The sequence below is a fragment of the Babylonia areolata genome, chromosome 20 (assembly GCF_041734735.1).
Source record: "Babylonia areolata isolate BAREFJ2019XMU chromosome 20, ASM4173473v1, whole genome shotgun sequence".
Lineage (NCBI taxonomy): Eukaryota > Metazoa > Mollusca > Gastropoda > Neogastropoda > Buccinidae > Babylonia > Babylonia areolata.
Genome location: NC_134895.1, coordinates 55,910,051 through 55,982,139, shown reverse-complemented (window position 1 = coordinate 55,982,139; position 72,089 = coordinate 55,910,051). Strand labels below are relative to the sequence as shown.

Below are 72,089 nucleotides of genomic sequence, written 5' to 3'. Positions count from 1 at the left end.
ATTTTTTGCACCAATTCTAGCTTAAACTGTTGGAGTGGGGGTGAATTTTCTTTGTAATGATGTGCTCTCCATCTGTGCTGGCATCTCCTGCATCGTGGAAGGAAGTTTTTGGATCCCGGTCAGAACATTCACGTGCATCAAAGAGATGCGCGTGACTGAACTTCACTGACGAACATCACGTTTCAGTCAGCTTCACATTTTGCTGTTTTTCCTTTCTGTACTCACCAGAGAAAGCCGCCGTTTCAGAGTCGGTTTGGCGTTGGACTTCTGATCCAATGTTCAGCAGTGATCAGGTTCGAGTCTCCGTTTCGGCAAGGTGGTGTGTCCTTGGAAAACTGAAGGCGTTTCACTCCAGTGTTCCTGTCTCTGTGAACGGTGAGGAAACTGAAGGCGTTTCACTCCAGTGTTCCTGTCTCCTGTGAACGGTAAAGAAACTGAAGGCGTTTCACTCCAATGTTCCTGTCTCCTGTGAACGGTAAGGAAACTGAAGGCGTTTCACTCCAATGTTCCTGTCTCCTGTGAACGGTAAAGAAACTGAAGGCGTTTCACTCCAGTGTTCCTGTCTCCTGTGAACGGTAAAGAAACTGAAGGCGTTTCACTCCAGTGTTCCTGTCTCCTGTGAACGGTAAGGAAACTGAAGGCGTTTCACTCCAATGTTCCTGTCTCCTGTGAACGGTAAGGAAACTGAAGGCGTTTCACTCCAGTGTTCCTGTCTCCTGTGAACGGTAAGGAAACTGAAGGCGTTTCACTCCAGTGTTCCTGTCTCCTGTGAACGGTAAAGAAACTGAAGGCGTTTCACTCCAGTGTTCCTGTCTCCTGTGAACGGTAAGGAAACTGAAGGCGTTTCACTCCAGTGTTCCTGTCTCCTGTGAACGGTAAGGAAACTGAAGGCGTTTCACTCCAGTGTTCCTGTCTCCTGTGAACGGTAAGGAAACTGAAGGCGTTTCACTCCAGTGTTCCTGTCTCCTGTGAACGGTGAGGAAACTGAAGGCGTTTCACTCCAGTGTTCCTGTCTCCTGTGAACGGTAAGGAAACTGAAGGCGTTTCACTCCAGTGTTCCTGTCTCCTGTGAACGGTGAGGAAACTGAAGGCGTTTCACTCCAGTGTTCCTGTCTCCTGTGAACGGTAAGGAAACTGAAGGCGTTTCACTCCAGTGTTCCTGTCTCCTGTGAACGGTAAGGAAACTGAAGGCGTTTCACTCCAGTGTTCCTGTCTCCTGTGAACGGTGAGGAAACTGAAGGCGTTTCACTCCAGTGTTTCCTTTGGTATTCGTGACACTGCACTAGCACGTCTTACCTGTCAGATCGTACACAGAAAGTGTGTGTAAATGGTAGATACTCTAGAGTATCTGCCTTAAAATATATTGTCCCATAGGGGTCCGTCCTAGGTCCTGTTCTTTTCGTGCTGCATGCGGCTCCTGTGTCGGATGTCATCAGTCATCATGCGATGTCGCATGTGAGCTTTGCTGATGACACACAACTTTGACTGAATTTATGATAACCTGTCCAAATCAGTTTCGTCAACATCCTTCCTTTCCTGACTCTGTTCTGATCAATAGCACACCTGTTTCACTTTCTCCTTCTGTTCGCAGTCTTGGTGTAATCCTAGACCAGTCTCTTTCCTTCCAACAGCACATTTCGAATATCTGTAAAGTTGCCTACTTGGAACTGCGTAGAATCAGCTCTGTCTACCACTATCTCTCAACCGATGCAACCAAGACACTTGTATGTCTCTGGTTCTCTCAAGATTGGATTACTGCAACTCTCTTTTGGCCGGCCTTCCCAAATATCTGTTAGACAGACTCCAACGAATTCAGAATAACGCTGCCAGACTCATTTGCAGAGCTTCTAAATTTGACCATGTTTCTCCTCTCCTTCAGTCTCTCCACTGGTTGCCTGTTTCTGATCGAATAGACTATAAGCTATCCACTCTGACCTTTTCTGCAGTCAACGGATCTGGCCCCAGGTATCTTTCTGAACTCCTCCATATCTATACCCCGTCTCGCCAGCTCCGTTCTTCCTCTGATACTCCACTTCTCAGGATACCTCACGTCAGAAGTAAGACCTATGGACACAGATCGTTTTCTTTTCAATCGCCAAAGACGTGGAACAAGCTCCCTGATAACCTCCATCATTCTGATTCCCTCGCATCTTTTAAATCTCGTCTCAAAACTCACCTTTTCCCTCAGCAAAATAAGTTCAATTGTGGCAGGTCCACTTCCTTTGCGTTAGCTGTGCTTGACTACGTGTGTATACATATGTATGTGCACATAACTACATGCATGTATATGAATGTGTATTGTGTGTGCGTGTGTTTATGTACGTTTGTGCCTGCCTATGTGTGCGTATGTGTTAGGGTAGCTGTTAGATACACATGTATGTTAAAATGTATGTATGCAGTGTGTGTGTGTGTGTGTAGGCACATTTTGGTGTGTGTATGTAACATAGATGTAATGTTTTATGCTAACAAAATCGTTTTTGTAAAGCACCTAGAGCAGATTTCTGGATAGTGTGCTACATAAGTATCCATTATTCTTATTATTAGTGTTCCTCTCTCCTGTGAACGGTAAGGAAACTGAAGGCGTTTCACTCCAGTGTTCCTCTGTGCACCCAAGTGTGAACGGTAACCTGACCGGTTGGGGAGGGTTAAAAGTGGCGGAAGGAGATAACTGGGCCCCGCAATCCCGCGCCGATCCCTGGACACAGTGGCCATGAATTCACTGCTGATACCTGGACACAGTGGCCATGAATTCACTGCTGATATCTGGACACAGTGGCCATGAATTCACTGCTGATATCTGGACACAGTGGCCATGAATTCACTGCTGATCCCTGGACACAGTGGCCATGAATTCACTGCGTTAACCTGGATACAGTGGTCATGAATTCACTACGTTAACCTGGATACAGTGATCATGAATTCACTGCGTTAACCTGGATACAGTGGTCATGAATTCACTACGTTAACCTGGATACAGTGGTCATGAATTCACTGCGTTAACCTGGATACAGTGGTCATGAATTCACTACGTTAACATGGATACAGTGATCATGAATTCACTGCGTTAACCTGGACACAGTGATCATGGATACAGTGGTTATGAATTCACTGCGTTAACCTGGACACAGTGGTTATGGGCACAGTGGTTATGAATTCACTCTGTTAACCTCAGTAGCTGCTTCCTCAATGAAGAAGACAATGTGTGTTCGTACCTTCTAAATTTTTCAAATGTTTGTGACATGGATTTTCCGCCTAGTCTTGCTGATGGCTTTCATTATCCGATTATGTTTTTCAGGTGAAAAAAGGAAAGAAACAAACAATAGATATCCTTTTTATGTATACATGCTTGCATTCTTCCATTAGTTTTTTCAATTCGAGTGATCAGTATTGTAGTTTTTTTTTCACTTCGAGGGATCAGTATTGTAGTTTTTTTTCAATTCGAGTGATCAGTATTGGACGTGCGGTGTAGGCTAAGGGTGTGCTTGTATGAGTATGAATGCACGCGCACGCATGTGTTTGTGTGAATGTGTGCTGGAGTTGGTCAGCATGTGTTTCACATGTTTGCCCATGAGAATGTGCTCACGAATCCGTGGAGGTGCTGTGTGTGTGTGTGTGTGTGTGTGTGTGTGTGTGTGTGTGTGTGTGACTCTGATCTGTGTTCACGTGGGAGTCAGCAGTACGTTTCCAGAGGTGTGTCAGAAAGTGTCAATACTTAATGACTGACCAGTTTTCTGACACACCTTGATAACACCAGTTGGCAAACAAGACTACTGCAAACAAGACTACCGGCTGGCCATTGGCGCCCTGTGCCACGTTTAGATCAAAGTACTCTGTTGGCGCCTTGTGCCACGTTTAGATCAAAGTACTCTGTTGGCGCTTTGTGCCACGTTTAGATCAAAGTACTCTGTTGGCGCCCTGTGCCACGTTTAGATCAAAGTACTCTATTGGCGCCCTGTGCCACGTTTAGATCAAAGTACTCTGTTGGCGCTTTGTGCCACGTTTAGATCAAAGTACTCTGTTGGCGCCCTGTGCCACGTTTAGATCAAAGTACTCTATTGGCGACTTGTGCCACGTTTAGATCAAAGTACTCTGTTGGCGCTTTGTGCCACGTTTAGATCAAAGTACTCTGTTGGCGCTTTGTGCCACGTTTAGATCAAAGTACTCTGTTGGCGCCCTGTGCCACGTTTAGATCAAAGTACTCTATTGGCGACTTGTGCCACGTTTAGATCAAAGTACTGAAGGGAAAGCGGGGGCGGTTGAGACTGATAACTGTGTGGTTCTGTATTTTATACTTGTTTCATGTAATTGTGCATGATTGTGATGTTCATGCACCATGACGATACCGAGGGCCTTGACACTGTGCAAAATACCATAGCGAATGAATCACAACACTCCATACTGTAGTGGATGAATCACAACACTCCGTACTGTGCAAAATACCGTAGTGAATGAATCACAACACTCCGTACTGTGCAAAATACCATAGTGAATGAATCACAACACTCCGTACTGTGCAAAATACCGTAGTGGATGAATCACAACACTCCGTACCGTGCAAAATACCGTAGTGGATGAATCACAACACTCCGTACTGTGCAAAATACCGTAGTGAATGAATCACAACACTCCGTACTGTGCAAAATACCGTAGTGGATGAATCACAACACTCCGTACTGTGCGAAGTACCATAGTGAATGAATCACAACACTCCGTGATAACACACAACTTCTGTACAGTCTGTCTGCATGCATGTCAGCCTGTCTACTAGTTTATCAATCTATGTTCTTATCAGTGTGTGTTTTTGTCGGTTTTTTACAATTTCTGTTCTCCTTAATTTCCACTATTGTTTTTGCTCCCTATTTGAACTGAAGTATTTTAGAATGAAACCCAAGTCTGGTATGGAGCAATTTTTGTATGTTCTTTATTGCTTTCCACTTTATTGCTTTGTAAAACGTAGGCCTATAAAAACTGAATAAAAATGTTTTTAAAAAAATCATTCTAACACTATTTTATATATGCATTTTCGTGTGACTCGCTTATATGTATCCATAATGAGATAATATGACATCATTCACGCTCATAGGGATTCGTCCCAGTTCACATTGTACCGGAAGGGACACCACAGTGTGTGTGAGAGAGAGAGAGAGAGAGAGAGAGAGCCAACACTTGAAAACTAGTGACATTTCCATATGCATTTTGTACATTGCTGCTCAAACCATTACTGCAATAGATGCCTGTTGTACTGAAAGGACACACACACACACACACACATTCACGTTCATACCAGATAAAAAAGAAAAGAAAAAAGACAATGGATCGAACGTGGCGTGTGGAACTAGATGTCTTTAGCAGTGTGTAAGGACAAGACTATTGACCTGTTTTACTCCAATGAGCAGGATGCCTGTTCATCATAGTAGCTGCCACCCCACTGGATGTTTTACCCCAACGTGCAGGATGTTCATCACTGTAGCTGCCACCCCACTGGATGTTTTACCCCAACGTGCAGGATGTTCATCACTGTAGCTGCCACCCCACTGGATGTTTTACCCCAACATGCAGGATGTTCATCACTGTAGCTGTCACCCCACTGGATGTTTTACCCCAACGTGCAGGATGTTCATCACTGTAGCTGCCACCCCACTGGATGTTTTACCCCAACATGCAGGATGTTCATCACTGTAGCTGCCACCCCACTGGATGTTTTACCCCAACATGCAGGATGTTCATCATAGTAGCTGCCACCCCACTGGATGTTTTACCCCAACATGCAGGATGTTCATCATAGTAGCTGCCACCCCACTGGATGTTTTACCCCAACGTGCAGGATGCCTGTTCATCATAGTAGCTGTCACCCCACTGGATGTTTTACCCCAACATGCAGGATGTTCATCACTGTAGCTGCCACCCCACTGGATGTTTTACCCCAACATGCAGGATGTTCATCACTGTAGCTGCCACCCCACTGGATAAAGATCAGAAACCAGATTAGGGCTGGGCGATGCCTTTTCTCTCTCAATCTAACCTATGTTGGCTATACTTGGAGCCAGCGCCCATTACAGTACCACACTTCTGTCAATGGATTTTCTCTTCAAAGCAGAAGACACTGTTTTTCCGTCATTGTTCTTGTTGATTATAGTCCAGCCGACCGCATATGGCCGTATCAGGACTGTCAAACCATACAAATGCTCAGCCGCGTCAACACAAAACTGTCACATCTACAAAAAAAAAAAAAAAAAAAAAAAGAAAAAAAAAGAAAGAAACAAACAAACAAACAAAAAAAACCCCAAACAAACCCCAAAACACTAATACAAACCCCAAAACACAGTTCATGACAGTATCCCAACCATTTCGTTCTGTATGGCAAATAAGACCAGGCCATGCTGAGGAAGCCAGCCATTCCGCTTGATTTATCATCCTGAGATTACAAAAAATCGTAAAGGGGGGGGGGGGGGGGGGGGGAGCCGAATACTTCAAAGCCAAACACAAAATACATTTTAAAAAAAGGCCATATAGGCAAATAACACCTCAGAATTGGCAGCATTACCCATCCCAGTGTTTACATCTCACTACCTAATCGCCAAAGCAAAACAGCACAGACAGTATATCATAGATTGCGGAAAAGAGAGAAAAACAGTGTCTTGGCTTGCTTGGAAAAAGAAAGGGGAATGGACTGTGAAGGCAGAAAAAGGAGAAAAGAAAAAAGGCAGAAACAAAGAGATAGAAAAGCAGAAATTTCTAGCACAGAATTTCCAGAATGCAGGAATGCTATTTATACTGTTTCCAGTCGTAACGTGTTCGATGACGGACATCAGAAGAAAGGCGGGAATGCTATTTATACTGTTTCCAGTCATAACGTGTTCGATGACGGACATCAGAAGAAAGGCGGGAGTGCTATTTATACTGTTTCCAGTCGTAACTTGTTCGATGATGGACATCAGAAGATTTGCACATGGTGTGTCTGGGGGTTACACACTTTACGGTACAGAAAAAGGCAGTTCTTGTGCACTGCAGTGTTTACAGCAAGGTTCAGCTGTCTATTAGTGATCAAAGATAAAGGGCTGTTGTTGGGGTGACTGGCTGTTTACAGCAAGGTTCAGCTGTCTGTTAGTGATCAAAGATAAAGGGCTGTTTACAGCAAGGTTCAGCTGTCTATTAGTGATGAAAGATAAAGGGCTGTTTACAGCAAGGTTCAGCTGTCTGTTAGTGATGAAAGATAAAGGGCTGTTTACAGCAAGGTTCAGCTGTCTGTTAGTGATGAAAGATAAAGGGCTGTTTTCAGCAAGGTTCAGCTGTCTATTAGTGATGAAAGATAAAGGGCTGTTTACAGCAAGGTTCAGCTGTCTGTTAGTGATGAAAGATAAAGGGCTGTTTTCAGCAAGGTTCAGCTGTCTGTTAGTGATGAAAGATAAAGGGCTGTTTACAGCAAGGTTCAGCTGTCTGTTAGTGATGAAAGATAAAGGGCTGTTTTCAGCAAGGTTCAGCTGTCTGTTAGTGATGAAAGATAAAGGGCTGTTTACAGCAAGGTTCAGCTGTCTGTTAGTGATGAAAGATAAAGGGCTGTTTTCAGCAAGGTTCAGCTGTCTGTTAGTGATCAAAGATAAAGGGCTGTTTACAGCAAGGTTCAGCTGTCTGTTAGTGATGAAAGATAAAGGGCTGTTTACAGCAAGGTTCAGCTGTCAGTGATGAAAGATAAAGGGCTGTTTTCAGCAAGGTTCAGCTGTCTGTTAGTGATGAAAGATAAAGGGCTGTTTACAGTAAGGTTCAGCTGTCTATTAGTGATGAAAGATAAAGGGCTGTTTACAGCAAGGTTCAGCTGTCTGTTAGTGATGAAAGATAAAGGGCTGTTTACAGCAAGGTTCAGCTGTCTGTTAGTGATGAAAGATAAAGGGCTGTTTTCAGCAGGGTTCAGCTGTCTGTTAGTGATGAAAGATAAAGGGCTGTTTACAGCAAGGTTCAGCTGTCTGTTAGTGATCAAAGATAAAGGGCTGTTTACAGCAAGGTTCAGCTGTCTGTTAGTGATGAAAGATAAAGGGCTGTTTACAGCAAGGTTCAGCTGTCTGTTAGTGATGAAAGATAAAGGGCTGTTTTCAGCAAGGTTCAGCTGTCTGTTAGTGATCAAAGATAAAGGGCTGTTGTTGGGGTGACTGGCTGTTTACAGCAAGGTTCAGCTGTTTATTAGTGATGAAAGATAAAGGGCTGTTTACAGCAAGGTTCAGCTGTCTATTAGTGATCAAAGATAAAGGGCTGTTATTGGGGTGGCTGGCTGCTTATGACCGTTCACGAATTAAGTGCCACTTCTTGGCAGGTCTATAAGTCTGAAGGTCTATAATTACAGGCTTTCATGAGCTGCTTTACTCTCTTTCTCTCTAGCACTTTGTAAGCCACTAACCCATTGAAGGTAATCTCTTCATTCAACACGCTGTTTCAAAGTGGGACTGTTTGCGTGGGCAGAGAATTGGAACTGGAATGGTTTATTCACAATCAGGCCACAGCCCCGAGTGAATGGGGTATAAGTAAACATAATACAACTCAATGAAAATACATAAACAAGTAAGCTTAAATATATACAACAAAAAGTACATTATATCCGTATAAATATATAGACAACAAAAAGTACATTATAACGGTTTTACGAAGAAACCTTTTCCTTTAATTTGAAAACCTTATATAAGAACACCGAACGTTATGTACGTCACTGATATTACTTGACGACAGTAAAAAAATTCAACTTGAACAGAGAGGGATGTTTGTGGTACTTAGGTTTTATAAACAGTTGCCGTAATTATTTAATTCTGGGCAGCAAAGAACAAAATGACCTCGTTTTCTTGGGCTTCATGACGTAAAGGACAGACCAAATCATTTGCACAAAAACTTCTGTATCTAAAGCAATGCACTGAGCAGACGGACTTGTTTAAGTTGAGGATACACGGGCACACAGTGTGTGACACTGCAGGACCCGTGAAGAGTTGAGACAGGAACACTGCAGTCTGACACTGCACAACCCGTGAAGAGTTGAGACAGGAACACCCTGCTGTCTGTGACACTGCACAACCCGTGAAGAGTTGAGACAGGAACACCCTGCTGTCTGTGACACTGCACAACCCGTGAAGAGTTGAGACAGGAACACTCTGCAGTCTGTGACACTGCACAACCCGTGAAGAGTTGAGACAGGAACACTCTGCAGTCTGTGACACTGCACAACCCGTGAAGAGTTGAGACAGGAACACTGCAGTGGGTGACACTGCACAACCCGTGAAGAGTTGAGACAGGAACATTGCAGTGGGTGACACTGCACAACCCGTGAAGAGTTGAGACACGAACACTCTGCTGTCTGTGACACTGCACAACCCGTGAAGAGTTGAGACAGGAACATCCTGCTGTCTGTGACACTGCACAACCCGTGAAGAGTTGAGACAGGAACACTGCAGTGGGTGACACTGCACAACCCGTGAAGAGTTGAGACAGGAACACTGCAGTGGGTGACACTGCACAACCCGTGAAGAGTTGAGACAGGAACACTGCAGGCTGTGACACTGCACAACCCGTGAAGAGTTGAGACAGGAACACTGCAGTGGGTGACACTGCACAACCCGTGAAGAGTTGAGACAGGAACACTGCAGTCTGTGACACTGCACAACCCGTGAAGAGTTGAGACAGGAACATCCTGCTGTCTGTGACACTGCACAACCCGTGAAGAGTTGAGACAGGAACACCCTGCTGTCTGTGACACTGTACAACCCGTGAAGAGTTGAGAAACACCCTGCAGTCTGTGACACTGCACAACCCGTGAAGAGTTGAGACAGGAACACTCTGCTGTCTGTGACACTGCACAACCCGTGAAGAGTTGAGACAGGAACACTGCAGTGGGTGACACTGCACAACCCGTGAAGAGTTGAGACAGGAACACTGCAGTGGGTGACACTGCACAACCCGTGAAGAGTTGAGACAGGAACACTGCAGTGGGTGACACTGCACAACCCGTGAAGAGTTGAGACAGGAACACTCTGCTGTCTGTGACACTGCACAACCCGTGAAGAGTTGAGACAGGAACACTGCAGTGGGTGACACTGCACAACCCGTGAAGAGTTGAGACAGGAACACTGCAGTGGGTGACACTGCACAACCCGTGAAGAGTTGAGACAGGAACACTCTGCAGTGGGTGACACTGCACAACCCGTGAAGAGTTGAGACAGGAACACTCTGCTGTCTGTGACACTGCACAACCCGTGAAGAGTTGAGACAGGAACACTCTGCTATCTGTGACACTGCACAACCCGTGAAGAGTTGAGAAACACTCTGCAAGGTTTCCTAACGAAACACAAAACCTCACATTTCTCAGATCTTTCAATTCTTTTTTCGATGGATTTTATTTTTTCTTTCTTTGGGACGACAGCATGTAATATACAGCGGAAAGGGATGAAACACAACGTACAATGGGGAGGAGGAGAAGAGGGAGAAAAAAAATGCACACAGACACACACCCACGCACACACACACATAAGCACACATACAAAGACACACACACGCGCGCGCGCGCGTGTGCGAGCTGGCACACACACACACACGCACACACACATACACAACCTACAGTTCCAATTGTTATAATTTAGAATTTTATTTAAAAGCCCCATTGGCTCTTTGTTGTAATTTTACTGGCTGAGACACACACACACGCGCGCGCGCGCGTGCGAGCTGGCACACACACACACGCGCGCACACACACATACACAACCTACAGTTCCAATTGTTATAATTTAGAATTTTATTTAAAAGCCCCACTGGCTCTTTGTTGTAATTTTACTGGCTGGTTGGTTAGGTTGTTGTTATATTTTATTCACTTTTTTTTTTTAATGAAGACAAAGGCAATACAACTAGGGAGAGTAGCGACGACACCAGACATGGCTGGGCGCTTCTGTGCTCATCTGTGCATATTTACAAATGTTCAATGTTTTAATCTAAAAGGAAAAATGGAAAATCATACAAACGCAAACGCACGCACACGTACGTACGAACGGGCGTGCAGAACACACACACACACACACACACACACACACACACACACACACACTTTTGACTGAAATCAGCTTAAAGGTTTTGCAGTGTGGTGGGGTCCGCCCATCAGTCAGTTGACAGCAGACTCTGAACACTCGGCAGTGGATGGAGGCACTGAGCCTTGACCAGTGGTCAGAAACCAGCACGGCCCGAGTCACACACAGAGCCTTGACCAGTGGTCAGAAAACAGCACTGGTGGTCAGGTACCCACGGCCCGAGTCAAACAAACATCGTACCACCACCACCACCAAAGCTAGGAAGTGAGAACAACGTGCAGCAGAATAAAAACAAAAAACCAATTTAGGTAAGTTCTTTTAATTGTTCGTATTGATTGTTCTTTTGTTTGTTGTTGTAATGCAAAATAAATTTGTTAAAAACAACATTAAAAAACAGAAAAGTTTGAATTGAAACAGAACTACAGGTGAGTTATCAGTCACCGTGTTTCAAGTTTATGAAGTCCATTCTGAAAATGGAATGTCTAAGAAACGAAACAAAAAAAATGAAGAAAAAAAAAATGACAACATTGCTTTCACTGACCAAGGCGTTGTTAGATTTTTACCGGTGTGTGTGTGTGTGTGTGTGTGTGTGTGTGTGTGTGTGTGTTAGCCGGATAATGTGAAATGTTGGGGATGTTGCCGAGGATTTTCTTAACGTTTTTTGAAACAAACTGGATCAGTAACTGACCAATCGGTTCGATTTTGGCGATGATCCGGATCGGAATCCAGATTCACCATTTGGACACAGGCACCATTTGGACACAGGGCACCATTTGGACACGGTACCATTTGGACACAGGCACCATTTGGACACGGTACCATTTGGACACAGGCACCATTTGGACACGGAACCATTTGGACACAGGGCAAAAGTAACAGACAACTTGTTGTGTCGAAATTACATTGGCTGTTTGTGGGATGGCATGATATAGGACAGGGACAAATAATAATAATGATGACGATGATAACAATACCAACAATAATGATAATGGTAATATAAATGAAAAAAATAATGGATAGATAAAAATAAATAAACAAATAAAACAATACCAACAACTGGAGGGGAGGAGGAGGAGAATGAGGAGAAGGAGGAGGAGGAGGAGAATGAGGAGGAGGAGGAGGAGGAGAAGAAGAAAAGATGATGATGACCCTGAATCAATAAAATATAGTGTATATTCTTCCGTAATATAAGTCAATGCGCTGCACACAACCCACTAACATAATTCATCTAGGAATCAGTTTATAACAGCGTATTAATTTGTGTAATTTAGTAACTCAGTGCTCCGTACACAAATGATCCACGCACAATTCATGTACTAAAACCACACACCATAAACACAGATAGATAGATAGAGAGAGAGAGAGAGAGAGAGAGAGAGAGAGAGAGAGAGAGAGAGAGAATAACACGGCTGAGAGAACGACTGGCAAAACAATACGGGCCAGCGTCTTGAGATCGTGTTCAAATTCACTAACGCCAAAGTGTTACGCAGACTGGGTGGGAGCGAGTTCTTTCTACCACTACTCCAAAACAAGAACAAAAAAACCGCATTGGAATTTTGTCAGTTCAATGCTTGAAATGCACAAGTTGAAGTCTAGTCTTTCTTTCTTCTGTTCCTGTTTGTATTTCGCCTTCTTTCTTTTCTTATTGTGATCCCTTTTTTCTTACCTCCCATGATGTTCACCCAAACTGAAAGGAAACATACATTAGTTGTTGTTGTTGTTGTTGTTATTCTGTTGGTTATATTCCTGTTTCCCACCGACTTTCATCTTCTTCATCAGTGTATAGATACACAGGAAGGGTATTCAGACACTATAACAGGACTGCGCATTTGTTGGCATGTTAGATCGAAAATAACAATCTCCACACTAAACACATAAGTTATTGTGAAATATAGTGATAATGATAGTTTAAATATTTTTTAAATATGCGCCAACACTGGGATCCAACCAAGGATCCAAAGACTGAACTGTGTAACGCTTTAACCAAGCCTGAACTGTGTAACCCTTTAACCAAGACTGAACTGTGTAATGCTTTAACCAAGACTGAACTGTGCAAGCCTTTAACCAAGACTTAACTGTGTAACGCTTTGACCAAGACTGAACTGTGCAACCCTTTAACCACGTCACAAGAAGTGTGTAACGCTTTAACCAAGACTGAACTGTGCAACGCTTTTACCAAGACTGAACTGTGCAGTGCTTTAACCAAGACTGAACTGTGTAACCCTTTAACCAAGTCACAAGAAGTGTGCAACCCTTTAACCAAGACTGAACTGTGTAACGCTTTAACCAAGTCACAAGAAGTGTGTAACGCTTTAACCAAGACTGAACTGTGCAACGCTTTTACCAAGACTGAACTGTGCAGCGCTTTAACCAAGACTGAACTGTGTAACGCTTTAACCAAGTCACAAGAAGTGTGTAACGCTTTAACCAAGACTGAACTGTGCAACGCTTTAACCAAGACTGAACTGTAACACTTTAACCAAGTCACAAGAAGTGAGCAACCCTTTAACCAAGTCACAAGGAGTGTGCAACGCTTTAACCAAGTCACAATTGAAGAAATCTGGACTGGGGTCGAATCCAGAACCCCCAGACTGAATTTTAGAGGGGAAAAAAAGAAAAAAGTAAGAAAGAAAGAAAGAAAAAAAAAGCCCAACGCTGTAACCAGTCAACCATGGAGCCAGTCAGAATATGAAGAAATCTGAAGGCCAGTCTTAGCACGTTGCCTCACAGACATGTAGCAGCCTGCCAGGAACATAGACATAATATATATATCTGTGGCCAGGAACACAGACATAATATATATATATATATATATATATATATATATATATATATATATATATCAGTGGCCAGGAACGGCCCGGGCTGATCCTTTCACGGCCAGGCGACTGAAGGTGGTGGTCGAATGGAAGTGTAGATTAACGAAAAGATCTATTGACGTCGGTCGGTCACTCCAGAGGTCAAGTTGTTGTTGTGTTTTTCTCCAAGTCAGCGAGGCGTTGGTCAAAGCTCCAGAGGTCAAGTTGTTGTGTTTGTCTTCAACTCAGCGAGGCGTTGGCCAAAGCCAAAACGCAGTGTGTTGTTGTTGGGATGGGAGTAAAAAATAGCGCGGTGTTTTTCAACAACTTCTAAACCTCCAATACAATACAATGTGTGCAACTTATATAGATGTATTGTATATAGATTTATTGTCAGGAAAGGAGGAGTCAGTGTACTCTCTTGTTGTCAATGATGGGACACACTGATAAAAGCAACACTTACTTGTGTATCAGTCGAATTTCCTATCAATAATAATCATAAGCAACACTTACCTGTGTACAACAGTTATTTGTGTATCGAATTTTCTATCACCCTAATACAAATTATAAGCAACACTTCTGTGTATCATATTAAGTGGAAATGAATATTTCACTTTCAGTTTTTACGCAAGCAACATTTATTTCGCACCTCAACATCACCATACTATTGATGAAGTGAAATCAATAAAATTAAAAAAACCGACACAACATCACCATACTACTGATGAAGTGAAATCAATAAAATTAAAAAACCGACACAACATCTCAATAGAATTAAAAAACCGACACAACATCACCATACTACTGGTGAAGTGAAATCAATAAAATTAAAAAATCGACAAAACTGCAAATGACAACGTTTCCCCTCTGTCCTGCAGCCCCACCCGCTGACCGGAAGTACAGGAACCATGTTCTCGCGGAATGCACGCCCCCTGTCGGCTGGCGAGCTCAAAGAACTGTACGGAATATCAGTACGGCAGCTGCGCACCTCGGAGACCGTGTTCCGCAAGGAGACCTTCAAACGAGACAAGCAGCGCCTCAAGGTGCTTGTGGACTCCATCAACAACGAGAAGAGGCATGTGGAACGGAAGTGGAACAAAACCAAGTCCAAATTCGTTCGCGAACACGCAGAGCTGGTGTGTCCACCAAAGAAGCAAGTCATCTATCAGAAAGTGGGGACGGTCAAGTCCCAGCCAGAGGAGTCGATCCCTCCCTGCATCCCTTTCGTGGGCACCTTCCCACCGTACCGACACCCCACGAAGGAGAGGCGGGTGAGTGAAATGTTCAAGGAGCCACTCTTCAGGCACTGTGTATCTCACTGGACAACCCGCCACGATGAAGAGGGGCAGGAATCGGAGGAGACGAACCAGTCACAAAACAACTACTCCTACTTTCTGGCCAGTCGACGGGTGAGCAACTCCTTCGGTCCAGCTTCCGTGAAACCGTCAAGGAATTCCGCTAAAAGTAATGAGAGCTTTGCCTGGAAAAGGGGAACCCTTTCAAAAAGTCCCAAACTCTTCGATTCTGGCAACAGAAATATTCTTCGGAAAAATGTACCTTTTCAACTGACACATAGCAAACACAACCACAGTAGCCGTACTTCTTCTGAAGGACTTAGAAACGTCTCCAGTGGATGCACAAGCAACAGAAGAACGTCAAACACACATCATGGCTATCATACGGACAGCGATAGAAGGGGAAACACCTACCGGACCTCTGTCAAGAACAATAACAGAAACCACCTTGAGGCCGATGGCTTTCCCAACATGGACAACTATGGCAAACGGTTCATGAAAAACGCTAATCCTCAGCAGATGAACAAAGCAAGCAAAGCAACCAACGGAGATGAGAGGGAAGAGCAAGCAGTGTGGAATGATATGCAAGAAAGCAACGGACCATCATCATCACAACAGCATCCGAACAACAGAACAACATACGATGAATCTGGGAGCCAACAGGATAGATCTGAGGAAGGCTGTGATCACGACAAGCAGGTTATGCTGTCAGAGAGAGGTTCTCCCAGCAGGAGATCAGATGTGACGTCAGAGTCACTGGACGTTGAATTGCTGCAGCAAGCTCTAACGGATCATTCCAATCAAACGTTGGTCAGGAACCGATGGCAGAGAGCGGTGGAGAGAGTTATTCTCCTTTCTGGTGATTACCACGACGACCTTGACGCCCCGTGTCCTCGTGCCATAGAATCTTTCCTGGCATCCACCCTATCTCTGTCTCTAGAGTCCATGTCCACCCCGACGACACGCACTGCCACAGACATCTCCCAGAACGACCATGACGTCGGGATGATGGTCATTGACATCATTCTACAAGTCTTCAAAGAACTCGAGCAGATGCCGCTCGACAATCTGACAACATTGTGGTCCAGCAAAATGGAGTCCCTGATGACGGCAATCCAAGGCCTCATCAGAAACACGGGTGTAGAAGTCACGGAGATTGTAGAGAAAATTCAGAGGGGTGACATTCAGGATGATAAGTCTGCCGCCCTGCTGGACTGGGTCAGAAACATTGACACGAAGAGTGGCGTGGAGCAGGACACAGGCAGAAGATTTTCAGTGCACCGGGACTGGCAGAACGTAGACAGCACAACTGGCAGCAGGAAAAGGAACGCCAAGACAACACACAGAACACTGTCTCTGGCTGATCAGCAAAACCAGACCATCAAGAGACGCTCTCAAGAAACACCCGTGATACAAAGGGTCCAGAAAACTCCATTGATCAACATCGTCCCTGCTAGCCGGCGCCAGTCTCAGGATGAGGAAACAGAAAATGACTGTGAGCCCCTTCAGACTGATGTGGTCCACATGGAATTGTTAATCAACAACAGCAAAGACAAAGAAAAAGGAGAGGCGCAGTTTCAAGGACAAACTCATACGAACCGTGATCCTGTAACCCGCTCCAAACAAGATGAAAGAAACGGTCATCACAAACAGGCAGAGAGACCCGTTTCATCCAGCCAACAGCACCTGGAAGGCATCATGCAACTGTCCTTTGCTGACACAAGGAGGACCAGTTCTGCTTCAAGCCCCAGTACTGGTAAGGTAAGAACTGTACACTCACAAGATGAACAAACAAGTTCAAAGCAAAGACCACGAGCCCTCAGCTATTCAAAATCTGCCAGTGCAGAATCCTGTCAGCCTCAATTCACCAGGCCTCGAGTTCACAGCACAGGTGAACGATATCCAAAACAAAAACCCTCCCAAGAAGCTTTCTTTGTCAAAAGTAATTCAGGACAAAGGGACAAGTCTGTATCCCCTCTATCGGCCCAAAGGGAGGGAAGCCCACGGGACATTAGGACAGCCTTTGAAGACTCTGCTGGTCAAGAAGGCTGCTTGGAGACAACAGAGACTTCACTGTACACAGATCGCAGGGGCAAGACTCACCGACTGACGATGCGGAAGGCTTCTCTTAGCGGTGTCAGTTTGCGAGAAGCGAACGTCACAGTCACACGGGAAGACACCTTACTAAACGAGCAGTTTCCACAACAACACAAAGTGGAGAACACAGCAGAAGAGATGAAATTGCCCAAGATTAGTCCTGAAACACCAAGAACCAGGCCAGAATATGCTTCACCCAAATCTCCACGCACTGTAGTGGAGATAAATGAACACTTCCCCAAGGTGTTGCTGCACGAAACAACCAAAACCAAGCCTGATCTTATCTCGCCAAGAAGTCTTCCAAACCAGTTACCAACTGACCAACGAGACAGTCAGACCCCAGTCAGCCCTCTACAAAAACTCTCAAGCCCTGATTCTGCCAAACCTGAGGTAAAAAAAGACCAGCCGGACGAGGATGAGGTGCTGTGGAAGAGACGACTGTCGCACCCCGAGTGCATGGCCTGGGTGCCAGAACTGAGCACGGACCTGAAAGGTCAGGGGCTGGCCCTGTCTCTGCTGTACCGGAAGGAAGGGTACAGCGCCACGTTCCGCTCCACGGCCCTCAAGGTCATCTGCATCAACGTGTTGAGGGCAGCCAAGAACGTGTACGATGACGCCGCTTTCTGTGAGCTGAAGAAGTGTCGTTACTTGCGGATGCCGCTCAGGTACATTGAGGACGTGCAGAGAGAGCTCAACTTGACGGAGATCTTTTCATGAGGACTCCTCAGATCATCACTCTTTGCTTCCATTTTTTCTTGCATTCTTTTTCCAAAATAAATGTATGCAAATGAATGACAAACACTTTGGGATTTGTAACAAAGGCTTATCTGATATCAACTTTAAATGTTGTGTGATGCTTTTCTTTTTTTAATTGTAAGCTGAGGCACCATGGCAGAAAGTAAATGCCAACACGTTGGGATCTCTAACATGTGATATCAACTTTGAATTTTTATTTCAATTTTTTAGTTTTGTTTTGTTGTTGTTTTTTGTAAAGTATAGGCGCCGTGACAGAATGGGTTCGGTGCTTGACTTCTGATCATGTCAGCAGTGATGAGGGTTCTATTGACTTGTGATCGTGTCAGCAGTGATGAGGGTTCTATTGACTTGTGATCATGTCAGCAGTGATGACGGTTCTATTGACTTGTGATCATGTCAGCAGTGATCTGTGTTCTATTGACTTGTGATCATGTCAACAGTGATCTGTGTTCTATTGACTTGTGATCATGTCAGCAGTGATCAGGGTTCCAGGCCTGACTGACTTCTGATCATGTCAGCAGTGATCAGGGGTTGACTTGTGATCATGGCAGTAGTGATCGTGTTCCAGACCGTGTTTGACTTGTGATGGCGTCAGTGATCAGGGGTTGACTTGTGATGGTGTCAGTGATCAGGGGTTGACTTGTGATGGTGTCAGTGATCAGGGGTTGACTTGTGATGGCGTCAGTGATCAGGGGTTGACTTGTGATGGTGTCAGTGATCAGGGGTTGACTTGTGATGGTGTCAGTGATCAGGGGTTGACTTGTGATGGTGTCAGTGATCAGAGGTTGACTTGTGATGGTGTCAGTGATCAGAGGTTGACTTGTGATGGTGTCAGTGATCAGAGGTTGACTTGTGATGGTGTCAGCAGTGATCATGTTCCAGGTCCCCATTCAGCATGGTGTTGTATCCTTAGGAAAGGCACTTTGCTGTGATTTTCCTCACTACACCCAGGTCTGAATGTTGGGAGAGGATTGGGCCCTGCCTTCCAAACTGTGTCTAAGACAAAGCTGATGTGAATTCACTACCCCGATGACAGTAAAAGCTTAGAAGACCATTCGCCAGCATGTCTGAATTTTACAATACACAGTTTCAGTTTCAGTTGCTCAAGGAGGCGTCACTGCGTTCGGACAAACCATATACGCTACACCACATCTGCCAAGCAGATGCCTGACCAGCAGCGTAATCCAACGCGCTTAGTCAGGCCTTGAGAAAAAAACAAACAAAAAAAACAAAAAAACAAAAAACAAAAACAAACAAAACAAAAACAAAAACGGGGGAATAAATAATAGATAAGCTTACATAAATAAATAAATAAATGAATAATAATTATAATATAGAAAAAGGTTGTAGTAATAATAATAGTAATACTAAAAAAAAAAGAAAAAAAAAAAGAGACAACAATGGTGATAAATAAGCGAATAAATGTAAAACATGAAGACACACATTCACACACACACCCACACATGCACAACAGAAATGCACCAAACATGCAGTTTCACAGATATGAAAGCACAGTCAAATACATATAAACGTACATGAGCTCCAACACACACACACACACACACACACACACACACACATTACCTTGCACCTCTTCTACCCCCCTCCTCCACACACTCATTTCTAGTCTACGTATCGCAGCTTCCACGGCACACACACACACACACACACACACAAACACACAGTCACAGAGATGAACACTTACTTGTACAAGCACACACACATACGCCCATATCTCCCACCCCCAACCCCACACACATATATACAAAGATATATATATGTATATATATATATATATATATATATATATATATATATATATATATATATGTTCCAATATCCTGTTGCTCCCACAGTGTAGGCATGCATATACTCACATACCTCATCCTCTACCCCACCTCCCCCCGCACTCCCACCTCCTCTCTCTCTCTCTCACACACACACACAATAACACACACACACACACACACACACACACACACACACACGTACACAGATCTCTCCTGACACTTGTGTACACTTACACTCTCGCGCATTCACAAACGCACTCAAAAGCACAGACTCACACATCCACACAAACACACACGCACAGAGGCTGCCACTGACTGGCCGCAAGAGGGATGGGAAAAGATCTCTGATGCCAAGAACGTGGAGTCTAGTGTGTTGCTCAGTCTATTGTATTTGGAAAGGCCCACAGAGTCTCTGTTCCGTTTTGAAGAAATTTGTGCAATGTTGGTTTGGAAATGATGCCGATATTTGTTTGATTTGCAAAGCATCGTGCTCTACCTTTCACGTTAGACTTGCGGCCGCTCCCTCTCTCTGCTTTTATTTCTTGGAGGCGATCGATGGTGTGATGGCCTTGTACCTGTTCTTTTTGGTATTCTTTGATTTTTCTGAGGATTTCCGATTTTCCTAGATGTAGGCCGCTCGTTGGTGTTGCGTTGCCAGCAAGTCTGTCAGCTCGCTCATTTCCCTTAACACCTGCATGTCCCGGGCAGTATGACCATGTGAGGTTTTTTAATCTGAAAGTTGCGCATTGCCTTATGCCACTCTGGGCTTCCCATTCCGTTTTCAATTTTCTGTATGAGGTTCATTGAGTCGGTTAGAATCATGGCATGTTGGTTTCCGGGCGTATGGATGGATGATAGCCACTGGAGGGCATGTGTCACAGCTTCAACTTCCATCGTTAGGCTGGAGGTTGTGACTTTGTAGGCAGCATTCTCTTCCAAAATTGTTTTCCCATTTTGTTTCGCAGTGAATCCCCAACCAGACTGGTCTTTGGTGACTGAGCCATCTGTGTATATGATGATGTCCTCTTCTTTACTGTTTTCTTCTATGAGTAGCTTCACTTCCGCATCAGTTTTGCCCTCTGGCCATTCCCGACAATGTCTTCCTAGAGTGGGTGAAATGGCTGTGTTGAATAGATGGTTGAGGTTTTCGGGGTTTTTCTCCCATTCTTTTGTTTCTTTCAGGTCTTGTAGTCGGCATACCAGCTGGATTGTGACTTCTGCTTGTCCCATCCATGATCTTCCTCGTCCTAGACGGCTGCCTTTTGGTTCTTTGACTGCGTCATGCAGTGGGTTTTGAGGGTTTTCTAATGCTTTGAAGTAGGTCTTGACCTGTTCTAACTTGTTTCTGGCCTGCACTGAAGGAAGGTCAAGCAGGTATCGCATGGTTTCTGTGGGCGTGTCTTTTGTTGTTCCAAGGATCAGCCTCATAGCTTTATTTTGTACTCTTTCTAATTTTAGGAGGTTGCTTTGAGACGGTGTTGTTAGCCCAAGTCCGTAGTCGATCACACTGAGGACAATACACAAACTTTATTGTCTATACTTTGGTACAGAGATTTTCTTTTTGGCAGCAGCATGTCCACCATAAGAAGAAAGAAGTCGGACACTGTGCTCAGCAACAGGCTCTGACAGTCGCGCCCCTCTTTGTTGAATGTGTGATACAATCGAGTTTGTACGATGCCAACACTTCAAGAAAAGTTTGACATGCTTTCATGTCATGTGATTTGGATAAATAAATAATGTATTATTTGGTCAACCACACTTATGACATGCATGTAACGACCTTCCATTATGGAGGTATTGTTGACACTGACTGCAGTAATGCTGGTTGTGATGTGGATGGGTGGCACTGAGCATGACCTGTGTCTGAAAGATACTTTTGGCTGTTTTTCCATGCCATGCACAGGGGTGCGGGAGTGGGCGTGCATGTGTGGACATGTTTATGTATTCTTTCTCTCGTTTGTGCATGTGTGTGTGTGAATGTGAGAGTGTGTGTATGTGTGTGTGTTATTTGTCAATAAACTGTTGCTTCATTTTTACAGAACTGGAGTCTGTGAATATGTGTGTGCAGTGCATGTACAAGAGAGAGAGAGAGAGAGAGAGAGAGAGAGGGGGGGGGGGATAATTACCGAGAGTGAGCTCTGATATTTGAAGGCTCAGTATAATTTCCATGTTTGTCTCTTTAAAACAAAGAAGAAGAAGCAGAAGTAGAAGAAGACAGAAGAAAAATTATTCCAGTGGTGATCATGAACAGATGGAACTTTAAGGGCAGACAGTTTAATATGAAAATTTTCATGGAGACAATGAAAAAAAGAAAGAAGAATAAACAGAAGAAGAAACAAAGAAACAAACCTTCAACAATATGTGACAGTTGTTTATGTGCCAGACAGTAATACCCATAGAGATTTATGATTAACAGGTAATTAATTGTTCACACAATAATAATAATCCCAAGCCAAAGTCCTCACCATCGAGATTGGTGCAAGAGGGTTTGTGAGTGCATCTGCCTACGGCTTCATAAAACATTGGTGCAAGAGGGTTTGTGAGTGCATCTGCCTACTGCCTCATGAAACAGCTGTCTACAGCTTCATGAAACAGCTGTCGATTTCTGGCAGAGAGAGGACACAGGCTCTCAAGGCAATGGCAGAAGCAGCAGAAAAGAGTTCCAACTGGATCTGGTTGAGGAGGAATGAAAGTAAACTTCATAAGGATTAAATTTCCCTACTCAAACCAGGCGTATGACGGCTCAGTGGTTAAAACGCCTGCCAGAAAAGGTGACAGTCCTGAAGTGGCGACCACCCTGGAGGCACGGGTTCGAACCTGCTGAGGACCAGGGGAAAAAAACAGATAAGAAAAAAGGCAGCATTACAAGGGCATCCAGGAGTCATGACCTGGGTGCAGCCTGGCCCCCTTAGAGTGTAAGGAGTTAAGGGCCAAAACACTTGACTGAGGGGGGCTTCTTCTCTGAAGACCTTGTATTGTCCAGCTCTCCCTAGAGTTTCTTATCACTCCAGCAGACTGAACAATTCAGTGTGCAGGTTTTAATGAGCCAGATACTGAAAAGGGTCAGCCATGCATTCAGTGACCCTTGCTTGTCATCAACGCTAACAACATGCTGTTCATAGAGATTGAAAAGGGTCAGCCATGCATTCAGTGACCCATGCATTCAGTGACCCTTGCATGTCATCAACGCTAACAACATGCTGTTCATAGAGATTGAAAAGGGTCAGCCATGCATTCAGTGACCCATGCTTGTCATCAACACTAACAACATGCTGTTCATAGAGATTGAAAAGGGTCAGCCATGCATTCAGTGACCCTTGCTTGTCATCAACGCTAACAACATGCTGTTCATAGAGATTGAAAAGGGTCAGCCATGCATTCAGTGACCCATGCTTGTCATCAACACTAACAACATGCTGTTCATGGAGATTGAAAAGGGTCAGCCATGCATTCAGTGACCCATGCTTGTCATCAACGCTAACAACATGCTGTTCATAGAGATTGAAAAGGGTCAGCCATGCATTCAGTGACCCTTGCTTGTCATCAATGCTAACAACATGCTGTTCATGGAACTACAATTTTAGTATCTCATCTGAAAGATAAGCATCCAGACCACCAATATAGTTGATGGAGGTTGCAGACAAAACATTTTGTAAGAAATCACTGACAACAGGCACATACAAACAGAAAATACAGACAGTACGTGTTCCAAGTCAACTGATGCTGGTAGCCCATGGTCAATTTATGTTGGAAGAAATTGACTGAATGTATCATAAATACACAACATTTTTTTTTAATACATGGCTTGTATCTCATGACAATCAAATTCATTCTGTTCTTTACACACAAACAAACATGCACACCAACAGCACACACACTTTTTTTTCACTTGAAAGAATCACAAAGCATTTTAAAACATAAATTTAATCACAAAACAAAAGACAATGCACAATTAAGAGCAAGGATATCAACATAATTTCATCAATCTCAACAGTACATCAGATGTGCTGATACACACACACACACACACACACACACACACAACCTTGTTGCTGGTTTAAGCATCATTCTACTCCTCCTTCAAAAGTACAATTTTTTTTTTAATCCTTTTCACTTTATCTCACAAATATTCAAAATCTAACACCAAATGTAAAAAAACAAAAACAAACAACAACAACAAAAAACCCGCCCCACAAAGTATCATTCCTGTTCAACACTCACTTTTATTTGATGCACATTTGATTAACTTCAGTCAATACTACTGTTGATATCTCTGCAGTTTTTGCTGATGCCATTGTATCACCAAAGATGTCATAAGATTTTTAAAAACAATAACAAAAAAAACACAAAACAAACAAAGAAATGGAAGCAAACAAGACTGAGTTCACTGATGACAATGTGTTCACGTTTTGCATCCACTCAATGAGTAACAGGAAGGAGCACTGAGCCTCAGGGCCGAGTAACAGGAAGGAGCACGAAGCCTCAGGGCTAGAAAGGACAGGAGCAGAATGTAGATTGCAACACATCTTTAAACAACCACCACCACCACACACACCTCGTTTCACATCTCTGGGTCATCTGGATATCAAACAAGATTCCACCACCACACACCTCGTTTCACATCTCCGGATCATCTGGATATCAAACAAGATTCCAGCTCCTTCTTCAATACACTGCGGTCCAGATTCCGACCTGCACAACAAGAAAGCAAGCAATCTGTACTGAAGAGGCAAGGAAAATCACACAACACATGTATGCATATGGATAAAATTATGTAATATGTGCATGTATGTGTTAGTGTGTATGTGTGAGTGTGTGCGTGTGTGTGTGAGCATGTGTGAGTGTGTGTGTGCACATGCTCAAACTGTATGTTTGTGTGGGCATTTTATTGATAAGACTATGTGTATATGCCCTTGTGTTTTCGATATATTGGGCATTGTTTTATCTTAATGTAAGTTTTTATAGAAGTAGGAGTATCTTTTAATGTTCTTAGTGTCATTGTAAAGTGTTTAGTGCTCTACAGTAATGCATCATAGAAATACCCTTTACTGGTGATAATAAACAGCTCCTTTTGTTGTTTAGTGCTCTACAGTAATGCATCATAGAAATACCCTTTACTGATGATAATAAACAGCTCCTTTTGTTGTTTAGTGCTCTACAGTAATGCATCATAGAAATACCCTTTCACCTTCACCTTCACCTCTCCCGTAGTCTGGGTTCAGACCGTTGGGGCACCGCTGCTGACCTGGCCACCACCCCTCTCCACTCTTCACGGTTTTCTGATTTCCTCAGGGCGTCACCGAGCATCAAGCCTGTCCACCCCCGGATGTTGTCTTCCCATCTCTTCTTCTGCCGTCCTCTCCTTCTGCCTCCTTGTACGGTGCCTTGCAGGAACGTTTTGGCAAGACCAGATGATCGGGAGATGTGTCCATACCACCTAAGTTTGCGTTTTTTCACTATGGACAGAAGGTCTTCGTAGGGTCCAATACTTTGCTGGATTCTGTTCTTCACTTCCGTGTTAGTGATGTGGTCTCTGTAGGAGATGCCAAGTAGTCTACGAAAGCATCTCATCTCGACAGCTTGGATTCTTCTCTCGATGTCTGCAGTCAGGGTCCAAGTCTCGCAGGCGTAGAGCAATATTGATATAACCAGGGAACGCATCAGTCTGATTTTTGAGCTGAGAGCGATGTTTTTGTTGTTCCAGATGGTGTTCAGCTTGTTGAGTGCTGTTGTTGTTTGGGCAATTCTCGAGAGTACTTCTGGTTTAGATCCTTCATCTGACACGATTGCTCCCAGATATTTGAAGCTGTGGACTGTTTTAAGCTTTTCGTCGTTGACTTTGATGTCAATGCTGATGCCGTTGGTGTTGTTAGTCATCAGTTTGGTTTTCTCCGCACTGATTTGCATTCCATACGATGTGGAGGCTTTGTCTAGATGTTTGACCAGGCTTGCCAGTTCTTCTTCTTTTCCAGCCAGTCCATCAATGTCGTCGGCAAAACGTAGGTTTGTGATTGTTCTGCCGCCTATGCTGACTGTTCCTACATGCTCTTCCAGTGCGTCAGTCATTATTCTTTCTAAGAAGATGTTGAAGAGTGTTGGGGAGAGTAGACAGCCTTGTCTCACTCCGACTGTGGTTCTGAACCAGTCCCCGATGCTATTGTTGAGGTAGACGGCGCTGGTGGCTTTGTCATAGAGGTGCTGTATCAGTCTGATCAGGTTGGCGTTGATGTACAGATTCATGGTAGCCCACAAAGCTGCATGCCAGACCCTGTCAAATGCCTTCTTAAAATCAATGAAGACATGGTAGAGGTCTTGTTGGTGTTGATGGTACCTCTCACATAGCAACCTCAAGTTGAAGATTTGTTCAGTTGTGCTCCTTCCTGGTCTGAAACCTGCCTGTTCTTCAGCAATGATGTTTTCTGCTTGTGGTTTCAGTCTGTTAAGCAGGATCTTCAACATGACTTTGCTGGGATGACTAATCAGGCTGATGGTGCGGTAGTTTTGACACTGCTGGAGATTGCCCTTTTTGGGAAGGGTGATGATCAGTGATTGTGTCCACGGTGTGGGCCATTCCCCTGTTTGCCAGATCTTGTTGCAGATTTTCAGTAGCACATCTATCATAACTTCACCCCCTGCTTGGATCAGTTCTGATGGGATGTTGTCCACTCCTGCCGATTTCCCTTTTTTCAGCGTTGCTATTGCTGCCTCTATTTCTTCACGGAGTATGGGGTGATTACTGTTATCAGTGGCTGGTGGGACATTCAGTATTGCTGGATCACCTGTGGTCTGTATGTTGTATAGCTCTGAGCAGTATTCTGTCCATCGCTTTAGGATGTCTTGTTCTTCTGTTAGACATTTTCCATCCTTGGTCTGGATGTTGGACATAGTTCTACCTTGCCTTGTGTTGGTAAGTTCTTTCACAACTTGGTAGGCTTTCTTGCTGTTGTTTCTTGTCAGGTTTTCCTCTATGTCCTGGCATTTTCCTTCAATCCAATTCTCCCTTGCCTTCTTCATGCTTCTCTTGATTTCGGTGTTAACTGCTTTGTACTGTTTTGCCCCTTCTTCTTCATTCTTTTTCTTTTTCAGGTCTCTACGTTTGTCACACAGCTGTAGGATGTCGTCCGTGACCCAGGGCTTCTTTTTGATGCGTTGTTTTCCAAGAGTTGTTTGGGCTGTTTCAGTCACAGCTGCGTTGAAGTCGCTTACGAGTGTATCCAGGTCAGCGTCATCTGCATCGAGAGTGATGAGTGGCGTGAATTTCCCACCAATCATGGCTTGGAATGCCTCTTGTACTTCAGGATCTTTCAATTTTTCCAGGTCGAACTTCAGTCTTGAGAAGCTTTGTTTCTTTGTTTTCTTCAGTTGGAGTTTGAAGGTCATCATTACCAAGTCGTGGTCACTTGCAATGTCAGCTCCTGGGAAACTTCTTGTCTTGGCAATGTTCACGCTAGACTGGAAACGCTTCTTTACCATGATGTAGTCTATTTGGTTGTGGTGATCTCCTCCAGGGCTGTGCCATGTCCATCTTCTGGATGCTTTGTGTGGTCCAAATGTGTTTGTTATCTTCAGGTTGTTGAAGCAGGCAAATTCCAGGAGTCTCAAACCTCTTTCATTTGTAGCGTTGTTACCATATCGTCCACATGTGCCCTTCCAGGTGTTGTAGGAGTCTTCTCCGATCTTGGCGTTCCAGTCACCTTGTACTACTATGATGTCTTTCTTTGGTGTCTGATCAAGGGTTTCTTGTAGTTGTTCGTAGAACTCCTCAACTTCATCATCGCTGTGATCAGATGTTGGAGCATATGCTTGTATGATGGTGATGTTGAATGGGGATGCCCTCAGGCGGATGGTAGTGAGCCTGCTGGATATTGGTCGGCAGCCCATGACAGTGTTAACAATGTCTTTGTGGATCAGGAACCCTACTCCATGTTCGTGTTTGTCCTCTCTACCACTGTAAAATAGTCTGTGGCCTTCAAGTGTGGGTATTTCACCGATGTTTTTCCATCGTGTTTCACGACCCTTTACTGATGATAATAAACAGCTCCTTTTGTTGTTTAGTGCTCTACAGTAATGCATCATAGAAATACCCTTTACTGATGATAATAAACAGCTCCTTTTGTTCTGCTTTGTAGTGTACCTGCTTTTTTTTTTTTTTACTCCTCCAGCTTCCTGCCATACATTCTGACATATGCTCTGTCACTGACAGTCAGTATGGAAAGCAGTGATACCACCCTGCCATACATTCTGACATATGCTCTGTCACTGACTGTCAGTCAGTATGGAAAGCAGTGATACCACCTTGCCATACACATTGACATATGCTCTGTCACTGACTGTCAGTCAGTATGGAAAGCAGTGATACCACCTTGCCATACACATTGACATATGCTCTGTCACTGACTGTCAGTCAGTATGGAAAGCAGTGATACCACCTTGCCATACACATTGACATATGCTCTGTCACTGAGTCAGTATGGAAAGCAGTGATACCACCCTGCCATACACATTGACATATGCTCTGTCACTGATTGTCAGTCAGTATGGAAAGCAGTGATACCACCCTGCCATACACATTGACATATGCTCTGTCACTGACAGTCAGTATGGAAAGCAGTGATACCACCCTGCCATACACATTGACATATGCTCTGTCACTGTCAGTCAGTATGGAAAGCAGTGATACCACCCTGCCATACACATTGACATATGCTCTGTCACTGACAGTCAGTATGGAAAGCAGTGATACCACCCTGCCATACACATTGACATATGCTCTGTCACTGACAGTCAGTCAGAATGGAAACCAGTGAGGCTGATGCCAATGAAAACTTCATGCCCAGAAACATTGTCAACATTATCGTAGGTGCACAATGAGAAAGAAGGAAAAAAAAGGAAAAAAAAAAAAAATTAATAACTTTCATTCAAAAAAAAAAAAAAAGAAAAAAAGAAAAAAAAAAGTCAACATCAACATTACCATATTTGTGCAACAAGAAAACAAACAAACAACAATGAATTAATACATACACTTCAAATTAAAATGAAAAACTAAAGTTATCACATGAGTGCTATAAGAAAATACAACCATCCAACCAAACCAAACAAAACAATCAGACATTTCAAATTAAAATGAAGGACCAACATTATCACATCAGTGCTATAAGAAAATACAACCATCCAACCAAACCAAACCAAACCATCCAGAACAAAGAGCTGACCTATGAACACGACGATGGTTCTCCTCTGTGTGGATGCCCAGGGAGTGGTGAACTGGACGTCGTACAGCTCGTGCACCCCCTGCACCACCATCCTTCGATCCTCTCCGCTCACTGCTATGACACCCTGTCACAGTGAACACTCCCCCATTGATCGCTATGACACCCTGTCACAGTGAACAGTCCCCACTGATCGCTATGACACCCTGTCACAGTGAACACTCCCCATTGATCGCTATGACACCCTGTCACAGTGAACAGTCCCCCACTGATCGCTATGACACCCTGTCACAGTGAACAGTCCCCCACTGATCGCTATGACATCCTGTCACAGTGAACAGTCCCCCACTGATCGCTATGACAACCTGTCACAGTGAACAGTCCCCATTGATCACTATGACACCCTGTCACAGTAAACACTCCCCATTGATCGCTATGACAACCTGTCACAGTAAACACTCCCCATTGATCGCTATGACAACCTGTCACAGTGAACAGTCCCCACTGATCGCTATAACACCCTGTCACAGTGAACAGTCCCCCACTGATCACTATGACAACCTGTCACAGTGAACAGTCCCCATTGATCGCTATGACACCCTGTCACAGAGAAACACTCCCCATTGATCGCTATGACACCCTGTCACAGTGAACACTCCCCATTGATCGCTATGACACCCTGTCACAGTGAACACTCCCCACTGATCGCTATGACACCCTGTCACAGTAAACAGTCCCCACTGATCGCTATGACACCCTGTCACAGTAAACACTCCCCCATTGATCGCTATGACACCCTGTCACAGTAAACACTCCCCATTGATCGCTATGACAACCTGTCACAGTGAACAGTCCCCACTGATCGCTATGACAACCTGTCACAGTGAACAGTCCCCATTGATCACTATGACAACCTGCCACAGTAAACACTCCCCCATTGATCGCTATGACACCCTGTCACAGTAAACACTTCCTGATTGATCGCTATGACAACCTGTCACAGTGAACAGTCCCCATTGATCACTATGACACCCTGTCACAGTAAACACTCCCCCATTGATCGCTATGACACCCTGTCACAGTAAACACTCTGATTGATCGCTATGACACCCTGTCACAGTAAACACTCCCCGATTGATCGCTATGACACCCTGTCACAGTAAACACTCCCCATTGATCGCTATGACACCCTGTCACAGTGAACAGTCCCCATTGATCACTATGACACCCTGTCACAGTAAACATTCCCCATTGATCGCTATGACACCCTGTCACAGTGAACAGTCCCCCACTGATCGCTATGACAACCTGTCACAGTGAACAGTCCCCCACTGATCGCTATAACACCCTGTCACAGTGAACAGTCCCCCATTGATCGCTATGACAACCTGTCACAGTGAACAGTCCCCCATTGATCGCTATGACAACCTGTCACAGTGAACAGTCCCCCACTGATCGCTGTGACAACCTGTCACAGTGAACAGTCCCCATTGATCGATATGACACCCTGTCACAGTAAACACTCCCCATTGATCGCTATGACAACCTGTCACAGTAAACAGTCCCCACTGATCGCTATAACACCCTGTCACAGTAAACACTCCCCATTGATCGCTATGACACCCTGTCACAGTAAACACTCCCCACTGATCGCTATGACAACCTGTCACAGTAAACACTCCCCCATTGATCGCTATGACACCCTGTCACAGTAAACACTCCCCATTGATCGCTATGACAACCTGTCACAGTAAACAGTCCCCACTGATCGCTATAACACCCTGTCACAGTAAACACTCCCCCATTGATCGCTATGACACCCTGTCACAGTAAACACTCCCTGATTGATCGCTATGACAACCTGTCACAGTGAACAGTCCCCATTGATCACTATGACACCCTGTCACAGTAAACACTCCCCCATTGATCGCTATGACACCCTGTCACAGTAAACACTCTGATTGATCGCTATGACACCCTGTCACAGTAAACACTCCCCCATTGATCGCTATGACACCCTGTCACAGTAAACACTCCCCATTGATCACTATGACACCCTGTCACAGTGAACAGTCCCCATTGATCACTATGACACCCTGTCACAGTAAACACTCCCCATTGATCGCTATGACACCCTGTCACAGTGAACAGTCCCCCACTGATCACTATGACAACCTGTCACAGTGAACAGTCCCCCACTGATCGCTATAACACCCTGTCACAGTGAACAGTCCCCACTGATCGCTATGACACCCTGTCACAGTAAACGCTCCCCCACTGATCGCTATAACACCCTGTCACAGTGAACAGTCCCCACTGATCGCTATGACACCCTGTCACAGTGAACAGTCCCCACTGATCGCTATGACACCCTGTCACAGTGAACAGTCCCCCACTGATCGCTATGACACCCTGTCACAGTGAACAGTCCCCCATTGATCGCTATGACACCCTGTCTCAGTAAACACTCCCCACTGATCGCTATGACAACCTGTCACAGGGAACAGTCCCCACTGATCGCTATGACACCCTGTCACAGTAAACACTCCCCCACTGATCGCTATGACACCCTGTCACAGTGAACAGTCCCCCATTGATCGCTATGACACCCTGTCACAGTGAACAGTCCCCCATTGATCGCTATGACAACCTGTCACAGTGAACAGTCCCCCATTGATCACTATGACAACCTGTCACAGTGAACAGTCCCCCATTGATCGCTATGACAACCTGTCACAGTGAACAGTCCCCCATTGATCGCTATGACAACCTGTCACAGTGAACAGTCCCCATTGATCACTATGACACCCTGTCACAGTGAACAGTCCCCCATTGATCGCTATGACACCCTGTCACAGTAAACGCTCCCCCACTGATCGCTATAACAACCTGTCACAGTGAACAGTCCCCATTGATCGCTATGACAACCTGTCACAGTGAACAGTCCCCACTGATCGCTATGACAACCTGTCACAGTGAACAGTCCCCATTGATCGCTATGACAACCTGTCACAGTAAACAGTCCCTCATTGATCGCTATGACACCCTGTCACAGTAAACACTCCCCCATTGATCGCTATAACACCCTGTCACAGTGAACACTCCCCATTGATCGCTATGACACCCTGTCACAGTGAACAGTCCCCCATTGATCGCTATGACAACCTGTCACAGTGAACAGTCCCCATTGATCGCTATGACAACCTGTCACAGTGAACAGTCCCCACTGATCGCTATGACAACCTGTCACAGTAAACAGTCCCTCATTGATCGCTATGACACCCTGTCACAGTAAACACTCCCCCATTGATCGCTATAACACCCTGTCACAGTAAACACTCCCCATTGATCGCTATGACAACCTGTCACAGTGAACACTCCCCACTGATCGCTATGACACCCTGTCACAGTGAACAGTCCCCATTGATCGCTATGACACCCTGTCACAGTAAACACTCCCCGACTGATCGCTATGACACCCTGTCACAGTGAACAGTCCCCCACTGATCGCTATAACGCCCTGTCACAGTGAACACTCCCCATTGATCACAATGACAACCTGTCACAGTAAACACTCCCCCATTGATCGCTATGACACCCTGTCACAGTAAACACTCCCTGATTGATCGCTATGACACCCTGTCACAGTAAACACTCCCCGATTGATCGCTATGACACCCTGTCACAGTAAACACTCCCCCATTGATCGCTATGACACCCTGTCACAGTAAACACTCCCCCATTGATCGCTATGACACCCTGTCACAGTAAACACCCCCCGATTGATCGCTATGACACCCTGTCACAGTAAACACTCCCCATTGATCACTATGACACCCTGTCACAGTAAACACTCCCCACTGATCACTATGACACCCTGTCACAGTAAACAGTCCCCATTGATCACTATGACACCCTGTCACAGTAAACACTCCCCACTGATCGCTATGACACCCTGTCACAGTGAACAGTCCCCACTGATCGCTATGACACCCTGTCACAGTGAACACTCCCCACTGATCGCTATGACACCCTGTCACAGTAAACACTCCCCACTGATCACTATGACACCCTGTCACAGTAAACAGTCCCCCACTGATCGCTATAACACCCTGTCACAGTGAACAGTCCCCACTGATCGCTATGACACCCTGTCACAGTGAACAGTCCCCCATTGATCGCTATGACACCCTGTCACAGTGAACACCCCCCATTGATCGCTATGACAACCTGTCACAGTAAACACTCCCCCATTGATCGCTATGACACCCTGTCACAGTGAACAGTCCCCACTGATCGCTATGACAACGTGTCACAGTGAACACTCCCCCACTGATCGCTATGACAACCTGTCACAGTAAACAGTCCCCCACTGATCGCTATGACAACCTGTCACAGTAAACAGTCCCCCACTGATCGCTATGACAACCTGTCACAGTGAACAGTCCCCCACTGATCACTATGACAACCTGTCACAGAAAACACCCCACAACTGATCGCTATGACAACCTGTCACAGTAAACACCCCCAACTGATCGCTATGACAACCTGTCACAGTAAACACTCCACAACTGATCGCTATGACAACCTGTCACAGTAAACACCCCCCCACTGATCGCTATGACAACCTGTCACAGTAAACACTCCACAACTGATCACTATGACAACCTGTCACAGTAAACACCCCCCACTGATCGCTATGACAACCTGTCACAGTAAACACTCCACAACTGATCGTTATGACAACCTGTCACAGTAAACACCCCCCATTGATCGCTATGACAACCTGTCACAGCAAACACCCCCACAACTGATCGCTATGGCACCCTGACACAACAAGCCCTGTTTTGAGGATATTCATTGCATTGAAATGTATTGTACTGCGTTGTATTGTATCCTATGGTACTGGATTACTCTTTCATCCCAACAGATTTCTTTGTGTGACGCTGGTGCTGCTCTCCTGACCCAGAGACAGCATGTACTTAACTGCAGGTTCTTTTATGTGCACAAAGTGCATGCTACGCACAGGACCTCCTTATTGTCTCATCTGAATGAATAGCCATCCAGATTACTACTCAATGTCTTCACCCAGCCTGGACTCTAAAAGTCTCTCATTGACAACCTATAGCCCAGAAGGAGTGGAAGACCGAAATTAGAAAGCTAGCACAGTGGTGACTGCAGTGGTTCACCTTCAAGCGGAGGATCTCCAAGGGTTTCCCTTCAGCGCTGTTGACATTCTTTTCCCACAGCAGACGTTGGATGAAGCCATCCAACTGGTCTCTGTCCACACTGCCCTCCATCTCCAGGGTTGTAGTCGTCACACTCTTCATACACAGACCATGGGGGAAAATCAGTCATGTACACATCTCCAGGGTCGTGGTCATTACACTCTTCGTACACAGACCATGGGGGAAAATCAGTCATGTACACATCTCCAGGGTCGTGGTCATTACACTCTTCGTACACAGACCATGGGGGAAAATCAGTCATGTACACATCTCCAGGGTCGTGGTCATTACACTCTTCATACACAGACCATGGGGGAAAATCAGTCATGTACATGTCTCCAGTGTCATGGTTGTTACACTCTAGATTCACAAACCATGGGAGAAAAAATCAGTCATGAACATGTCTACAGTGTTGTGGTAGTTACACCTCAGTTCACAGACCACAGGGGGAAAGTCAGTCATGTACATGTCTACAGTGTCGTGGTAGTTACACTCTACATTCACAAGCCATAGGGGGAAAAGTCAGTCATGTACATGTCTCCAGTGCCATGGTTGTTACACTCTACATTCACAGACCATGGGGGGGGGGGGGGGGGGTGGGGGGGGAGTCAGTCATGTACATGTCTCCAGTGCCATGGTTGTTACACTCTACATTCACAGACCAGGGGGGGTGGGGGGGGGGGGGAAGTCAGTCATGTACATGTCTCCAGTGCCATGGTTGTTACACTCTACATTCACAGACCAGGGGGGGGGGGGGAAGTCAGTCATGTACATGTCTCCAGTGCCATGGTCGTTACACTATATTCACAGACCAGGTGGGGGGGGGGGGGGAAGTCAGTCATGTACATGTCTCCAGTGCCATGGTCGTTACACTCTATATTCACAGACCGGGGGGGGGGGGGGGGGAGTCAGTCATGTACATGTCTCCAGTGCCATGGTTGTTACACTCTACATTCACAGACCAGGGGGGGGGGGGGGGGGGAGTCAGTCATGTCCATGTCTCCAGTGTCGTGGTTGTTACACTCTACATTCACAGACCATAGGTGGGGGGGAAGTCAGTCATGTCCATGTCTCCAGTGTCGTGGTAGTTACACTCTACATTCACAGACCATGGGAGGGGGGGGGGGGGGGGAGAAAAGTCAGTCATGTCCATGTCTCCAGTGTCATGGTCGTTACACTCTACATTCACAGACCATGGGGGCGGGGGGGGGGGGGGGGGGAGTCAGTCATGTACATGTCTACAGTGTCATGGTCGTTACACTCTACATTCACAGACCATGCCAGGTATGTTCTTGTTTCCACAACCCACCGAACACTGACATGGATTACGGGATCTTTAACGTGAATATTTGATCTTCTGCTTACAAATACACTTGATGGGGTTCAGGCACTAGCAGGTCTGTACATCTGTTGACTTGCAAGATCGGAAAAATCTCCTTCCTTTACCCACCAGGTCCTGTGACCAGGATTCGAACCTGGGACCCTCAGATTGAAAGTCCTACCCTTTAACCACTCAGGTGGTGCACCGGTCCAAAACCATGGAGATAAAACAGAACAATGCACAGCCATACATCACCTCAGCTGATGAAGTGTAGTGCATATGGACCAGTCATACATCACCTCAGCAGATGAAGTGTAGTGCATATGGACCAGTCACACATCACCTCAGCATATGGACCAGTCACACATCACCTCAGCAGATGAAGTGTAGTGCATATGGACCAGTCATACATCACCTCAGCAGATGAAGTGTAGTGCATATGGACCAGTCACACATCACCTCAGCAGATGAAGTGTAGTGCATATGGACCAGTCACACATCACCTCAGCAGATGACCAGTCACACATCACCTCAGCAGATGAAGTGTAGTGCATATGGACCAGTCACACATCACCTCAGCAGATGACCAGTCACACATCACCTCAGCAGATGAAGTGTAGTGCATATGGACCAGTCATACATCACCTCAGCAGATGAAGTGTAGTGCATATGGACCAGTCACACATCACCTCAGCATATGGACCAGTCACACATCACCTCAGCAGATGAAGTGTAGTGCATATGGACCAGTCATACATCACCTCAGCAGATGAAGTGTAGTGCATATGGACCAGTCACACATCACCTCAGCAGATGAAGTGTAGTGCATATGGACCAGTCACACATCACCTCAGCAGATGACCAGTCACACATCACCTCAGCAGATGAAGTGTAGTGCATATGGACCAGTCACACATCACCTCAGCAGATGACCAGTCACACATCACCTCAGCAGATGAAGTGTAGTGCATATGGACCAGTCACACATCACCTCAGCAGATGACCAGTCACACATCACCTCAGCAGATGAAGTGTAGTGCACATGGACCAGTCACACATCACCTCAGCAGATGACCAGTCACACATCAACTCAGCAGATGACCAGTCACACATCAACTCAGCAGATGAAGTGTAGTGCACATGGACCAGTCTTCACACTTTGACACCTTGAAACTGAAACTGAAACTCAGGCAAACAGCAGGGCTTCTCATCAGTAAAAAAAAAAAAAAAATTGGGGGAATCTCAGGGTCTTTATTTGTGGTCACAATTCTAGAGGGTCCTAGACTACCTCCAGAGGGTCTCTGTGATACTGCAGTCCACTCAGACCTGCACTGCAACACACATACAAAGGCAGGTTTACCTTAGTTCCAGTCATAATCATCTGGGTAACTGGGCCAGGGACTGACAAAGGGGAACTACTCTCCTTTGTAGCAGACAATCCTAATGTCAAATTGAAATGTCCATACCACATTTTTTTTCTTCTTCTTTTTATGCATTTGTACTAGAAATCTTTAGAACAAGCTAGGGACCCGCTCAGTGAGCTTGCAGTGTGTCTTTTTCATTTTGAAAGCATGAAGAACACATACTTATGTATCTATGTGTGATCACAAACATTAAATGTTTATATATGATACATACATATGCGCACATCTACATACGGTTAAATGTACAAATGCAAATGCAACATACACATGCCAATACACACACAACTGCGAAACACACAATTACACATAATCAACATTTCCATTCTTAAATAAACAAAGATTCAAAAATACTCTTTACACTCATTGTGGGGAAGAGGATTTCATAACAATATTTTGTATGAAACTGCCTGTTTGTCTCAAGCACCTTTTTCGTAAAATCTATAAAATCTACATGAACCTTGTTTCAGCAAAGTTCATGTACATTTAGAACACCACAGACACAAGTATCTTACATGTCTTGTTTCAAACTGTGTATCTCACCTTGTCAAGGATGTGAACATCAGCTGTGGAATACCCCCTTTCTCCAAATACATGTCTTGTTTCAAACTGTGTAACTCACCTTGTCAATGATGTGAACATCAGCTGTGGAATACCCCCTTTCTCCAAATACATGTCTTGTTTCAAACTGTGTATCTCACCTTGTCAATGATGTGAACATCAGCTGTGGAATACCCCCTTTCTCCAAATACATGTCTTGTTTCAAACTGTGTAACTCACCTTGTCAATAATGTGAATACCTCCTTTCTCCAAATACATGTCTTGTTTCAAACTGTGTAGCTCACCTTGTCAAGGATGTGAACATCAGCTGTGGAATACCCCCTTTCTCCAAATACATGTCTTGTTTCAAACTGTGTATCTCACCTTGTCAAGGATGTGAACATCAGCTGTGGAATACCCCCTTTCTCCAAATACATGTCTTGTTTCAAACTGTGTAGCTCACCTTGTCAAGGATGTGAACATCAGTTGTGGAAAACCCCCTTTCTCCAAATACATGCTCCATACTGTGGAAAAGGAAATTAGTGGCATTAATAATTTGAGTATAATTTCTAACATTCTTTTTTGTGAGAATGAAGAAACTAATACACAAAAGAAATGATGAAAATGTACAAGGATCTTTTTTGTGAGAATGAAGAAACTAATACACAAAAGAAATGATGAAAATGTACAAGGAGGGAAAAAGCAACCAATTGAAAGGTAAGGGGTGAACAGCGGGGTGTGTGTGTGTGTGTGTGTGTGTGTGTGTGTGTGTGTGTGTGTGTGTGTGTGTGTGTGTGTGTGTGTGTGGGTGTGTAAGAGAGAGAGAGAGAAAGAGTGACAGAAAGAATAAGTGCATGTATGTGCATGCACACATGTGTGTGTGTATCTGTGCAAGTCAATGTGTGCATGCGTAAATGTTTACATGCATAATTGTGTGATGTAATTTCTTTCACTCTCAATGTTTTAGCTTTCATAATGAACTTTGAACAGCCAATTACAAGACTCTTTCATAATGAACTTTGAACAGCCAATTACAAGACTCTTTCATAATGAACTTTGAACAGCCAATTACAAGACTCTTTCATAATGAACTTTGAACAGCCAATTACAAGACTCTTTCATAATGAACTTTGAACAGCCAATAACAAGACTCTTTCATAATGAACTTTGAACAGCCAATTACAAGACTCTTTCATAATGAACTTTGAACAGCCAATTACAAGACTCTTTCATAATGAACTTTGAACAGCCAACTACAAGACTGCATCAGAAAGAAAGGAGAGGCTAAACTGCTGTCAAAGTGCAGAGTCATTGCACAAAAAACTACAACAGCCCTGCTGTCAAAGTGCAGCGTCATTGCACAAAAAACTACAACAGCCCTGCTGTCAAAGTGCAGTCATTGCACAAAAAACTACAACAGCCCTGCTGTCAAAGTGCAGTCATTGCACAAAAAACTACAACAGCCCTGCTGTCAAAGTGCAGAGTCATTGCACAAAAAACTACAACAGCCCTGCTGTCAAAGTGCAGAGTCATTGCACAAAAAACTACAACAGCCCTGCTGTCAAAGTGCAGAGTCATTGCACAAAAAACTACAACAGCCCTGCTGTCAAAGTGCAGAGTCATTGCACAAAAAACTACAATGTGGACATTTTGCAGACAATCTGTGAGAATCAAACCTGGCAGGTTCATAAGCGCCATAAGCATTGATGTCCAGTATGTTGCCCAGATCCACTCTGCAACACACAAACAGCTGGAACACATTAGCCTTTACAACACAAACAGCTGGAACACATTAGCCTTTACAGCACACAAACAGCTGGAACACATTAGCCTTTACAACACACAAACAGCTGGAACACATTAGCCTTTACAACACACAAACAGCTGGAACACATTAGCCTTTACAACAATCGTCTTGACATTATCAAAAAACATGCATGAAACAAAAGAACAACAAAAACAAAAAACATAAGATGTCATAAATTCAAGAATTTCTGTTTGTAACAAACTAGGGACAATGAGTATTCTCCCTTTCTTTTACCCACAAACAACAGATTGGTAAGGGTTAGGAAAAAAATCACAAAAAATACAAAACACAAAACCAGAAACTTGCAGAACTAATGGGTAAATACATATGAAAATACTGAAATTCTTACTTCAGTGCTATAGCTTTGTAGAGCATATGGAAAATTTTCTTAGTTTTGTATTCAGCATCAGAACACATTCATATAGTTTGATGATGCCCATGAAAACACAATAAGAGCAAAAAACAACAACAAAAACCACCACCACCACCACCAACAACAACAAAAACAACAACCAAAAACGATGACAAAAGAACCCCCCAAAACTATAGAAAGATTGCCCAATTATCAAGTAAAAAGAAAGACAAAAATATTAAGATTTTCTAGAAGAAAGCCACAGGGCCATTCCAGAAGAAAACCACAGTGCCATTCTAGAAGAAAGAAAGCCACAGGGCCATTCTAGAAGAAAGAAAGCCACACGGCCATTCTGGAAGAAAGAAAGCCACAGGGCCATTCTAGAAGAAAGAAAGCCACAGGGCCATTCTGGAAGAAAGAAAGCCACAGGGCCATTCTGGAAGAAAGAAAGCCACAGGGCCATTCTAGAAGAAAGAAAGCCACAGGGCCATTCTGGAAGAAAGAAAGCCACAGGGCCATTCTAGAAGAAAGAAAGCCACAGGGCCATTCTAGAAGAAAGAAAGCCACAGGGCCATTCTGGAAGAAAGAAAGCCACAGGGCCATTCCAGAAGAAAGAAAGCCACAGGGCCATTCTGGAAGAAAGAAAACCACAGGGCCATTCTAGAAGAAAGAAAGCCACAGGGCCATTCCAGAAGAAAGAAAGCCACAGGGCCATTCCAGAAGAAAGCCACAGGGCCATTCTAGAAGAAAGCCAAAGGGCCATTCTAGACAAAAGCCACAGAGCCATTCTAGACGAAAGCCACAGGGCCATTCTAGAAGAAAGAAAGCCACAGGGCCATTCTAGAAGAAAACCCCAGGGCCATTCTAGAAGAAAGAAAACCACAGAGCCATTCCAGAAGAAAGCCAAAGAGCCATTCTAGAAGAAAGAAAGCCACAGGGCCATTCTAGAAGAAATCCACAGAGCCATTCTAGAAGAAAGAAAGCCACAGGGCCATTCTAGAAGAAAGAAAGCCACAGAGCCATTCTAGAAGAAAGAAAGCCACAGGGCCATTCTAGAAGAAAGAAAGCCACAGAGCCATTCTAGAAGAAAGCCATAGAGCCATTCCAGAAGAAAACCACAGGGCCATTTTAGAAGAAAGCCACAGGGCCATTCTAGAAGAAAGAAAGCCACAGAGCCATTCTAGAAGAAAGCCACAGAGCCATTCTAGAAGAAAGAAAGCCACAGGGCCATTCTAGAAGAAAGAAAGCCACAGGTCCATTCTAGAAGACAGAAAGCCACAGAGCCATTCTAGAAGAAAGAAAGCCACAGGGCCATTCTAGAAGAAAGCCACAGGTCCATTCTAGAAGAAAACCACAGAGCCATTCTAGAAGACAGAAAGCCACAGGGCCATTCTAGAAGAAAGAAAACCACAGGGCCATTCTAGAAGAAAGCCACAGAGCCATTCTAGAAGAAAGCCACAGGGCCATTCTAGATGAAAGAAAGCCACAAGGCCATTCTAGAAGAAAGAAAACCACAGGGCCATTCTAGAAGAAAGAAAGCCACAGGTCCATTCTAGAAGACAGAAAGCCACAGGGCCATTCTAGATGAAAGAAAGCCACAGGGCCATTCTAGAAGAAAGCCACAGGGCCATTCTAGAAGACAGAAAGCCACAAAGCCATTCTAGAAGAAAGCCACAGGGCCATTCTAGATGAAAGAAAGCCACAAGGCCATTCTAGAAGAAAGAAAACCACAGGGCCATTCTAGAAGAAAGAAAACCACAGGGCCATTCTAGAAGACAGAAAGCCACAGGGCCATTCTAGAAGAAAACCACAGGGCCATTCTAGATGAAAGAAAGCCACAAAGCCATTCTAGAAGAAAGAAAACCACAGAGCCATTCTAGAAGACAGAAAGCCACAGGGCCATTCTAGAAGACAGAAAGCCACAGGGCCATTCTAGAAGACAGAAAGCCACAGAGCCATTCTAGAAGAAAGAAAGCCACAGGGCCATTCTAGAAGAAAACCACAGGGCCATTCTAGATGAAAGAAAGCCACAAAGCCATTCTAGAAGAAAGAAAACCACAGAGCCATTCTAGAAGACAGAAAGCCACAGGTCCATTCTAGAAGACAGAAAGCCACAGGGCCATTCTAGATGAAAGAAAGCCACAGGGCCATTCTAGAAGAAAGAAAACCACAGGGCCATTCTAGAAGACAGAAAGCCACAGGGCCATTCTAGAAGACAGAAAGCCACAGGGCCATTCTAGAAGAAAGAAAGCCACAGGGCCATTCTAGAAGAAAGCCACAGGGCCATTCTAGATGAAAGAAAGCCACAAAGCCATTCTAGAAGAAAGAAAACCACAAGGCCATTCTAGAAGAAAGAAAGCCACAGGGCCATTCTAGAAGAAAGAAAACCACAGGGCCATTCTAGAAGAGAACCACAGGGCCATTCTAGAAGACAGAAAGCCACAGGGCCATTCTAGAAGAAAGAAAACCACAGGGCCATTCTAGAAGAAAACCACAGGGCCATTCTAGAAGACAGAAAGCCACAGGGCCATTCTAGAAGAAAGAAAGCCACAGGGCCATTCTAGAAGAAAGCCACAGAGCCATTCTAGAAGAAAGAAAGCCACAGGGCCATTCTAGAAGAAAGCCACAGAGCCATTCTAGAAGAAAGAAAGCCACAGGGCCATTCTAGAAGAAAGAAAGCCACAGGGCCATTCTAGAAGAAAGCCACAGAGCCATTCTAGAAGAAAGAAAGCCACAGGGCCATTCTAGAAGAAAGAAAGCCACAGGGCCATTCTAGAAGAAAGCCACAGAGCCATTCTAGAAGAAAGAAAACCACAAGGCCATTCTAGAAGAAAGAAAGCCACAGGGCCATTCTAGAAGAAAGCCACAGGGCCATTCTAGAAGACAGAAAGCCACAGGGCCATTCTAGAAGAAAGCCACAGGGGCCATTCTGGAAGAAAGAAAGCCACAGGGCCATTCTGGAAGAAAGAAAGCCACAGGGCCATTCTAGAAGAAAGCCACAGGGCCATTCTAGAAGAAAGAAAGCCACAGAGCCATTCTAGAAGAAAACCAGAGCCATTCTAGAAGAAAACCACAGGGCCATTCTAGAAGAAAGAAAACCACAGGGCCATTCTAGAAGAAAGAAAGCCACAGGGCCATTCTAGAAGAAAGCCATAGAGCCATTCCAGAAGAAAACCACAGGGCCATTCTGGAAGAAAGCCACAGGTCCATTCTGGAAGAAAGAAAGCCACAGGGCCATTCCAGAAGAAATCCACAGAGCCATTCTAGAAGAAAGCCACAGAGCCATTCTAGAAGAAAGAAAGCCACAGGGCCATTCTAGAAGAAAGCCACAGAGCCATTCTAGAAGACAGAAAGGCACAGGGCCATTCTAGAAGAAAGAAAACCACAGGGCCATTCTAGAAGAAAGCAAGCCACAGGGCCATTCTGGAAGAAAACCAGAGCCATTCTAGAAGAAAACCACAGGGCCATTCTAGAAGAAAGAAAACCACAGGGCCATTCTAGAAGAAAGAAAGCCACAGAGCCATTCTAGAAGAAAACCAGAGCCATTCTAGAAGAAAGAAAGCCACAGGGCCATTCTAGAAGAAAGCCACAGGGCCATTCTAGAAGAAAGAAAGCCACAGGGCCATTCTAGAAGAAAGAAAGCCACAGGGCCATTCCAGAAGAAAGCCACGGGGCCATTCCAGAAGAAAGAAAGCCACAGGGCCATTCTAGAAGAAAGCCACAGGGCCATTCCAGAAGAAAGCCACAGGGCCATTCCAGAAGAAAGAAAGCCACAGGGCCATTCTAGAAGAAAGAAAGCCACAGGGCCATTCCAGAAGAAAGCCACAGGGCCATTCCAGAAGAAAGAGAGCCACAGGGCCATTCTAGAAGAAAGAAAGCCACAGGGCCATTCTAGAAGAAAGAAAGCCACAGGGCCATTCCAGAAGAAAGAGAGCCACAGGGCCATTCTAGAAGAAAGAAAGCCACAGGGCCATTCTAGAAGAAAGAAAGCCACAGGGCCATTCCAGAAGAAAGCCACAGATGAGTGGCCCAGCAAGGCAACAAATAAAAGAAGAGACGACAGAAAGAAAAAGATGAAGGCAGAAACAAAGAAAGTGATCGGAAAGAGGAAATTCATAGCAGGGAATTTCCTGAAGGTGGGGATACTATACTGACACTGAAAGAGCCCTCTGCATCCCCACAAGAAGCCACAGTGCAAAGAAACAAACACAGGACAGAACAAACCCTTACAAATATAGAACAGAACAAACCCTTACAAACACAGAACAGAACAAACCCCAACAAACACAGGACACAACAAACCCTACAAACACAGAACAGAACAAACCCCTACAAACACAGAACAGAACAAACCCTTACAAACACAGAACAGAACAAACCCTACAAACACAGGACACAACAAACCCTACAAACACAGAACAGAACAAACCCCTACAAACACAGAACAGAACAAACCCCTACAAACACAGAACAGAACAAACCTCTACAAACATATAACAGAACAAACCCCTACAAACACAGAACAGAACAAACCCTTACAAACACAGAACAGAACAAACTTCTACAAACATAGAACAGAACAAACCCCTACAAACACAGAACAGAACAAACCCTTACAAACACAGAACAGAACAAATTTCTACAAACATAGAACAGAACAAACCCCTACAAACAGAACAGAACAAACTTCTACAAACATATAACAGAACAAACCCTTACAAACATAGAACAGAACAAACCCTTACAAACATAGAACAGAACAAACCCCTACAAACAGAACAGAACAAACCCCTACAAACAGCAGCCACAAAATCTAAACTCACTTGGCTTGCGTGGTCTCATGCAGTTTTGCAAAACTGTTTATGGACCTGAAATAAAACAGAAAACACCACTTTCAGGAGGATGATCAGCAGAGACTATCAATGATTCTGGTCATATTCCATCATAAACAGTAAACACTGTCACTGTGCAAGCCACACATGTCTGTGTGAAGGAAACAGAAGTGATCACCAACAGGGCACACCAGTCATTGTCACTGCTGGGTCCTGTCACTGTGCAAGCCACACATGTCTGTGTGAAGGAAACAGAAGTGATCACCAACAGGGCACACCAGTCATTGTCACTGCTGGGTCCTGTCACTGTGCAAGCCACACATGTCTGTGAGAAGGAAACAGAAGTGATCACCAACAGGGCACACCAGTCATTGTCACTGCTGGGTCCTGTCACTGTGCAAGCCACACATGTCTGTGTGAAGGAAACAGAAGTGATCACCAACAGGGCACACCAGTCATTGTCACTGCTGGGTCCTGTCACTGTGCAAGCCACACATGTCTGTGTGAAGGAAACAGAAGTGATCACCAACAGGGCACACCAGTCATTGTCACTGCTGGGTCCTGTCACTGTGCAAGCCACACATGTCTGTGTGAAGGAAACAGAAGTGATCACCAACAGGGCACACCAGTCATTGTCACTGCTGGGTCCTGTCACTGTGCAAGCCACACATGTCTGTGTGAAGGAAACAGAAGTGATCACCAACAGGGCACACCAGTCATTGTCACTGCTGGGTCCTGTCACTGTGCAAGCCACACATGTCTGTGTGAAGGAAACAGAAGTGATCACCAACAGGGCACACCAGTCATTGTCACTGCTGGGTCCTGTCACTGTGCAAGCCACACATGTCTGTGTGAAGGAAACAGAAGTGATCACCAACAGGGCACACCAGTCATTGTCACTGCTGGGTCCTGTCACTGTGCAAGCCACACATGTCTGTGAGAAGGAAACAGAAGTGATCACCAACAGGGCACACCAGTCATTGTCACTGCTGGGTCCTGTCACTGTGCAAGCCACACATGTCTGTGTGAAGGAAACAGAAGTGATCACCAACAGGGCACACCAGTCATTGTCACTGCTGGGTCCTTGGTGTAAGCCCCAGTGAGTGCTAGTTCTGTATATCATTTTTACATACAAGAATGAAGATTATTTGAATAAGGTTAACCCTTTCACTGCCAGGAAAATAAGATTTAAGTGAAATCTATTTGCCAGGGTTTTTTCCCAAAAAACGGGTATAAATTTTCCAAAAATTCTGTGCTCTTTGTTATTGGAGAAAGACCCATAAAAGTATATATTTTCTGAAAGGTAAATGAATAAAGAATACAAAACACATGCTGTTTCCCATTTTATATATTTTTAGTGACATGCTGTTGTTTTGAAATCAGTGTTTTGTTTTTTGTCACATTTTCAACTTGTTCATTACAAACATTAGTCAGGTAATTTGCACAAAAACATCATATTTTCTGGACAAATGGATATCTGCAAACACAAAATCATACTAGAACAACCACAATATGTATATATTTTTTAAGAGATAGATACACAATACATTGTGACTTCTCCAAGTGATAAGATGGATGTGAGGCCACGCCCCCTCAGTCTCCACCCCCCCTCCTCCTCACCCCTCTCACACGGTCACTTGATTCAGTTCTCATCAGACCGCGTTGGCTGCGTCCCAAGAATATCACTCTGCTGCTAATTCGGTCATCTGTCGTCTGCTAACATCTGTACAGCCGGCATCACTCACTGACAGTCGCATCTTGGCCACTCTCTTGATTAGTCCCTTTATTTTCTATCAGATCGTCCTATCAATGTTCATCTCTATCTTCTCCTTCGAATTTACGCTTCAATTCTTTCTGAGCATCAGCTAAAGAAAGAAATCATGGTTGATTTAGTTCGTCACGATCGCATGTCTTGAGCACGGCGTCAGTCTGACATTTTGTTGAGCGAGCGAGGAGAGAAGTCAGGCAAACACTTGGACAGTGACCCAACCAAAACGTTCAAATAAAGGACTGCTTCATGACGTAGATGGGGTTTCTAGCTATGAATAGAATCTAGAGAGCTTCCCCAGGCTAAAGCTACCACTATTTTTGCCAAGGAAGTGAATGCAAACCAGGGAAAAGTCCGAATATTTCGATGACGAGTTATCTCGTCATGCAGGCAGCGAAGTATACATGCTTGCCATGACGAGTTATCTCGTCATGCAGGCAGCCTAGGGGTTAATATGATTAATTCTGCACTCTGCCTTAAAAATAAGATACTTATCAGTATAAAAACATACCTAACACACACACTCTCTCTCTTCTCGGAACCGATTCAGACATGCTGCCTCAGCCAAGTTGCCAAACTTGCCAGTGATTTTATTTGTGGATAGATTGCTATCAAATTTGACATGATGACAGGAGACACACTATTTTTATTTGTGGATAGATTGCTATCAACGTTGACATGAGGACAGGACACATACCATTTTTATTTGTGGATGGATTGCTATCAAATTTGACATGAGGACAGGAGACACACTATTTTTATCTGTGGATGGATTGCTATCAAATTTAACATGAGGACAGGAGACATACCATTTTTATTTGTGGATGGATTGCTATCAAATTTGACATGATGACAGGAGACACACTATTTTTATCTGTGGATGGATTGCTATCAAATTTAACATGAGGACAGGAGACATACCATTTTTATCTGTGGATGGATTGCTATCAAATTTGACATGATGACAGGACACATACCATTTTTATTTGTGGATGGATTGCTATCAAATTTGACATGAGGACAGGAGACATACCATTTTTATCTGTAGATGGATTGCTATCAAATTTGACATGATGACAGGACACATACCATTTTTATCTGTAGATGGATTGCTATCAAATTTGACATGAGGACAGGAGACATACCATTTTTATCTGTAGATGGATTGCTATCAAATTTGACATGATGACAGGAGGCAGATACCATTTTTATTTGTGGATACATTGCTATCAACGTTGACATGATGACAGAAGACCGATGCTATTTTTATTTGTGGATGGATTGCTATCAAATTTGACATGATGACAGGAGGCAGATACCATTTTTATTTGTGGATACATTGCTATCAACGTTGACATGATGACAGAAGACCGATGCTATTTTTATTTGTGGATGGATTGCTATCAAATTTGACATGATGACAGGAGACAGATACTATTTTCACACTTTCCTTAGTTTGACCCCTGTTTCACTGCAACTGCTGGGTTAAGGGTCCAGATTTTTCTGATCTCCCAAGTCAACAAATGTGCAGCCCTGCTAGTGCCTGGACCCCCTTTGTGTGTATATGCATGCAGAAGGTCAAATACACACACTAAAGATCCTGTAATCCATGTCAGTGTTTGGTGGATATGGAAACAAAACATACCCAGCATGCACATCCTAAAAAACAAAGAATAACTGTGTAAAGGACGAGGTGAAAACAGTCTTACATGTAAAACTCCACTTGTATATGTGAGTGAATGTGGGATTTCAATAATAATAATAATAATGATAGTATTTATATAGTGCTGAATCTTGTGCAGAGACAAATCTAAGCGCTTTCACACTGGTCATTCACACGCAGCTCAGGAACGCAGAACAAGTCAGGAAACAGGTAAAGTTCTGGTTGTCACTTTCTGAATCACTTGGGCTGACATCGGAGTATCACTTTCTGAATCACTTGGGCTGACATCGGAGTATCACTTTCTGAATCACTTGGGCTGACATCGGAGTATCACTTTCTGAATCACTTGGGCTGACATCGGAGTATCACTTTCTGAATCACTTGGGCTGACATCGGAGTATCACTTTCTGAATCACTTGGGCTGACATCGGAGTATCACTTTCTGAATCACTTGGGCTGACATCGGAGTATCACTTTCTGAATCACTTGGGCTGACATCGGAGTATCACTTTCTGAATCACTTGGGCTAACATCGGAGTATCACTTTCTGAATCACTTGGGCTAACATCTGAGTATCACTTTCTGAATCACTTGGGCTAACATCTGAGTATCACTTTCTGTATCACTTGGGCTAATATCTGAGTATCACTTTCTGAATCACTTGGGCTAACATCTGAGTATCACTTTGTGAATCACTTGGGCTAACATCTGAGTATCGTTTGGCTCCATGTTACTGTCAATGTCCATGGAAAATTCCTTTGGTGTTATCCTCTGATTTTTAGACATTTCAAACATTAAAGTTTGAACAAATACTGCCATGTTAACCTCTGATTTTTAGACATTTCCAACATTAAAGTTTGAACAAATACTGCCATGTTATCCTCTGATTTTTAGACATTTTCAACATTCAGATTTGAACAAATACTGCCATGTTATCCTCTGATTTTTAGACATTTCCAACATTAAAGTTTGAACAAATACTGCCATGTTATCCTCTGATTTTTAGACATTTCCAACATTCAGATTTGAACAAATACTGCCCTGTTATCCTCTGATTTTTAGACATTTTCAACATTAAAGTTTGAACAAATACTGCCATGTTATCCTCTGATTTTTAGACATTTTCAACATTAAAGTTTGAACAAATACTGCCATGTTATCCTCTGATTTTTAGACATTTTCAACATTAAAGTTTGAACAAATACTGCCATGTTATCCTCTGATTTTTAGACATTTCCAACATTAAAGTTTGAACAAATACTGCCATGTTATCCTCTGATTTTTAGACATTTCCAACATTCAGATTTGAACAAATACTGCCATGTTATCCTCTGATTTTTAGACATTTCCAACATTCAGATTTGAACAAATCCTGCCATGTTATCCTCTGATTTTTAGACATTTCCAACATTAAAGTTTGAACAAATACTGCCATGTTATCCTCTGATTTTTAGACATTTTCAACATTAAAGTTTGAACAAATACTGCCATGTTATCCTCTGATTTTTAGACATTTCCAACATTAAAGTTTGAACAAATACTGCCATGTTATCCTCTGATTTTTAAACATTTTCAACATTCAGATTTGAACAAATACTGCCATGTTAACCTCTGATTTTTAGACATTTTCAACATTAAAGTTTGAACAAATACTGCCATGTTATCCTCTGATTTTTAGACATTTCCAACATTAAAGTTTGAACAAATACTTCCATGTTATCCTCTGATTTTTAGACATTTTCAACATTAAAGTTTGAACAAATACTGCCATGTTATCCTCTGATTTTTAGACATTTCCAACATTCAGATTTGAACAAATACTGCCATGTTATCCTCTGATTTTTAGACATTTTCAACATTAAAGTTTGAACAAATACTGCCATGTTATCCTCTGATTTTTAGACATTTCCAACATTAAAGTTTGAACAAATACTGCCATGTTATCCTCTGATTTTTAGACATTTCCAACATTCAGATTTGAACAAATACTGCCATGTTATCCTCTGATTTTTAGACATTTCCAACATTAAAGTTTGAACAAATACTGCCATGTTATCCTCTGATTTTTAGACATTTCCAACATTCAGATTTGAACAAATACTGCCATGTTATCCTCTGATTTTTAGACATTTCCAACATTCAGATTTGAACAAATCCTGCCATGTTATCCTCTGATTTTTAGACATTTCCAACATTAAAGTTTGAACAAATACTGCCATGTTATCCTCTGATTTTTAGACATTTTCAACATTAAAGTTTGAACAAATACTGCCATGTTATCCTCTGATTTTTAGACATTTCCAACATTAAAGTTTGAACAAATACTGCCATGTTATCCTCTGATTTTTAAACATTTTCAACATTCAGATTTGAACAAATACTGCCATGTTAACCTCTGATTTTTAGACATTTTCAACATTAAAGTTTGAACAAATACTGCCATGTTATCCTCTGATTTTTAGACATTTCCAACATTAAAGTTTGAACAAATACTTCCATGTTATCCTCTGATTTTTAGACATTTTCAACATTAAAGTTTGAACAAATACTGCCATGTTATCCTCTGATTTTTAGACATTTCCAACATTCAGATTTGAACAAATACTGCCCTGTTATCCTCTGATTTTTAGACATTTTCAACATTAAAGTTTGAACAAATACTGCCATGTTATCCTCTGATTTTTAGACATTTCCAACATTAAAGTTTGAACAAATACTGCCATGTTATCCTCTGATTTTTAGACATTTCCAACATTCAGATTTGAACAAATACTGCCATGTTATCCTCTGATTTTTAGACATTTCCAACATTAAAGTTTGAACAAATACTGCCATGTTATCCTCTGATTTTTAGACATTTCCAACATTCAGATTTGAACAAATACTGCCATGTTATCCTCTGATTTTTAGACATTTTCAACATTAAAGTTTGAACAAATACTGCCATGTTATCCTCTGATTTTTAGACGTTTTCAACATTAAAGTTTGAACAAATACTGCCATGTTATCCTCTGATTTTTAGACATTTTCAACATTAAAGTTTGAACAAATACTGCCATGTTATCCTCTGATTTTTAGACATTTTCAACATTAAAGTTTGAACAAATACTGCCATGTTATCCTCTGATTTTTAGACATTTCCAACATTCAGATTTGAACAAATACTGCCATGTTATCCTCTGATTTTTAGACATTTCCAACATTCAGATTTGAACAAATACTGCCATGTTATCCTCTGATTTTTAGACATTTTCAACATTAAAGTTTGAACAAATACTGCCATGTTATCCTCTGATTTTTAGACGTTTTCAACATTAAAGTTTGAACAAATACTGCCATGTTATCCTCTGATTTTTAGACATTTCCAACATTAATGTTTGAACAAATACTGCCATGTTATCCTCTGATTTTTAGACATTTCCAACATTAATGTTTGAACAAATACTGCCATGTTATCCTCTGATTTTTAGACATTTCCAACATTAAAGTTTGAACAAATACTGCCAAAACACAAATTAAATGAAATCATGAAGAAGGGAAGACTCAGGAAGGGAAGCAACTTGTGAAACACGGATAAGGTAGACAAAATATGGATACAGACAAGTTTTGGACTCAGAGTTCACTGTAACTAGTATTCTGAGGGAATCCACTGCAGGGTGACTGTGTGACTTGTGCAGAGGGAGGGAATCCACTGCAGGGTGACTGTGTGACTTGTGCAGAGGGAGGGAATCCACTGCAGGGTGACTGTGTGACTTGTGCAGAGGGAGGGAATCCACTGCAGGGTGACTGTGTGACTTGTGCAGAGGGAGGCGAGAGAGGACAGATCGTTGAGTTCTGGATCTCTGTTGGACCAAAGGGCCTGCAAGATGGACAGGGCGTTGGTCAGGAATACAACGTTGTGGCTGGTGTAGGGGCTGACCTCGATGTGGGCTGCTGCTGTTTTCAAGCTTTCTGCTTCGGCTCTGTAATTGGTGGAGTACAGGCCGGTAGCGAGGCAGATCTTTTCTTCTCTGCCTCCTGGATACTGAACATAGACTCCTGCCCCTCTGTTCCGAATGGCATCTGTCGCAGAGCCGTCAATGTAGACACAGTCCAGAACTCTTTGGGGAACTGGATGTGGAGGTGTTTGGCACTGAGTGACACTCTGCTGTTACAAGTTCAAGATGAAGTCATCTCAGAATTTGTCCACGATGAATTAAAGTGAAGAAATCAACCAACCTGACTTCCTGACGAAGTTTCAGCAGTTCCTCAGAAGACACCAAATCCGTTTTATTTATGATGATGACATCTGCCAGGGCAATTTGCCTGTCAAAACAAAAACACGAAATGACAGGGAGAAGTAGTGAGGATTAATGCTGAGAGAGAGAGAGGGAGAGAGAGGGAGAGGGAGAGAGAGAGGGGGAGAGGGGGGAGGGACAGGGAGGGAGAGAGAGAGAGAGGGGGGGGGGGGAGTGGGGGGGGGGGGGAGAAGAAAGAGACAGACAGAGAGAGGAATGAATATCAATACTAATGGTTTATTCAGTAAAGGCCTTTGCCCCTTGTGAGAGGGGGTGTACAAACATCTTCAATCTGCCATAATTTTTTGCAAGAAAAATATCATATAAGCACAATTTCTCTTACTTAAATGCTTAATACAAATAAAGACACGAATTTCAGACAGTATTAGCATCTGTAAAGGATATATCAATAACCTAAATCAATAAGGCATTTGGGCTTTTAATGTACTTTGGGAGGGAGAGGGAAGAGACAGAGGGGAGAGAGAGAGAGAGGGGGGGGGGGGGGAAGAGAGAGAGACAGTGACAGAAAGAGACAGATACAGACAGGCAGACAAAGTGACACAAAGAGAGAGAGAAAAGATGGATGGACAGAGAGCTGGCTGTGATGGATGGAAGGTGAGAATGAAAGAACAGGACAACAGAACCAGTGTTAGAAAGGAAAAGGTGAGAATGAAAGAACAGGACAACACAGCCAGTGTTAGAAAGGAAAAGGTGAGAATGAAAGAACAGGACAACAGAACCAGTGTTAGAAAGGAAAAGGTGAGAATGAAAGAACAGGACAACACAGCCAGTGTTAGAAAGGAAAAGGTGAGAATGAAAGAACAGGACAACAGAACCAGTGTTAGAAAGGAAAAGGTGAGAATGAAAGAACAGGACAACACAGCCAGTGTTAGAAAGGAAAAGGTGAGAATGAAAGAACAGGACAACACAGCCAGTGTTAGAAAGGAAAAGGTGAGAATGAAAGAACAGGACGACACAGCCAGTGTTAGAAAGGAAAAGGTGAGAATGAAAGAACAGGACAACACAGCCAGTGTTAGAAAGGAAAAAGGAAAAAGATGACAAAAGTGTAGAACATAGAAAATTACTGAAGCATGCATGTGTGTGTGTGTGTGTGTGTGTGTGTGTGTGTGTGTGTGTGTGTGTGTGTGTGTGTGCTGTGTGTTAGTGAGAGAGAGAGTGAGTATGCATACAAGTATGCATGAGCACGAATGTCTGAATATATTTTTTTTAATAAACAAAGAGAATTTCTGTTTGAAGACTAATATAGAATAGAATAGAATAGGATAGAATAGAATAGAATAGAATATGTCTTTATTACCAAGTGTACCAGGGTCATAAGGAATATTGGAGTGAATAGTACATAACAAGATACAAACATAAATTTAAAATCATACACAGATACAGTAGAAATTAGGATACATACAAGTGCATATCAATATAAAAACTTGAGCATACTCACACAAGCATGCACTGCACGCACACACACACACACATGCACACACGTTTGAACAGAAGCTGCATATTACATGTGGATGGGGCTGATGACCAGATCTTTCAGTAGATGGTTGTTGGTTGCACAGTTCTATTTATCACACTGGATTTGTTCGAGAGACAGGGCACTGACTGCTTTGGGGAAAAAGCTATTGGTGAAGCGATTGGTTTTGGTCCTTATACTTCTGTACCGTCGACCAGAGGGGAGCATCTCGAAAATCCCAAAAGCTGGATGTGATTCGTCCTGGCTGATTGATTTTGCTTTTTTGAGTAGCCACTTATAATATATGTCTTCTAGTGAAGGTAGATCAGCCTCGGTAATCTTGGTGGCAGTTTTTACGATTCTGTTAAGGGTTGCAACTTCTGCCTTGGAAATGTTTCCATACCAAACAGTAATAGCGAAGATTAGCACACTTTCAATGACTGCTCGGTAGAAATCAACCATGATTTCTTTTTTAATTCCAAACTTTTTGAGGCGCCGAAGAAAGTACAGGCGCTGTTGTGCTTTCTTAACAATTTTTTCCGTATTTTTCTCCCATTTCAAATTGTTGGAAATGATCAGTCCGAGAAATTTAAAGTCGCTGATGATCTCTACTTGCTTGTCTTTAATGACAAGTGGTAAGGGGTCAGATCTGGTCTTCCTGAAATTTAGAATTAATTCTTTGGTTTTGACATGTTGAGTTCTAAGTTTTTTTGATCACAACAGCTGACAAGTTCATGTGCTTCTTCCCTATATTTTGAATCATCACTGTTCGTAATCACCTCCTCTAGAGTAGTATCTTCGGCAAACTTGACCATGGTGTTACATTCATTACGAGCTGTACAGTCATGTGTGAATAGTGAGTACAACAGTGAGGATAGAACACATCCCTGTGGGGTGCCTATGTTGAGAATGCATGGGAAGGAAGTGAGGTCACCAACTTTAACAACTTGCGGTCTGCATCTTAGAAAATTTAGGATCCATGCACAAATTGATCCAGGCAGTGAGAGGTCTTTCAGTTTAAAATATAGTTTTGATGGTACTATTGTGCTGAATGCAGAGCTGTAGTCAATGAAAAGGATCCTGGCATAGCTGTTAGGATTTTCGAGATGTCTGATGACATGGTAGAGACCTATGCTAATGGCATCTTCAACTGATCTGTTAGCTCTATAGGCGAACTGAAAGGGATCAAAAGATGGAGGAATGCAGGTTTTTAGGAATTGTACAATCAAGCATTCAAATGTTTTCATTACGACTGATGTTAAGGTTAAGGGACGATAATCATTAAGACAACTAGGCTGTGTTTTTTTTGGAACAGGAAAGGAAGAGGTGGTGGGATGACTGAAGGAACAGAGTAGTGGGAAAGGTGGGACGACTGAAGGAACAGAGTAGTGGGAACTGAAGGAACAGAGTAGTGGGAAAGGAAGAGGTGGTGGGACGACTGAAGGAACAGAGTAGTGGGAAAGGAAGGGGTGGTGGGATGACTGAAGGAACAGAGTAGTGGGAAAGGAAGAGGTGGTGGGACGACTGAAGGAACAGAGTAGTGGGAAAGGTGGGACGACTGAAGGAACAGAGTAGTGGGAAAGGTGGGACGACTGGAGGAACAGAGTAGTGGGAAAGGTGGGACGACTGGAGGAACAGAGTAGTGGGAAAGGAAGGGGTGGTGGGACGACTGAAGGAACAGAGTAGTGGGAAAGGAAGAGGTGGTGGGATGACTGAAGGAACAGAGTAGTGGGAAAGGAAGAGGTGGTGGGACGACTGAAGGAACAGAGTAGTGGGAACTGAAGGAACAGAGTAGTGGGAAAGGTGGGACGACTGGAGGAACAGAGTAGTGGGAAAGGAAGGGGTGGTGGGATGACTGAAGGAACAGAGTAGTGGGAAATGAAGGAACAGAGTAGTGGGAAAGGAAGGAACAGAGTAGTGGGAAAGGTGGGACGACTGGAAGAACAGAGTAGTGGGAAAGGAAGAGGTGGTGGGACGACTGGAAGAACAGAGTAGTGGGAAAGGAAGAGGTGGTGGGACGACTGGAGGAACAGAGTAGTGGGAACTGAAGGAACAGAGTAGTGGGAAAGGAAGGAACAGAGTAGTGGGAAAGGAAGAGGTGGTGGGACGACTGGAGGAACAGAGTAGTGGGAACTGAAGGAACAGAGTAGTGGGAAAGGAAGAGGTGTTGGGACGACTGAAGGAACAGAGTAGTGGGAAAGGAAGAGGTGGTGGGACGACTGAAGGAACAGAGTAGTGGGAAAGGAAGAGGTGGTGGGACGACTGGAGGAACAGAGTAGTGGGAACTGAAGGAACAGAGTAGTGGGAAAGGAAGGGGTGGTGGGACGACTGGAGGAACAGAGTAGTGGGAAAGGAAGAGGTGGTGGGACGACTGAAGGAACAGAGTAGTGGGAAAGGAAGGGGTGGTGGGACGACTGGAAGAACAGAGTAGTGGGAAAGGAAGAGGTGGTGGGACGACTGAAGGAACAGAGTAGTGGGAAAGGAAGGGGTGGTGGGACGACTGGAAGAACAGAGTAGTGGGAAAGGAAGAGGTGGTGGGACGACTGAAGGAACAGAGTAGTGGGAAAGGAAGAGGTGGTGGGATGACTGAAGGAACAGAGTAGTGGGAAAGGAAGAGGTGGTGGGACGACTGAAGGAACAGAGTAGTGGGAAAGGAAGGGGTGGTGGGACGACTGAAGGAACAGAGTAGTGGGAAAGGAAAGGGTGGTGGGACGACTGAAGGAACAGAGTAGTGGGAACTGAAGGAACAGAGTAGTGGGAAAGGAAGAGGTGGTGGGACGACTGAAGGAACAGAGTAGTGGGAAAGGAAGGGGTGGTGGGATGACTGAAGGAACAGAGTAGTGGGAAAGGAAGAGGTGGTGGGACGACTGGAAGAACAGAGTAGTGGGAAAGGAAGGGGTGGTGGGACGACTGGAAGAACAGAGTAGTGGGAAAGGAAGAGGTGGTGGGACGACTGAAGGAACAGAGTAGTGGGAAAGGAAGAGGTGGTGGGATGACTGGAGGAACAGAGTAGTGGGAAAGGAAGAGGTGGTGGGACAACTGAAGGAACAGAGTAGTGGGAAAGGAAGAGGTGGTGGGACGACTGAAGGAACAGAGTAGTGGGAAAGGAAGGGGTGGTGGGACGACTGAAGGAACAGAGTAGTGGGAAAGGAAGAGGTGGTGGGACGACTGGAAGAACAGAGTAGTGGGAAAGGAAGGGGTGGTGGGATGACTGAAGGAACAGAGTAGTGGGAACTGAAGGAACAGAGTAGTGGGAAAGGTGGGATGACTGAAGGAACAGAGTAGTGGGAACTGAAGGAACAGAGTAGTGGGAAAGGTGGGACGACTGAAGGAACAGAGTAGTGGGAAAGGTGGGACGACTGAAGGAACAGAGTAGTGGGAAAGGAAGAGGTGGTGGGATGACTGAAGGAACAGAGTAGTGGGAAAGGAAGAGGTGGTGGGACGACTGAAGGAACAGAGTAGTGGGAAAGGAAGGGGTGGTGGGACGACTGAAGGAACAGAGTAGTGGGAAAGGAAGGGGTGGTGGGACGACTGAAGGAACAGAGTAGTGGGAAAGGTGGGACGACTGAAGGAACAGAGTAGTGGGAAAGGAAGGAACAGAGTAGTGGGAAAGGAAGGGGTGGTGGGATGACTGAAGGAACAGAGTAGTGGGAAAGGAAGGAACAGAGTAGTGGGAAAGGAAGGGGTGGTGGGATGACTGAAGGAACAGAGTAGTGGGAAAGGAAGAGGTGGTGGGATGACTGAAGGAACAGAGTAGTGGGAAATGAAGGAACAGAGTAGTGGGAAAGGAAGGGTGACAGAGGACTGCACTGACTAACAGTGAGTTATTACATGAATTATAACAATGAATTCAACATCCCTATAACAGGAACACTTCTTTATGTATATATGTATGCATTTTCGCATATGCATATGCATTAGCTTATTTGCAGCCAGTACTGTCTTACCTCTGTGACTCGTTGATTGACCCATCTTCTTTCCTTTCATGAATTTGCTGGAAAAAAAACATTCCTAATGATTGCTTCACATGGGATTTGCTGGAAAAAAACATTTCTAATGAATGTTTCACATGGAATTTGCTGGAAAAAAAACATTCCTAATGATTGCTTCACATGGGATTTGCTGGAAAAAAACATTTCTAATGAATGTTTCACATGGAATTTGGTGGAAACAAATCATTCCTGATGACTTTTTCACATGGAATTTGCCGGAAAAAAAACATTCCTTATGATTGTTTCACATGGAATTTGCTGGAAAAAAATTTCTAATGACTGTTTCACATGGAATTTGCTGGAAACAAATCATTCCTAATGACTGTTTCAAATGGAATTTGCTGGAAACAAATCATTCTTAATGACTGTTTCAAATGGAATTTGCTGGGAAAAAACCCATTCCTAATGACTTTTTCACATGGAATTTGTTGGAAAAAACTTTCCTAATGACTGTTTCACATGGAATTTGCTGGAAAAAATAATTCCTATTGACTGTTTCAAATGGAATTTGCAGGAAAAAAATCATTCCTAATGACTGTTTCACATGGAATTTGCTGGAAAAAACATTCCTAATGACTGTTTCACATGGAATTTGTTGGAAAAGAAACATTCCTAATGATTGTTTCACATGAAATTTGCTGGAAAAAAACCCATTCCTAATGACTGTTTCACATGAAATTTGCTGGAAAAAAACATTCCTAATGACTGTTTCACATGGAATTTGCTGGAAAAAAACATTCCTAATGACTGTTTCACATGGAATTTGCTGGAAAAAACATTCCTAATGACTGTTTCACATGGAATTTGCTGGAAAAAAATCATTTCTAATGACTGTTTCAAATGGAATTTGCAGAAAACCCCCCATTCCTAATGACAGTTTCAGATGGAATTTGCTGAAAACAAATCATTCCAAATGACTGTTTCAAATGGAATTTGCAGGAAAAAAAATCATTTCTAATGACAGTTTCAGATGGAATTTTTCAAGACATATTACCACAAAAACTGAACCTAAAACCAGATAACTGTTCACCATTATCTGATTTTAAAACAAAAAACAAAGCAAAATGAAGGCCACTCTATCAATCCATGTCATAGATGATACAGATGCATGCACCCCAACCTCCAATCCATCCTTTCAAACTTCACAAGACCTGTAAAGATGCTATTTTTGTGGGAAAAAAGCAACAATCAAGAGATATCTCACTTTCATTGTCAGTGTTTGCCGGACTCCTCTCCTTGCTTGCTCAACAAAATGTTGGACTGACGCCATCCTCAAGACATGTGATCGTGGCGAACTAAATCAACCAAGATCGCTTTCTTTAGCTGATGTTCAGAAAGAATTGAAGCCAAAGTTAGAAGGAGAAGACAGTGATGAACATTTTTGGGCAATCTGATAGAAAATAAAGGGAGCAATCAAGAAAGTGGCCAAGATACGACTATCATTAAGTGATGCCAGCTGTACAGCTGTAGCAGGTGATAGAAAGTGACTGAATTATTAGCAGGACACAGTGTGAGTGATTTTCTTGGCACTCAGCCAATGCAGTCTGATGAAATGATTGTGTGAGAGGGGTGAAGAGGAGGGGGCTGGAGACCAAGGGGGTGTGGCCTCACATCCATATTATCACTTAGAGAAGTCACAATGCATTGTGTATCGGTCTCTTTTTAAAAATGTTTTTATTGTGGTTGTTCTAGTATGATTTTGTCTGTGCAGATATCCATTTGTCCAGAAAATATGATATTTTAGTGCAAATTACCTGACTGATGTTTGTAATGAACAGGTTGAAAATGTGACAAAAAAGAAAACACTCATTTCAAAACAATAGTATGTCACTGGAAATATATAAAATTGGAAAACATCATGTGCTTTGTATTCTTTATTCATTTACCTTTCAGAAAATATATACTCCATTAACAAAGAGCACAGAATTTTTTGAAAATTTATACCCGTTTTTGTGGAAAAAAACCCTGGCAAATAGATTTCACTTAAATCTTATTTTCATGGCAGCAAAGGGGTTAAATGAGCCACCCCCATGATCCCCACCTATTTTCACCCAAACTTCATCAGACGGAATTGTAGAGTCACACCAAGTTAACTTCCCTTCTTTTTCATACTGGTCTAGAAGTTTTTGAACAAATTCTGGAACATATCTGACAGTTCCGACTGGTGTTCTGATTCTTTGTGGCGACGTTTTGTTTGTTTGTGGCGGCGTTTTGTTTGTTTGTGGACATGTCTGTGTGTCCATGGATTTGAACTTGAACTTCTTGACAGGTGTTGCAGTCGATGATCCTGTCATACTGCTGTCAAAGTCATTGTCTTTTTGTGGAGATGTCTGTGTATCGATGGTTTTGGATTTGATGGATGTTGAAGTTAAAGGTTCTGTCACACTGCTGTCAAAGGCATTGTCTTTTTGTATCGATGGTTTTGGATTTGATGGATGTTGAAGTTAAAGGTTCTGTCACACTGCTGTCAAAGTCCCTGTCACAGTCTGTTGTGGCCAGGTCTTTGTCATTGTCCTTTTCCGTTTGAGGGGGCGAAAATCTGGTTTTTTGAGATGGCCATGGCTCTTTTTGTCGATATAATGGCACACTGGACACTGATCAAATGTGAGAGTGCCATCTAAATCAGACCACAATATCTGTGTTGTATGTATATTGTCTGTGCACAAGTGTTTGTTGTTGTAGAATCAGAAACAACATTCATGGCTCGTTTTAGTGTCGTCAGTCTCACATAACATTTGATACAGAAAGGAACCGGGTGTTGTCCTTTGATGTCTGCGTTAATGTCAATGCCTAGGGTTATATGTCAGGTCAGGTCATTAGATCTGCTACTGGTAACCTGTAATCCAGTACAACCTGTTCAGGGTCGGGTTGCCGACGACTAAACCGGCACTTCCACCGCTCCCTTCTGGGACTGGTGAGGCGGGTGGCTAGACACCCTTATGGAGATCCATAAAAGGGCGTTGGCTCGGGAGAGCCACCGACGGCCATCTAGCTCCACTGTGCTGTGTGCATGCCACACGCAGTTGGCCTCCGGGGTGTGTCTACCCATGTATGCGAAGTCTGGATCCGGCAGAATCTGCGGAAGAAACCTATCGGTTCAACGGAGAGGAAGGCGATTACAGCAACGCACTGTGGAGTGCAGAGAGCAAGATGAGACACCGAAAGGATATCTTGGTCATCCACTGCATCCGTGCTCATCCTCCAGTCATCTCGACTTAGTCTTGCCACTGGAAATTGGTGGACCCGGACGAGAGAGTGAGGTTGACGTTGCGCAACTCCTCTTCACTTTAAACAAACTCATCGCGCAAGTCATCAGTCATCCAAAATGACCTTTCATCCTTCATTTCATCACCCCCAAGTCCTGTGGCGACAGGCGAGCGACGAAACGACAGGTGTGGGTACACTGGCAGTCGCAGCCGCAGACCTGCACGCAGGCGGCTCAGGCCATAGGGTCGTTCTTCGTCGACAGGAGCAGCGATGGAGCTCGGCAGCCGTCTGAGCGTCTGAGCAGCCCTCTTTAGGAATGCACTGCTCACCTCCCTGGCATGAGGAAGGGGCTAGAAAAGGTGCCCTAAAAATTGCCTGCTCCATATCACCCTGGCCAGCATACCGCGGCTGGCGGGGACCCTACATCAGCGGTCGAAACAAAGAGAAAGAAAAGAAAAAAACAAGGATCGTTCCTCTCACCATTGGTGCTTGGAACATAAGGACTCTCCTGGACAGAGATAATGCGGACAGACCCCAAAGGAGAACAGCACTAGTTGCATCCGAACTCGCCAGATACAACATCGACATCGCAGCCTTGAGTGAGACTCGGCTTGCAGGCGAAGGCGAGCTCTGTGAACGGGGATCTGGTTACACCTTCTTCTGGAGTGGACGAGGAAGCGAAGAGCGACGTGAGGCTGGCGTTGGTTTTGCAGTAAAAACAGCACTTGTCAGCAAGCTAGCTGGAATCCCAAAGGGAGTCAACGATAGGCTTATGACCATGAAACTCCCACTGGCATCTGGCCAGAAGCATCTCACCATTGTCAGTGCCTACGCCCCAACCATGACCAACCCGGATGAAGTGAAGGCGAAGTTCTACGAGGACCTTCACTCTGTCATTGCTGCCATCCCTAAAGCAGACAAGCTCATCATTCTTGGGGACTTCAATGCTAGAGTTGGCTCTGACTACATCTCCTGGGATGGAGTGATTGGAAAGCACGGTGTGGGCCACTGCAACCCAAATGGATTGCTTTTGCTTCAGACCTGTGCAGAGCACGAACTGCTGATAACCAACACAGTTTTCTGCCTCCCCACCCGTAACAGGACGTCATGGATGCACCCTCGCTCAAAGCATTGGCATCTCATCGATTATGTCATCGTCAGGAAAAGGGATAGGCAAGATGTACGTGTAACAAAGACCATGTGCGGCGCCGAGTGTTGGACAGACCATCGCCTTGTAGTCTCGAAGTTGAATATTCGAATCCAACCCAAGAGACGCCCCCAAGGCCAGAAGGCTCCAAAACGGCTCAACATCGCTAAGCTGAAAAGCATCACCATCAAACAGTCCTTTGTGGAGCTGCTGGAAGATCGTCTGGAATCCGCCTCTCTGGACAACCAGAATGTGGAGTCTGACTGGAGGACCCTGCGTGAGCTGATCTATAGTACAGCTTCAGAGACCCTGGGACCCATGACCAGAAAGCACAAAGACTGGTTTGATGAAAACTGTGATGAAATCAAGCAGCTTCTGGATGAGAAACGCCGTCTGCATCAAGCCCACCTGAGCAACCCAAAGTCCACATTAAAAAAGGATGCGTATGATGCCATCCGCAGGACTGTTCAGCAAAAGTTACGCCAGATGCAGGATAAGTGGCTGAGTGACAAAGCTGATGAGATCCAGGGATATGCTGACAGGCACGATATGAAGAGGTTCTATGATGCCTTAAAAGAAGTCTACGGCCCCACATCCTCAGGATCATCCCCCCTCCTCAGTGCAGATGGGAATACCTTGATCACCGAGAAGGAGAACATTCTCGAACGATGGGCTGAGCACTTCAACAGTGTCTTAAATCGCCCTTCCTCCATAAATGATGAAGCCATAGACCGTCTCCCACAAGTCCCCATCAACGAAGCACTGGACGATCCGCCAACACTTCTTGAGACCCAGAAAGCAATCCGTCTGCTATCCAGTGGCAAAGCACCTGGCTCAGACTCCATACCAGCAGAGGTCTACAAGGATGGAGGCACTGTGTTGACTGAGAAGCTTCATCAGCTGTACTCACTCATGTGGAAAGAAGAGACGATCCCCCAGGATTTCAAAGATGCATGTATCATTCACTTGTACAAGCGAAAGGGGAACCGGCAAGCCTGTGATAACCATCGGGGCATTTCCTTGCTCTCCATCGCAGGCAAGATACTTGCCAGGATCCTACTTAACCGCCTCACAGCACACCTTGACCAAGGTCATTTGCCTGAGAGCCAATGTGGATTCCGGAAAGAGCGCGGAACCACTGACATGGTGTTTGCTGCAAGGCAGCTGCAAGAGAAATGTCAGGAGCAAAATGCTGATCTGTTCTCCACCTATGTCGACCTCACTAAGGCCTTCGACACCGTGAGTAGAGAGGGACTGTGGAAGATCATGGCCAAGTACGGATGCCCTCGGAAATTTATTTCCTTGGTCAGCCAATTCCATGAAGGCATGCAGGCTCGAGTCCAGGACAATGGTGAAACATCTGCTCCTTTTGCTGTCACAAATGGTGTCAAGCAAGGCTGCGTCCTGGCTCCAACGCTGTTCAGCCTCATGTTCTCTGCAATGCTTACTGATGCCTTCAGAGATGGCGATGTTGGAATCGGCCTAAAGTACCGAACAGATGGCAAGCTGTTTAACCTCAGAAGGCTTCAAGCAAAAACGAAGGTCATGACAGACATCATCAGAGACTTTTTGTTTGCTGATGATTGTGCCCTCAACGCTGGATCTGAAGTTGACATGCAACTCAGCGTCGACAAGTTTGCCACTGCCAGCAGGAACTTCGGCCTTACCATCAGCACGAGGAAAACTGAAGTTCTCCATCAGCCAGCCCCAGGGAAACCCTACGTTGAGCCCAACATCACAGTCAACGGTCAGAGACTCAGTGCGGTGGAGCGGTTCACATACCTTGGCAGCACACTGTCACGAAATGCGACCATCGACGATGAAGTGAACGTCAGGATTGCAAGAGCAAGCGCAACTTTTGGTAGACTCAATGCAAATGTCTGGAACAGAAGAGGCATTAGTCTTGAGACCAAGCTAAAGGTCTACAGAGCAGTAGTTCTCCCCACACTACTGTACGCCTGCGAAACTTGGACAGTGTACCAACGACATGCCAAGAAGCTGAACCACTTCCACACAACATGCCTCAGGAAGCTACTGAACATCAAGTGGCAAGACAAGACCCCAGACACAGAGGTGCTCGCAAAAGCCACCCTTCCCAGCATCTTCACCATCCTGATGCAGTCCCAGCTTCGTTGGGCTGGACACGTGGCGCGTATGCCAGACCATCGGCTGCCCAAAAGGCTCTTCTATGGCGAGCTGCAACAAGGGAAGAGATCACACGGAGGTCAGAAGAAGTGCTTCAGAGATACTCTGAAAGTCTCTCTGAAAGCGTTTGATATCAACCCTGACACCTGGGAGGAATCTGCAGTGGACCGTGACAAATGGCACGCTGCTGTGCACAAAGGCGCCAGGTTGTGCGAGGCCAACAGGACTGCTGCAGCTGTTCAGAAGAGGCAGGCCAGAAAGTCACGGGCAAACAAGCTCCCTGACAATGATATGCCTGTCTTTGTCTGCCCCAACTGTCAGCGAACATTTCGTGCGCAGATTGGACTATTCAGCCATCTGCGCACTCACAGATAGATTCATGAGCATCCTTCCCCCCACCCCACCACCACCCTCCCCCCATCCCCCATCCCCCATCTGGATGACAACGATGGTCATCATCGATCTCGATGGACACACCACCAATGTCAATGCCGTGATGCACAGAAAGGAACCGGGTGTTGTCCTTTGATGTCTGCGTTAATGTCAATGCCGTGATGCACAGAAAGGAACCGGGTGTTGTCCTTTGATGTCTGCGTTAATGTCAATGCCGTGATGCACAGAAAGGAACCGGGTGTTGTCCTTTGATGTCTGCGTTAATGTCAATGCCGTGATGCACAGAAAGGAACCGGGTGTTGTCCTTTGATGTCTGCGTTAATGTCAATGCCGTGATGCACAGAAAGGAACCGGGTGTTGTCCTTTGATGTCTGCGTTAATGTCAATGCCGTGATGCACAGAAAGGAACTGGGTGTTGTCCTTTGATGTCTGCGTTAATGTCAATGCTGTGATGCACAGAAAGGAACCGGGTGTTGTCCTTTGATGTCTGCGTTAATGTCAATGCCGTGATGCACAGACAGTTCCAAAGCATATTTCTCACACATTCTTATGTTAAATTTTTTATCTTTAGGCTGTCTTTTCACATGTTCCCCACATATCCGACACAAAGAGTCCAATCTCTCACAGTGCAGTGTGAATGTGTGTTCAAGTGATGGTTCCATCGTGTTATCTATCGTCTCACACATATCACAAAGAACATGCTGTACACATAAACAACAGAGCCTTTTACCAAAACAAACACTTCTCACTCACAGAGCACATGTACACCTTCATGAATCACATAACAAAAACTCTATGAAAAATATGAATAGAGAACAACGTTGAATTGAAATGGCAATAAAATCGGCATCCCACTGGCAGCACTTAGCAGAAACAAAGAAGGCCTAGATACCGCGCAAGCATCCCGCTCGCAAGGTGTCTGGAATTCGGTCAAAAAGTCAAGCCACTGGCACCGCTCAAGTCAAAAGGTGTCTGGAATTGGGTCAAAAAGTCAAGCCACTGGCACCGCTCAACTCAAAAGGTGTCTGGAATTGGGTCAAAAAGTCAAGCCACTGGCACCACTCAACTCAAAAGCTGGCAGGAAGAAGTGAGCGAAGAGCCGTGTGAAGGGAAAATGAAGAACAAAACAAAACAAAACGACATGCTAAAGCCACAGAAAAAAAGCAAGGAACATACCTTTCCACAGTATTTTGCATCCACCATTACAATGATGCCTGCAAAAGGATAGAAGAAATCATTTCTGGTGTAATCTGGTATGAGACACAAACCCACAACTGTTACTTTAGCTCTGAGTGTGATAATAAGAGAAAAACAATTTATGTTTCGAACCTGAAAATGAACAACAAAAAACACAAACCCCCAAAAACACACTACACCCTAAAGCAAGCGAGTCAACACTGGCTTGTAATCAGAAAACCCTGGGGGAAAAAAGAAAAGAAAAGAAGGCACAAGTACAGTCACATTCATGCACATAAACCTTGGACATGCCTCTGACGCTGACCATTCCGCCAATTTTGTCATCACTTTATTTCATAAAAACCATAACTTCAGACAGGTAAATGTATGAGATGAGCACAAGACAGGCTGCAGGTGAGGTCTAAGGAGGTGGCCTGGTGTGCTACAGGGCACAAGGGGCATGAATAATTATGTGCTACAGTGTGAGGAATAATTATGTGCTACAGTGTGAGGAATAATTATGTGCTACAGGGCACAAGGGGGAGGAATAGTTATGTGCTACAGGCCACAAGGGGGATGAATAATTATGTGCTACAGGCCACAAGGGGGATGAATAATTATGTGCTACAGGCCACAAGGGGCAGGAATAGTTATGTGCTACAGGACACAAGACCTCCCACCCATAAAATGCCAACTGCAAAAACAACAACAACAAAAAACACACACACACACACACACGCACGCACGCACACACACACACACACACACACACACACGCACGCACAAAATAACGAAGAAGAAAAAGACAGCAAACAAATAAATACTAATTTACTGCAAGAAAATATAAGAAATCCACTACGGCTTACATTGAAATTAAGTTATCATTATTAGTTTTATTAATTTATTTATTATCAATTAGTATATTATAACATTATGTCTATCTTATTTGCCAATACCCATGAGCTATGAATGTTTAGCAAATGACTTACCATCAAGATAGATGTCACTGCAAAGTTCTTCATCCAGCCAGAATATGGAAGCAATAGGACCTGCAGGAAAATTCACTTTCTTGTTTCAGCATTGAGGAAGTTTCAGTTATATCAAGACAAGATAATTCTTTGAAAAATTCAATGATTGACAGAATACAGGAGATAACAGTGTGTGACAGCATCTGTCTCTTTCTCTCTCTTTCTTTATCTCTCTCTCACACACACATAATTATTCACAGTGAGATTGCTGACAGTAACAGTGATCGCTGAGGAAAAATATACACAAATAAAATGAAGGGTACAACAGCTGTGAAGTTAGAGTGTTGGACTAGTGAGTTCAGGCCTTGTGTTGGCACCTAGTGGGTCAATGGTGGAGAGTTTTCTGGTCTCCTTCACTCTTTTAATGTGTTTAAACATGCTGAGGATCAAAGAAGCGTGTTAATGGTCCCATTATCCATGTCAGTGTTTGGCAGCTTCTGGAAGCGTCAACATACCCAGGATGCAAACCCCTGAAAAAAAAAAGGAGTATGGCTGCCTATCATAGCACACACAATCACACACACACACATGCACGTACACAAACACACACACACACACTGATTATACAAACACTGAAAACTAAAAGGTTTACCAGGATCAGCAAGGCCAGTTGTCTCCAGTAAAATGTAGTCAAACTTTCCTCTTTTGCTCATCAAGTTCTCTATTGCTTTCACTCCATTGTCTCTGAAACAAAAACATTATATTCATTTTAAAGATACTACTACTCCTACTTGTATTTATATACAGCAGTAAATCTTGTGCAGAAACAAATCAAAGTGCCTACACACAGAACTTTCACACGCATGCATAACTCTGACACAAGGAAAGACAAAAACTTCTCTCTAAAACCATCAAGTCCCATTCTCACCATGTTCTCAAAGGCACTTCATCAACCATTTCATTTCCAACCCAACCTGTTTGTATTGCAGTTGTGAAAGATAGGTTGGTATTTTTTGTTTGTTTGTTTTATTGTTGTTTGTTTTTAGTATTATCTCACATTTTGTGAAGAGACTTTACATCAAGGTGAACAAGCACACTCACTTGACAGAGCAGCAGAGACAGCCATTGCGAAGTTCCAGCCACTCTTCATACAGTTCGCCCTGCTGGCCAACTGACATGGACTTTTCCACAGAGTCTCCTGTCATCACATGTCAGTAGGTTATCCTGCAAAACAGCTGCAGTAAACATTTGACAGACAATAAAACATCACACACACACACACACACACACACACACACACACACAAACATAAACTTAATTTTAAAGCACACACATACACACATTATAATTTTGAAAACAATTCAAATCTCACTTTCTGGTAAGATGAAGGATGACAAAGGAAAATTTAAAAAAAAACCCAACAATGAGCTTGAAATTTTTCCCCCATTCTTAAATTCTGAGGGTTTAAATTTTTTTTTTTTTACGTCCCCAATGTTTTTTTAAAAATTTTTTTTTTATTTTTTCCCTTTTTGATGAAAATAAATTGTTTAATTTCATAATTTTTTTGTTATCAACTGTTTTGTATATTTTTTGTTACCCCAAATGTTTTGTATTATTTTGGGGGGAAATTATATTTGCTAGTTAGTAGCAAAATTTAGACGGGGACATAGAAAAAAAAAGGTGCCCATCAATAATAGATGTGTAAAAGGGATTTTTCAGTGGTTAAATTATCTCCTTATGATCCCCATCAAACGATACATAGCCCGTGTAAAGGCAGTCTCCCCAGGGGTTCCCAATTTTCCCCCTTCTGATCGCCTTTCAAACGATAAAAAGGGACAGGGGAATGGCAGTCTACGGGTGGTTCTTTTCCTTATTGGTCACCATAAAAACGAAAAAAAAGCAGTGTAAAAGGGCCCATTTCATTTTTTTAAAAATTCCCTTATGATCCCCATCAAAGTTTAAAAAGACAGGTAAAAGGCAGTTTACAGTGGTTAAATTTCCCCCTTTACTGGTCACATAAACGTAAAAAAGACGTGTGTGGCGGGTTACAGGGGGTTCCCCATTTTTCCCCCTTTTTATGATCGCATAAAACGATAAAAAGGGACAGTGTGAATGGCGTTACGGGGTTTAAATTTTTCCCCCTTTACTGATCGCCATAAAACCGATCAAAGCCCCGTGTAAAAGGGCAGATACAGTGGTTAATATCCCCCTTAATGATCCCATAAAAACGATAAAAAGGGACAGCGGGGAATGGCAGTTTACAGGGGTTTCCCAATTTTCCCCTTTAATGAACTTGTAAAAGCGCAGGAGGGGACAGAGAATGAGGTTTGTTACAAAAAAGCGTAAAAGAATTTAAGAGGAGCGTTGCGGGAAAGGGCCTTAGGCACCCGGAACCTCCCTCCGAAAAAGATTCCCATGAAACAAAAGCAGACCCCACCCCGTGGGGTTTTATGACTCTAAAAACCCAGATTTTCCCTTCCCAGAGTCATTCGTGTAACGTTAAAAAGGTCATGTTTTCCCTGGGGCCCGGGGGAAAAATTATACTTTTTGAAAGGAACCAAAATTGTGAGTAACAAAATAAATTAAATTTTTTAAAAAAGAAAAGCACTTTCTGACCCGGCCCAGTGTTCCCTTTTCCCCAAAAATCATTTTCGGGAAAAGGCCAGTGTACTTCCCCAAAAATCATTTCTGAGGGCCGTTTTCCCCTTCTCCAAAAACTTTTAAAGCGGCCCCCGTTTTCCTTCCCCCAAAATCACTTTCTGGGCGGCCCGTTTTCCCCTTTTCCAATTCACTTTTGAGACGGCCCGTGTTTTCCCCTTTTCCAAAATCACTTTTGAGAGGCAGTGTTTCCCTTCCCCCAAAAAAACTTTCTGAAGGCCCCGGTGTTTTTCCCTTCCCCAAAAACATTTTTTGGACGGCCAGGTTACCCTTTTCCAAATCAAATTTTTAGAGGGGCCCGTGTTCCTTCCTAAATCATTTTGAGGGGGGGTGTTTCCCTTTTTAAAACATTTTGAGACGGCCCGTGTTACCCTTTTCCAAATCACTTTCTGAGATGGCCCGGTTACCTTCTTAAAATATTTTTGAGAGGCCAAATGTTACCTTCTCTTTAAAATCAATTTTGGAGGCCAGTTTTTAATTCTCCCCAAACCCTTCAGAAGATGCAATTTTTCCCCGGCTCTGTAAAGGGCGTTTAAACAGGGGGAGTGGTTTTTTCCCGGACCCACAAAAAAAAAGACAAGAAATTCAGTGAATGGTAATAATTCAATAAAAAACAGCGAGTTACACATGCAAATACACACTTATAGTCCTCACAGAAAAGGTATAAGTCTCTGATCTTCTTTTGTTGTGTCACTGAAATCAGACCATGTTAAAGTGCAGATGAGATTACATTTCTATAATATATATATCAAAATAGACATTGGGGAAAAAAAAATAGCATTAAATTTTGGATTGGGTGAAATATATGAAAAAATTTTTTTTTCCATTTGGATCTTTTATTCTTTGTATGGATAATTTTTTAAACCATTTTTTTTTGTAACCCATTAATCATCACAAAAATACACCCGTACCCCAAAACCCAAACCCAAAGGGGTAATTAATAGATGGGGTCAAATTTCCAAAACAAATAAACTACCCCCCAAACAGAAGGGTTCAATGGTGGTTTTCATTTTCAAAGCAAGAAAAACTACCCCCAACCAACCAAAGGGTAGTTCAAGGATGGTGAAAATTTCAAAAGGGAAGATATCTCACTTTAAACCCGCCAAGGATAGTTAATTTGGGTGGTGTCAATTACAAAGCAAGATATTTAGATTCAAAAAGAAGCAAAATTTCCTTTTTCCCCCTCATCAAACTTTAGGTAGTATATGGTAAAAGGGTGTAGTTTTTTTTTTTTTCATTTTTACTTTAGCAAAATTTAGTTGCTGAGTGGTTTAAATGTAGTCTTGAATTTTTTTTTCTTTTCTTTTTTTTCCCCTTTTTATACAAAGGATAAGAAATCTGTTATGATCGAAAAAAAACTTATAACGTGATAAAAATTGGTGGAAGTGTGGCCCAGAGGAAATTTCTTGTTTTTGGGAAAAGCGAGAATCTGAGCGTTTCTGGTTTGGGAAAATGGTAGTCGCCATAAATTTTCCCCCCCCATAGGGCCCTTTAGTGGTGGTTTTTGGGGGTTTCTAGTCATTCGGATGAGATGATTACCCAAAACCCCTGTGCGCATGCCCCTTAGTGATGTAATAGAACCCCCGGCAAAAAAAGGGTTGTTCCCGGCAAAATTCTTGGTGGAAAAATCCCCTTTGATAGGAAAAACAAATAAACTCCCCGCAGAAAGAAAAAAAAACCCCCAAAAGGGGGGCGCTTTTGTGTAGGATTCACCCCCCTGGGGAGAGGGAGCCGAATTTCACCCGGAAAAAATCATGAGATAAAAAGGGAAAAACAAATAAAAAAATATTTAAATACATTTAAAAATTTTGAAAGCGCACATAAAAAAAAAAATTTAAATTTGGTGGCACATTTCTTTCTGCAAGGGAACTTGAACCAGGGAAAAACCCGAAAAGTTTTTGGTTTTTTTAAAAATAAAAGCCTTTTCCCTTGAAAAACCCCGTGCCCTTTATGTGCTTTTGGATCCCCTTGTTGTGAAAAAAACCCTTGTTTAAATTGGCCTGGTATACTTAAAATTTTTTTACAGTCAAGTAAAGATTTAACTTGTGGAAAAAACTGGTTCTTAAATTTTTGTCAATGTGGGGTTTTTGAAGGGTTTACCGATGGTGCATTGAGGTGTCCTAGGAAAAAGGGTTTTCCCCCCATTTATGATTTAGAAATAAAAGGGAAATTGCAAGGGTGGTTTGTTTCGAAATTTGTTTTGTTTATTTTTAAATTGTGCCCAAAGAAATTTTATCAAGTTGCCTATAAAAAAATGAAGAGTTTGGGGCAAGGATTAAAAATTTTTTTCCTGTTTATATAATTTAATTTAGTCACCTCTTAATCTTCTAAAACAAGGCTGGCATATTAAAAAAAGGGCCCGGGGTCCCCAAAAAACTAAGATCACGGTACTAAAGTATTAAAAGGTTTTAACCCCTTGGTAAAAACTGCGTTTTAAATCCTTCAAACATATTTATGTGCTTTTAAAAAGGGAAGGGACCATTCTGGGGTTTCCCTATTCCCAAAAATGGGTCTCACCCCTGAGTTTCCCTAAATTTAAAAATGGAAACGACTTTAAAAAAGATGAATTCCCACACACACAACCCCACACACAAAAACCCCCCAAAACACACAATATATAATTTTATAATATTTATTTAAAAATATAAAATAATTATTCCCTGAAAATTTATTTGACCCACCAAGAAAAAGGATTTGTTTTTTTAATTTGGGGAACTTTTTTGGAAA

General features: G+C 43.6%; 1 protein-coding gene across 1 annotated transcript; it reads right to left on the bottom strand.

Annotated features, from left to right (window-relative positions):
- Window positions 1-23,692: 23,692 nt before the first annotated feature.
- On the bottom strand, window positions 23,693-67,952 carry LOC143294750 (zinc-regulated GTPase metalloprotein activator 1-like). Its single transcript, XM_076606213.1, has 12 exons — window positions 67,806-67,952; window positions 67,357-67,448; window positions 66,726-66,785; window positions 65,737-65,774; window positions 57,624-57,670; window positions 52,144-52,230; window positions 44,486-44,530; window positions 39,180-39,236; window positions 37,967-38,027; window positions 34,183-34,317; window positions 28,997-29,120; window positions 23,693-24,476 (listed from the first exon to the last, which is right to left on the bottom strand). The coding sequence occupies exons 1-12, from the start codon at window positions 67,907-67,909 to the stop codon at window positions 24,415-24,417; spliced, it is 912 nt and encodes a 303-aa protein (XP_076462328.1). The 5' UTR covers window positions 67,910-67,952; the 3' UTR covers window positions 23,693-24,414.
- Between the last annotated feature and the right edge of the window lie 4,137 nt (window positions 67,953-72,089).

Bases quoted from the DNA above. Each gene is read 5' to 3' on its own strand.
- LOC143294750 (XM_076606213.1), bottom strand. From the start codon at position 67,909: ATGACAGGAGACTCTGTGGAAAAGTCCATGTCAGTTGGCCAGCAGGGC. The intron at 65,775-66,725 runs GTAAGTCATTTG...ATCCTTTTGCAG, and splicing joins CAGTGACATCTATCTTGATG to GCATCATTGTAATGGTGGAT. The intron at 44,531-52,143 runs GTTGGTTGATTT...GTTTTATTTCAG, and splicing joins AAACTTCGTCAGGAAGTCAG to GTCCATAAACAGTTTTGCAA.